We start from the raw sequence: 72089 nt of genomic DNA on the forward strand, positions 1-72089 counted from the left end.
CTGGAGAACTCAATAGACTGTTACAAAATGTTGATAACTATTAACATTTTCTCCAATTAAATGTAAGCACTAAAAGAACCAAGCATTTGGTGATGTGTTTAAAAAGCTTCACACTGAAATATTGATTATTGATTAACTCCCGGTATTTTTATCAATCCAATAAACTCAATGCATATAATGGTATCTTTGTTTAATACTTAACATTTAGCCATCTAATAGGTTGTATATTTAATGTTATAATATCGGCGCATAGGGGCCTAGTGTTTAGTGACCCGCGTGTGGGTTTGACATTCGTTTTTGTGCCTTTCTTTGTTGAATTGCAAATTGATGCTGCTTTAAAAAGAACTTGAATGGATTTAGACAAAGTTTAGCTGGCGGACTTTGGCTAAAATTATATTTTCATAAATTTTTCACACATACTTCGTCTCACAGTTGTTAGCTAACTAGCAAGGTACAAGCGAAGGAAGTTTAAACCGCATCTTGCAGATGTCCGACATTTCTCCGATTTTAATGCTCCTGTACCACAGGTGTAGTGCCCTGAGATTGGCAGTTTGTGAGTTCAAACCCTGGCCGAGTCATACCAAAGACTAAAAAAATGGGACCCATAGCTTGGAATTGGGGGTTAAATCACCAAATAATATTCCTGGGCGAGGCCACCGCTGCTGCTCACTGCTCCCCTCACCTCCCATGGGGTGATAAAAAGTGATGGGTCAAATGCAGGGAATAATTTCACCACACCTCGTGTGTGTGTGAGACAATCGTTGGTACTTTAACTGTTTTACTTTAATAAAAACGAGGTCTGCTTTGCAAAATGAGCGAAATAATCATATTTTTAACAAGAATAGGAGGAAATGTTCCCACTCTTGTCGAGTGCGGTGCTGACTTTTTGGAAAAACAGTGATGATGTCACGACTAGGCCGCCAAATGTATTTGATGGCGACAAATTTTATTGCCGACTTTTGTCGACAATGTGGACGACTCATTGCGCCCCCAAATCGTCCCGTTTCATGTGTCAGGTAAACTGCGAAGATTGGGGTCATGTGAGTCCACTTCCTATTGTATTGGATAAAACACTAACAACAATTTGCTTTTGTCATTCATATTTTTTCTGATAAATATCCTGACATTTCTCCCTCAAAGAAACATAAACGGGGAATCTCCACACCTGAAATGTTAATGTAGAAGCCTATTAGACGCAGTTCAGTGGCCTCGATTCAACCTTGGTGGGTTAAAGTAGCAGTAAGAAATAATCCTCTCATTAAAAGACAGCTTTAGAATTATTTGGACAGTGAACTGGATTGTAATACGAATATTATATGTCTCTGTGTGCAGTTTTTGGACTGACTCGAATATTTTTCATTTTGAAACAAAATTGTCCTTACTGTTGGTAAATTGAGACAGCTCATGCCTTCTCTGCTGGGCTGGAGTGCAAAGATAATGAGGACGCAATGCAATTATACTCGCAGGCGACGCGGTACATGTGGTTGCATGGCGACGGTAAACCGAACCACTCCCAAAATCTAATCATTTTGCATATTTCCTGAAAGTTCATCAAAATCTCTCCACGTCTTTTTGAGCTATGTTTCTAACAAACATGCAAACACATTTTATGTTTTGAACACAAATGTCATTGTCCTATCATGACTGTGAAAACTAGGAGTGCTATGCTGAGGAATGAATCCATATCTGTTACATAACGTGCCTTTTTTAAAGTATTTTTTTAGAGGTCTGTGGATTATTGTATTTATTAAGTGAACTATAATTATGTGGCTTATCTATTTGACCACTTGCCTTGACACTTGTACTTTCTTGTAATTTTGTGCACATTTTCCCGCCGTGTTAGTTTGGAAAGTATGAGCAATACGAGGTGATATGATCACGTTGCACATGTACCCTCCTGAGAGCCAGCGTCCTCTACAGTGGACATTTGTCTTTTGCATAAGAGAACTACTGTATTTTTTGGACAATAACCCACTACTTTTTACCCAAGCTTTGAACCCTGCGGCTTATACAAAGATGTGGCTGATCTATGGATTTTTCTTCGCAAACGGCTAAATGATGGAATGGATTTTGCAAAGAAATCAAACAATATACTAATATGAGGCACTTTAAGAAACTGTTCGGACAAAGTGTTTACAAAGTATAAGGAATAAGAATCCTGATAACATCTTGAAAGGTATTAAAAAAGTAGAACATCAATTACTTTTTACTGCCGTGTTGCAGGCACAATTTGGAAACAATTAAGTAATTTACAAAATCTTTCTATGTAAATATTTCATTTCACAACGTACCAGTATATACACTATATTGACAAAAGTATTTGGCCACCTGCCTTCACTCACATATGAACTTGACGTGCCATCCCATGGAATTGTCCAAAATGTTTTGGTACCCTAAAGCATTCAAAGGTCCTTTCATTGGAACTAAGGGGCCAAGCCCAACTCCTGAGAAACCAACCCAAAACCATAATTCCTCCTCCACCAAATTTCACACTGGGCACAATGCAGTCTGAAATGTAGCATTCTGCTGGCAACCTCCAAACCCAGACTGGTCCTGCAGATTGCCAGATGGAAAAGCGTGATTCGTCAGTCCAGAGAAGGCGTCTCCACTGCTCTAGAGTCCAGTGGTGAGGTGCTTTTACACCACTGCATCCCACGCTTTGCATTGGACTTGGTGATGTATGGCTTAGATGCTGCTGCTGCTCGGCCATGGAAACCCATTCCATGAAGTACTTGGGCTAATTGGGAGGTCACATAATGTTTGGAGCTCTGTAGCAACTGACTGGGCAGAAAATCTTTGCACAATGCGCTTCAGCATCCCTTGACTCCTCTCTGTCAGTTTACGTGGCCTACCACTTGGTGGCTGAGTTGCTGTTGTTAACAAACTCTTCACTTTTCTTATAATAAAGTTGACTTTAAGAGCGAGGAAATTTCACGACTTGTTTTGTTGCGCAGGTGGCATGCAATGACAGTTCCACGCTGGAAATCATTGAGCGCGGCCCATTCTTTCACAAATGTTTGTAGAAACAGTCTCCATGCCTATGTGTTTGATTTTATACACCGGGCCAAGTAAATCTCATCATTTGGACGGGTGGCAAAATACTTTTGGCAATATAGTGTATCTGTGGCTTGTAGTGTGTGGCTAATATATGGGAAAAAAAGGTTTTCTTGTAAAATGTTGTAGGTGTGGCTTATAGTCCGGAAAATGCAGTGTTTATTTTTGGCATTGCGTAACTCTGACTAAAAAAATAGACCAAAAACAAATTTCCATTGTAGTAATGGGAGGAAATGTGTGTTTCATTGCACACAAAGACAATGAATTTATTGCACCGTTTTTTGACAAAAGAATAGCACAACTTCATTGTGTTGAACAAGATAGTTAAACAAGGAAATTATTTCCTTTGAAGCAAAAGTTATTGTGATAGCAGGGAACATTGCAAAGGGCATTTAAGACTGAACTTAATTATGCACTTAATAAGCAGAGCATGTGTGATTATGACACTTGATTCAGTGACAGGTTGAGTGTGGCTGAGAGAACGTGTCAAAACGATTACGTCATTACACCTATCACCTGACCTCACTATAAATGTGTTCTATCACACCATGTTGTTGTCGCTCTGATGACTAAGCTGCTGTTACGTAGTTCAACTGGTTGAAATAAAGCAGTGAAACAAAATAATCGAATAAAGTTGGACTTTACATCAACACACTTGCTTTGGTTTGATTGACGCGAGGTTAACGAGGCGTTGAAACAACGTGTGTTTCCTGTTTCTGAAGAATTTACACGTCCATTACTAGTGAATGTAGTTTAAGATGCCAATCAAAATGCCACCTATTCGCTCTCAATCACAAAAATTCATTCATAATTTACAGCAACGCCGTCTTAAAAAATGCCAACAAGACATTCCCTTATTTTTCTTTCAAAGCTAATTGATATACTGTACATTACATACAGTACATACAGTAGTGCCTTGGAATTAAAAACTTGCTTGCCCCTCCAAAACAGCAAAATGTTTACATCTAACATGCCTTTTAAACAAAAATGAATTATGCACATTGAATAAAACAATACAATAGAATATATAGTACAAACACCTTTTACGACCAATTGTAAAAAAAATATATGATTTACGTATAGGAGCAGACTATTATGGAATCTCGTTCCAGTTGCTTTGCCGTCAAACACTCCGTCAGCAGCTACTCCATATTCTCGTGGATAAATGTCCGCTGTTCAGATATTGTCCTAACATTATTGGCTGGCGTTACATTCATTCTTGCAAATATACACTTAAATTCACACATTTGTCTTGAATGTAATTTGACACACACACACACACACACACACACACACACACACACACACACACACACACACACACACGTTATCTTCTTGAGACCTCTGAAAAATGCCTACCTCTTTAGGACCACCCTTTCTAGATATATAAATATTTTTATTTACAACATTAGTAATATATAGATACTATGCAAATATAAAAAAGCTTGTTGTGAAAAATGAAGTGGAATTTCACAAGAAAAAGGTTGTCATTTTACCCAAGGCGAGTCCAAATTTTACAAGAAAAACTGAACATTTGTGCAATATTATGATAATAGTTGGAATTTTATTCAATAACAGTCGCAATTTTATAAGAAAACTTAAAATCTTTGGCAATAGTATAATAACAATAATCAGAATTTTACTTGGCAGAGTTATGACAAAAGTCATAATTTTACTCAACAAATGTCACTATTTTACAAGAACCGCAAAAAAAATTGTTAATATTGTGATAAAAGTCGCCCTGCGATGACATCGCGACTTGTCCAGGGTGTACTCCGCCTTCCGCCCGATTGTAGCTGAGATAGGCTCCAGCAACCTCCGCGACCCCGAAGGGCGTAAGCGGTAGAAAATGGATAGATGGATGGCGATAAAAGGCAGAATATTTATATGAAAAATGTCGCCATGTTGCATTCAAAAGTAATAATTTTGCATTAAAAAAAGTACTTTACAAGAAAATATTGTAATATTACAGAAACAGATAATGAGAAATTGTTCCCAATTTTATAGAAAGAGTCGACACATAGTGAGAAAAAGACTGATTTTAATTAATTTGTTTCTTTTTTGTAATTTTTTGTTTGTAATTGGTTTTTAATCTTCATTATTTACTTCAAGTTATTACAGTATGTCTCTATGTACATATTTATTTTTTGAATTAATTTAATTTTCTTACACACGTGTTATTAGTACATATGTTGGCCAGAGGGGTAGCTCTTTAAATTTTTACACACACTTGTTATTTCATATGTTGACCACAGGGGGAGCACTTTTAAAACCGACACACGGTCAATTTGAAAAATCCCTCCTTTTTGGGACCACCCTCATTTTGATAGATTTCTCTAATAGATGCAATGGTTTTATGTATTGGGACCATGATTTATGTCCTAACTTGTTCATCGGTTCTCATATGGAAGGTACTTTTCCTTGTTGTTGTCTCAAGAAGAGTATAATTACTAGAACAAACACACAACACACACACTGGTTCCAGCTTTTGTATTGGTACTTCCGATCACATGTACGAGGCTGAAAGAATAATGATTGTAAATGTAACCCCACATTTAAGCTGTCCTCCCATGGCCAAAGAAAGAATGATATGAAGGTTAAAATCTCAAATAGGAGGATCTAGCCTCAGCTTTATTATTTATAATGTATAATAATATTTATCATTAGCAACACATCCATTTGCCAAGATACTTTTTCCACATATGGACTCATTGGACTTGTCTTGATGAAAGCTTTTGCAACACCGAGACCAAAGCTGTGACATTTACCTGTTACCAGTTTTGAATAAATATTTGTAAAATCTTCCAGAAGACCCGGCCTTTGACTGTTCAACAAAAGAACGCGGGTAGGATTCGACAATTGGTGCCGTGACCCGGATCGGCTGTTCTGCGGTCGGGTCCGGAGGACCGAGGGCAAGTCCACACAGACAATATGAGTGCTGTGCATGAAAATAAGAGGTGAGCAAAAATCATTTTTTTTTTTGCGTTTTGGCTAAAATAAAATTAAATCAGTGTAGCATTGGTTCATTCAATTTTTTAATCGCACCGTTTTCGAACAAATGTGCCATTTTTTTTCTAGAGGATAGGTGTAGTTGAATTAAAAAAAGTGAGTGAAAGATTAGCACAACTTCATTGTGTTGGCCAAGTAAAGTGTTTCCTTTGAAACAAAACTTAATGAGATAGCAGGTAACATTGCAAAGGGCATTTAAGTGTGAATTTAATAATGCACTTAATAAGCAGAGCATGTGTGATTCAGTGACAGGTTGAGTGTGGCTGAGAGAAGGTGTCAAAACGATTACGTCATTACACCTAATACCTGACCTCACTATAAATGTATTCTATCACACCATGTTGTTGTCGCGCTGATGACTAAGCTGCCGTTACGTAGTTCAACTGGTTGAAATGAAGCGCTGGAACCAAATGTGGTTTTGAAACAAAAGAAATGATGGAATGAAGTTGGACTTTCCGTCAACACACTTGTTTTGCTTTCATTGACGCGAGGCGTTAAAACGAGGCGTTAAAACGAGGCGTTAAATGTGTAACGTGTGTTTCCTGTTTCTAAAGAACTTTGTATTAGCATACACTCCACGCCAACACCACACACAAATTACCAGGGAACATTGTTTAATTGTCACTGTTACTGTCCTACTGGGTCCCTTCTGAGGAAAATTGGAGTCTTTTGTCAAATTTTTTTTTATTTTGTCATGTAATACACATGTTACACTATTGCCTATTAAACATTGTCATGTAATACACATGTTACACCACTGCCTATTAAACAATGACATGTAATACACATGTTACACAACTGCCTATTAAACAATGTCATGTAATACACATGACATGCCAATTAAACAATGACATGGATGGATGGATGGATGTAATACACATGTTAGACTATTGCCTATAATCATTTGTACTTTAACATTAACTTTTAAACAATGTCATGTAATACACATTACACTACTGCCTATTACAAAATGTCATGTAATACACATGTTACACTACAACCTAATAAAAATTTCATGTAATACACATGTTACACTAATGCCTATTAAACAATGTCATGTAATACACATGTTACACTACTGTCTAATAAAAAATGTCATGTAATACACATGTTACACTACTGCCTATTAAACAATGTCATGTAGTACACATGTTACACAACTGCCTATTAAACAATGTCATGTAATACACATGTTACACTACTGCCTATTAAACAATGTCATGTAATACACATGTTACACTAATGCCTATTAAACAATGTCATGTAATACACATGTTACACTACTGCCTATTAAACAATGACATGTAGTACACATGTTACACTACTGCCTATTAAACAATGTCATGTAATACAAATATTACACTACTGCCTAATAAACAATGACATGGATGGATGGATGTAATACACATGTTACACTACTGCCTATAATCATTTGTACATTAACTTTAACTTTTAAACAATGTCATGTAATACACATGTTACACTACTGCCTATAATCGTTTGTACATTAACTTTAACTTTTAAACAATGTCATGTAATACACATGTTACACTACTACCTATTAAACAAGGTCATGTAATACACATGTTACACTACTGCCTATTAAACAATGACATGTAATACACATGTTAAACTACTGCCTATTAAACAATGACATGTAATACACATGTTACACTACTGCCTATTAAACATTGTCATGTAATACACATGTTACACTACTGCCTATTAAACAATGTCATGGATGGTTGGATGTAATACACATGTTGCACTACTGCCTATAATCATTTGTACTTTAACTTTTAAACAATGTCATGTAATACACATGTTACACAACTGCCTATTAAACAATGTCATGTAATACACATGTTTCACTACTGCCTATTAAACAATGTCATGTAATACACATGTTACACTACTACCTAATAAAAAGTGTCATGTAATACACATGTTACACTACTGCCTATTAAACAACGTCATGTAATACACATGTTACACAACTGCCTATTAAACAATGTCATGTAATACACATGTTACACTACTGCCTATTAAACAATGTCATGTAATACATATGTTACACTACTGCCTATTAAACAATGTCATGTAATACACGTTACACCACCGCCTATTTAACCATGTTATGTAATACACATGTTACACTACTGCCTATTAAACAATGTCATGTAATACACATGTTACACTACTGCCTATTAAACAATGTCATGTAATACACGTTACACCACCGCCTATTTAACCATGTTATGTAATACACATGTTACACTACTGCCTATTAAACAATGTCATGTAATACATATGTTACACTACTGCCTATTAAACAATGTCATGTAATACACGTTACACCACCGCCTATTTAACCATGTTATGTAATACACATGTTACACTACTGCCTATTAAACAATGTCATGTAATACACATGTTACACTACTACCTAATAAAAAATGTATTGTAATACACATGTTACACTACTGCCTATTAAACAATGACATGTAATACACATGTTACACTACCGCCTATTAAACAATGTCATGTAATACACATGTTACACTACTGTCTATTAAACAATGTCATGGATGAATGGATGTAATACACATGTTGCACTACTGCCTGTAATCATTTGTACTTTAACTTTTAAACAATGTCATGTAATACACATGTTACACCACCGCCTATTTAACCATGTCATGTAATACACATGTTACATTACTGCCTATTAAACAATGTCATGTAACACACTCGTTACATTGCTGCCTATTAAACAATGTCATGTAATACACGTTACACTACCGCCTATTAAAAAATGTCATGTAATACACATGTTACACTACTGCTTATTAAACAATGTCATGTAATACACATGTTATACTACTGCCTATTAAACCATGTCATGTAATACACATGTTACACTACTTCCTATTAAACAATGTCATGTAACACACATGTTACACTACTGCCTATTAAACAATGTCATGTAATACACGTTACACTACCGCCTATTAAACCATGTCATGTAATACACATGTTACACTACTGCCTATTAAACAATGTCATGTAACACACATGTTACATTGCTGCCTATTAAACAATGTCATGTAATACACGTTACACTACCGCCTATTAAAAAATGTCATGTAATACACATGTTACACTACTGCTTATTAAACAATGTCATGTAATACACATGTTATACTACTGCCTATTAAACCATGTCATGTTATACACATGTTACACTACTGCCTATTAAACAATGTCATGTAACACACATGTTACACTACTGCCTATTAAACAATGTCATGTAATACACGTTACACTACTGCCTATTAAACCATGTCATGTAATACACATGTTACAGTACTGCCTATTAAACAATGGCATGTAATACATGTTACACTACTGCCTATTAAACAATGGCATGTAATACACATGTTACACTACTGCCTATTAAACAATGGCATGTAATACAGATGTTACACTACTGCTTATAATCATTTGTACATTAAGTTTAACTTTTAAACAATGTCATGTAATACACATGTTACACTATGCCTATTAAACAATGTCATGTAATACACATGTTACACTACTGCCTATTAAACAATGGCATGTAATACAGATGTTACACTACTGCTTATAATCATTTGTACATTAAGTTGAACTTTTAAACAATGTCATGTAATACACATGTTACACTATGCCTATTAAACAATGTCATGTAATACACATGGTACATTACTACATATTAAACAATGTCATATAATAAACATGTTACACTATGCCTATTAAACAATGTCATGTAGTACACATGGTACATTACTACATATTAAACAATGTCATGTAATACACATGTTACACTACTGCCTATTAAACAATGTCATGTAATACACATGTTACACTACTGCCTATTAAGCAAAGTCATGTAATACAAATGTTACACTCCAGCCTGTTACACAATGACATGTAATACACATGTTACACTACTGCCTATTAAACAATGACCTGTAATACACATTACACTACTACCTATTAAACAATGTCATGTAATACAGATGTTACACTACTGCTTATAATCATTTGTACATTAAGTTTAACTTTTAAACAATGTCATGTAATACACATGTTACAGTACTGCCTATTAAACAATGTCATATAATACACATGTTACATTACTACAAATTAAACAATGTCATGTAATACACATGTTACACTAATGCCTATTAAACAATGTCATGTAATGCACATGTTACACTACTGCCTATTAAACAATGTCATGTAATACAAATGTTACACTACTGCCTATTAAACAATGTCATGTAATACACATGTTACACTACTGCCTATTAAGAAATGTCATGTAATACATATGTTACACTACTGCCTGTTACACAATGACATGTAATACACATGTTACACCACTGCTTATTACACAATGTCATTACCTAAACATCACTAAACATGTCAACAATCACAAGCATTGACTTTCAACTACTTGATGTCCTCAAAGCACTAGTTGTGTTCTCAGTTTTTGAACATAAACAGTGTGTCCAGCTGTATGAATGAAAGTGACACTGCACTTTATGATAGTGACACTACGCTTTATGATAGTGACACTACGCTTTATGATAATGACACTACACTTTATGATAGTGACAATACATTTTATGATAGTGACACTACACTTTTTCATAATAACACTACACTTTATGATAATGATATTACCCTTTATGATAGGGACTGTACATTTTCCTGATATTGACATTGCACTTAATGATAGGGACATTATACTTTTTGATACTGACACTACACTTTATGATAGGAACATTACACGTTATGATAGTGACAAAACACTTTGTGGTAGGGACACTACACTTTATGAAATTAACTATGCACGTTATGATCATGACATTACACTTTATGATAAGAACACTTTATGATAGTGACACTACACTTTATGATATTGATATTACATTTTATGAGAATGACACGACACTTTATGGTAGGGATACTACACTTTCTGATCGGGACATTATACATTAGGATAGTGACGCTACACTTTATGATAGGGAAAACAATGTTATTATAGGAACACTACATTTTATGACGGAACAATAAAGTTTATGATAGTGACACAACACTTTTTGATATTCAAACCACACTTCATGACAGGGAGACAACACATTATGATAGGGATACTACACTTTATGCTAGTGACACTACACTTTATGATAGTGACACTACACTTTATGATAGGGATACTACACTTTCTGATAGGGACATTACACTTTAGGATAGTGACACTACACTTTATGATAGGGAAAATAATATGTTATTATAGGAACACTACCTTTTATGACAGAACAATAAAGATTATGATAGTGACACTACACTTTATGATAGGGAAAATAATATGTTATTATAGGAACACTACCTTTTATGACAGAACAATAAAGATTATGATAGTGACACTACATTTTATGATATTCAAACAACACTTCAGGACAGGGAGACGACACTTTATGATAGGGAAAATACACTTTACTATATTGACACTGCACTTTATGATAGAGACACTACACTATGATAGTGACACTACGCTTAATGATATTGACTCTATGTACGTTCTTTCTATGTGAGCCAAGTATCACTAAGGACGCACGTCAAAAAAAAAATATTGCCGTTAAATTAAAAATGTTTTTATCGTGTTCATTTAGGCAGCCCTAATTTATTAATGCAATGTTCACATTTTCTAAAAATGAACTTTGGGCTTTCGTTGATCAGTCAGCCATAATCCATGTGATACGGGTAAGGACTCTTCATGACACACATCATGTGTAACATGTTTATGATGTGTCTTTATGGGGTGGTGCTCACTATTTGCTTCACACATTCAGTGTTATGATGACCTGGACACGATGCATGGTTAACAGTAAGATGGAGCCGACAAAAGGTCAACTCAGTTCCGCGCTGCAACTGAACTTCAATGAACACGATGACACCCGTGAACTTCCCCGCGGGGGCTCGGGTTCTGCCGCTGGTTCTGTGGCGTAAAACACACAACGAGGAAGAATGAAGAAGTTCGTCGGAGCGATGGAGGCCACCGGGGAGTAAAAAAAGAGGGACTGTCATCACTCCCATGCTGCGCTCGATCATTCGCTGCTTTGTGAGGAGGACAATGCCGGTGGACGTTTGGGGGGCTTTAAAAGCATCACGGGCTGGCTGTTTCCTGCCGGCCATCCTGCACACATCAAGCCAGCGAGAGTTGGATTTACAGTTTTCACCACCTTTTCAGCAGGGAACTCCACTCATCTCTTTTGAAGTCGTGAAGAGCCTCAAGTCTGAAGGTAAAACAATACACTTCTTTTTTAAAGTTAGTGTCAGGTTCAAACACTGATGACATCTATTAAACAAGACAAGAAGCAAGGAATTAAACAGAGACAGAATTAAATTTGTCTCAATTTGAGGAGAGACGCCTAGACACAGGTTGTACGCCACCTCTTTTTATGTGGACTTTCCATGATTACATGGCAACAGCTGTTTCTAAGGGGCGTAGGTCGTAAACAGCGTTGCCTTTGGTTACAGAACAGTTCAAAAGAAAAGTTCGTAAACAGTTGACAGAAAAAGTCGTAAAACAGTTCAAAGAAGCAGTGCCTGGAGGGGAGTCTGGTCCTGCTTCCTCCTCGCGTTTGTAGTTCTTGAGTCAAAACAATATCTTTATGTTGATTACAATACATAAAAGAAACAGAACATATTCATGTTGCTTCCCCCCCCTACACGGTGGAGTTTTACAAGCCTTCTTCTTTTTTGGTTCAAAGACATGTTTTGGCTTTTCGCAGGGAACTCATTGGAACACCAATTTTTTGTGATAACTTAGATAACAATTATTCTAACATAAAGTCTGAACCTAACATATCTACACTTTTAATTTGATGAGTTTGGTGTCGCTTGTTTGTGTAACGGATGCTAGCTAGCTTAGCAGTACGTTAAAAGGTAAAGTAAACATCACACACCGAATGCCTTAAGAGTTGCGCTGGTCAGTAGGTTAAGAGGCTTCTAGCTTAGTGTACTATTGTTAGCTTTGCTAACTCACTTTTATAAAGATAAAATACAGCAACTCTCTCTTGTTGTTATAATAATGAAAACACTCGTATATGTAAGTTGTTAGACTTAAACTTTATGATAGTGACACTAAACTTTATGATATTGACACTACACTTTATGATAGTGACTTTACACACCTTGTGATATTGACACCACTCTTTATAATAGGGACATTACATTGCATGATCGTGACACTGCACTTTATGATATTGACACTACGCAGGTTGTTATATTGACACTACACTTTATGTGAAGGACTTTACACACTTTGTGATATTGACACTACTCTTTATCATAGTGACACTACATTTTATGATATTGACACTACTCATGATAGGGGCATTGCACTTTATTTCACTTTACTATATTGACACTACATGGGTTGTGATATTGGCACTCCATTTTATGATAGGGACACTACACTTTATGATATTGACTTTTTATGATATTGACTATGCACGTTATGATCATGACACTACATTTCATGATATTGACTTTTTATGATATTGACTATGTTTGTTATGATCATGACACTGCACTTTATGAAAAGAACACTACACTTTATAATACTGACAGAACACTTTATGACACTTTATCATATTGACACAACAATGTATGATTATGGACACTACACTTCATGATATTGACTTTTTATGATATGGACTATGCACGTTATGATACTGGCACTACACTTTATGAAAGAACATTACACTTTACAATAGTGACACTACACTTTATGATAGGGACATTACACCTTATGAAAGTGATACTAAACTTTATGATATTGACACAGCAATTTATGACGTGTACACTACACTTGATGATATTGACTTTTTAATGATATTGATACTACACTTTATGATAGGGACACTACACTTTATAACAGTGACACTACACTAATTGACTTTTTATATTACGGATTATGCACATTATGATCATGACACTACACTTTAATAAGAAGACTACACTTTATGATAGCGACACTACACTTTATGATATTGACACTACACTTTATGATAGGGACATTACATTTTATGAGATTGACACTACATTTTATGATCGGGACACTACACTTTATGATATTGACAATACACTTAATAATAGTGACACTACCCTTCATAAAAACACTACACTTTATGGCATAGACACTACACTCCACACACAAATAGTCAATAAATATTTGCTTCAACACTGAGTATTTATAACTGTTATATTCTGACATTGTGCTTTAATTTAATGACAAATTATCATCTCAAAAATTTAAGCCGTTCCCTCTCATGCTATCGAAAATTGGAAACTCCTGTATCATAAAGCTGCTTACTGAATTTATATCGTCAGACAATCCACAGGGCAAATGTGTTTATTTTCATCCGATTGGGTTAAGCAAAAAATATTATTATTTAAGAAAAGTATGTTCATTTTATTCTGTTACCACTTTATTTTTGCACAAAAACACTAATTATTCTAGAATTTTTCCCATTTATTCACATTACTACAAATCATGCCTATTTGATTACGTTATGTTTGCCGTCAAAATACTTTGAAAATCGGTCAGCAATTTAGAGTGCGTAAATGTTAACGCATACTGGCTCGTGTGTCCGCGGGTTCGAACCCGAACAACCTCTGGAGCACTCGTTCAGGACTGCAAAATACATGTCGGGACACCCGTGTGCGTGTTTGGCTGGACGGCTACAGTGCTGACACTTCACTTGTTTACTATCGGCAGCGTGTCACACAGAGGAGCGGATTAGTGGCAAACAAAGGGCGCACAGAACAGCATATCATGCACTATCATTGTCCCACAGCTCAAGACATTTTGCTGAAAACACTTTGTATTGTTTATTCAGTAGAATTTGTTTCTTTGTTTTCCATGTGCTCAAAACACAGAAAAAACTACTTTTAAAAATATAGAGTACTTAATTTTGTGATAGAAAACATAAATAAGATAAATAATTAATATCAACGAAAAAAAAGTAATCTTCATATGAATATGTCCTTCTTCTACTGTCAGGAGGATACTTCTCCATCATGCTGTACACTCTGGCAGGAGGAGGCACGCTGTGCGGCGTGGCGGCCCTCGTGCTCCTCATCGTCTCCACGGCGACCGACTTCTGGATGCAGTATCGCTACTCGGGCAGCTCGGCCAATCAAGGGCTTTGGAGGTTCTGCATCAGCCACAAATGTCACGCTCACACTATAACCGTAGGTAGGTGATGGGAAGCCCAGTGTCCATTTAGAGAAACATTTATATTATGTGTGTATATATATATATATATATATATATATATATATATATATATAAAGTACTGTATTTACCGATATTGGCATGTTTTTGTTTAGACCTTTCAGACTCACATACTTATTTTCCAAAATAATAGTAATATTTGTATTAATTACTGTAAATAACCGCAGTATTTCTGCGATGAGGTTGCGACTTGTCCAGGTGTACGCCGCCTTCCGCCCGATTGTAGCTGAGATAGGCACCAGCGCCCCTCGCAACCTCAAAGGGAATAAGCGGTGGGAAAAATGGATGGATGGATGAACCGCATTATTTATAGCTCGGTTGCTAGAGTGGCTGTGCCAGCAACTTGAGGGTTCCAGGTTCGATCCCCGCCCCCGCCATCCTAGTCACTGCTATTGTGTCCTTGGGCAAGACACTTTACCCACCTGCTACCAGTGCCACCCACACTGGTTTAAATGTGACTTTGATGTTGGGTTTCACTATGTAAAAGTGCTTTGAGTCACAAAAAAAAAAATCGCTATATAAATAGAATTCACTTCACTTTTCCCCCCAAATTGCCAAAATATTATATATATATTTTCATATACTGTCTCAGTTATCGTAGCGTGACAAGCTAGTATGTTTGTCTGTGGAATCGAGCAGACAAAGTAGTGACTTTTTTCATCGAGCAAAATAAGCCACCGTGGGGCCGAAAAAAGTTGTGAGTGCCAGCACTTTGATAAAGAAGGTGAGAAACGCCATTGAATTAAAAAATAATTCCTATCCATTTCATTACTCATTTATATGTATTTCACTTTTTTTTTTCTTAATGTAAAATTAAAATAATTTTCCCATCAAATATGTTTGATGTTAATATTTTTAGGTGTCTGGAACGGATTTCTTATGTAACCTGAGGTACAACTGTATTTATATTATGTATAAAATTCAGATGTTTACTTTCAGGGGTGTCCTGATCCGATATTGATATCTGTGAGATATCGGCAAAAAAACAAGTATCGGATGATATCAGCTTGCATGTAAAATCTCAGATACAGGCAGTCCTGCAGCGCGTTTACTTGTGCACAGCTGGACAGCCAGTTAACATCTAAATGTCCTTCAAATGCAAAAAAAGTGTCAATGTCTGGGCTGTGATTGTTATTTTCTTGGAAGGCAAAGGAAAGTTGGAGCGGGCAAGGCGTAAAGGTAAGACATCTTTATTTTAACACTAATAAAAGGAATAAACAAAAGGCGCGCACAAGGGCGGAAGTACAAAACTTCACTAATGAAAACAAAAACTCGCACAAAGGCAGAACTATGGACAAAAAGCAAAACTCGATAACTGACATAAAAATCAAAAACTAACGTGGCATGGGCAGGAGGGAAACTATGGACAGTATGGGTAACAGGCATGGCATGGCATGAAGTGAGTAGAGGTAAAGTCGCTAGACTGAATCCCTGGCAACTTTCGGTTTAAATAATAGGCATAATTAGTGAAAACAGTGTGCGAGTGCAAAACATGAGACAGGTGCGTGACATGAGGGCAGGTGAAAACTAATGGGTAGTCATGGAAACAAAACAAACAAGGAAGTGCAAAAACAGGGACGGAGTGTCCAAAAAACAAACAGCACATGGCCAAACAAAAACATGAACAACAGACATGACAAAAAGGTTGGACTTTTCTTGTATTTTAGTCAGGTCATTAACAAAAGGTAAACATGGTAGGCTACTAGGAGCTAGCAGCTACACAACAGCTCAGCACCCATTAGCAAGCAAACTAAACATTCGCAACAAGTGTCCTTAATTGAAGAATATTGCAGTTTAAAACAGCAAATGTGTCAATATAAACAAGTATCAAATAATTATTGTTGCATAAAAGTCTCCAAGGCATCCAGTAACAAACGTGTCCGCATCATTCAACTTACCTGAGCTTAGCTTCATGAATTATAGTGGCCAAAAACAAATGGACGCTTTTATTTTTCATACGCTCTAAGTAATTTCAATTGATCTAACATTCCACACTACAAAATAACTAAAGAATGTATGATACTTGTTAATATCGGCTCCAATATTGGTATCGTATCAGAAGTGAAAATGTTGTATTCGGACACAAGTGATTATTTCTTCAGTATTTCAGAGTGGATGTCTTCTACATGATCATGTGACCCCGCAGCATTCTGGGACGCGACCCGGGCCTTCATGTTGTTGGCCGTGCTCAGCTGTTTTGCTGGCGTGGTGCTCGGCCTGAGCGCTTTCACCAACGGGACCAAGAACAAGAGGGTCCGCATGGGGGGCATCGCCCTGGTTCTCTCAGGTACCTCCACCCCACCGCCGACAAAAACACAAGACTGCTTCGGTCCAGCTCGTATGGGTTAGTGATGTAGGCTCACACCATGGGTGATGTGAAAAACAATAATAAGGTGAAAAAAGAGAGCAAAGGGCCCAAAGAAGAGAATAAGTTAATATTTTTTTTAACGTATTTATCTCATTAATCATGTATATATCATACAATTTATTTTGACCACACATGCAAAAATATTTAAAGGCCTACTGAAATGAGATTTTCTTATTTAAACGGGGCTAACAGGTCCATTCTATGTGTCATCCTTGATCATTTCGCGATATTGCCATATTTTTGCTGAAAGGATTTAGTAGAGAACATCCACGATGAAGTTCGCAACTTTTGGTTGCTAATAAAGAAGCCTTGCCTTTACCGGAAGTATGTGCGCGTGACGTCACCGGTGTGAGGGCTCTTCTCATCCTCACAGTTTATAATGTGAGCCACCAGCAGTAAGAGCAATTCGGACCGAGAAAGCGACAATTTCCCCATTAATTTGAGCGAGGATGAAAGATTTGTGGATGAGGATATTGATAGTGAAGGACTAGAAAAATATAAAAGTAGAAAAAAAAAGCGGCGGCAGTGTGAGCGTTTCAGATGTAATTAGACACATTTACTAGGATAATTCTGGAAGATCCCTTATCTGCTTATTGTTTTAATAGTGTTTTAGTGAGATTGTAAAGACATACCTCAAAGTCGGATGGCTGCGGTGAACACGCCAGTGTCTCAGAGAGAAGCCGAGGAGCCAAGCTCACAGCTGCCTTTTCTGACAGCTACTGCAGGAGGACGCATAATCCACCGATGTCTCCGGTAAGAGCCGACTTAATATCACAATTTTCCCATCCAAAAACATGCTGGTTGACGTAGAGAAACATGTTCGCTTGACCGCTCTGTGTTAAAGCTTCACAACAAACAAAGAAACACAGGGTGTGTCTCGGTGCTAAAGGCAGCTGCAATCCACCGCTTTCCACCAACAGCATTCTTCTTTATAGTCTCCATTATTAATTGAACCAATTGCAAAAGATTCAGCAACACAGATGTCCAAATTACTGTGTTAGTATGTGATGAAAAGAGACGACTTTTACCCGTTATTGGTCCTGAGCTAATATGTCCCCTCCAACCAATAAAGTCACAAACACACGTCATCATTCCGTGACGTTTTCAACTAGAAACTCCGCGGGAAATTTAAAATTATAATTTAGTAAACTAAAAAGGCAGTATTGGCACGCGTTGCAATGTTAAAGGCCTACTGAAACCCACTACTACCGACCACGCAGTCTGATAGTTTATATATCAATGATGAAATATTAACATTGCAACACATGCCAATACAGCATTTTTAGTTTACTAAATTACCATTTAAAATTTCCTGGGAGTTTCGTCTCGAAAACGTCGTGTAATGATGACGTGTACGCAAGACGTCACGCGTTTTTAGGAAGTATGAGCGCTACACACACACACAGCTAAATGTCGTCTGCTTTAACGGCATAATTACACAGTATTTTGGAGATATGTGTTGCTGAATCTTTTGCAATTTGTTCAATTAATACTGGAGAAGTCAAAGTAGAAAGATGGAGTTGGGAAGCTTTAGCCTTTAGCCACACAAACACACGGTGATTCCTTGTTTAAAATTCCTTGAGGTGAAAATTTACTATGGATCAGAGCGATCAAGCAAACATGGATCCTGACCAAATGTCAACCAGCAGGTTTCAGTGAGAAAATTGTGGTTAAAAATTCAGTTCTTACCGGAGAAAAGCTGAGTTTGTGCCATCCATGAAGCTGCCGTTGACTTCCCTGAGACACTGGCGTCAAGACACCCGTGGACACACACCTCTGACTATCAGGTACTGTTAAACTCACTAAAACACTAGCAACTCAATAGAAAGATAAGGGATTTCCCAGAATTATCCTAGTAAATGTGTCTAAAAACATCGGAATCCGTCCCAATGCAATCGCGTTTTTTTTTTTTTTAACTCGTTTTTTTTTTTTTTTCTAGTCCGTCGCTATCAATATCCTCAAACACGAATCTTTCATCCTTGCTCAAATTAATGGGGAAGTTGTCGTTTTCTCGGTCCGAATAGCACTTTTTGTTGGAGGGTCCCATTAAAAACAATGTGAGGATGTGAGGAGCCATCAACATGTGATGTCATCGTCTGCGACTTCCGGTAGAGGCAGGGCTTTTCTGTTAGCACCGAAAGTTGCGAACTTTATCGTGGATGTTCTCTACTAAATCCTTTCAGCAAAAATATGGCAATATCGCAAAATTATCAAGTATGACACATAGAATGGACCTGCTATCCCCGTTTAAATAAGAAAATCTCATTTCAGTAGGCCTTTAATATTTCATCATTGATATATAAACTATCAGACTGCGTGGTCGGTAGTAGAGGGTTTTAGTAGGCCTTTAATGTCAAAATAAACCCTGACTTTACCATGAATTGATTAACGTGGATCCCGACTTAAACAAGTTGAAAAACTTATTGGGGTGTTACCATTTAGTGGTCAATTGTACGGAATATGTACTGTACTGTGCAATTTACTAATAAAAGTTTCAGTCAATCAGCAAGTTTAGCGTAAATAACTGTAGTTAGTTCAAGTAACACATTCTCACAAAAACATTGTGTCTTTTTTAAAGTACCAGTAGGGCAGAACATTTTGACTTTATATGTTTATTTGTGTGTCATTGTTTCCGTTAAACATATCCAATTGTTTTTACAATCCGCAAGGTATGTGAAAATACTGTTTGAACATCACAAAATGCCACAAATTCTGCCAGCCATTTCGAATATTGCGCTCTGAATACTTTGGGCTATTTTTGGAAATTTAACGTCACAGGATTAACATTTCTCCATGCTGACCGTATTATTAGATCAGTCATACTGGAAATACCGGATCTAGAGATAGATTTGCTGTTTATCATTCACAGTCCTTCTGGAAGACAAGAACAAATATATTAAAATTTTTATGCATTCAAAGTTGTAAATAAATTGCCTCTATTGCGCTCATTATACACTTTTTAAAAACATCCGGAAAGTGCCAACAAAACTCAGTTTACATGTTGTCACCTGAAAATTAACCAAATATGAGTGCTATTGTTACTAAAAGTGCCTTTTTATCCTATTTTAGCAGCGCATTGATAGTTTTTGCTTTGTCTCAAAGTTGCTAAACGTCAATTCTAGATTATAATTCATGCATCTCTCACCTGGTAGTAGACAAACGTGGCCATGGACAGAAACGCTGGTCAACTTTTAAGTCCCTGAGGTAGTAAAAAATACACAAAAAGACACTTCCGGTAGGAAGTTTTTTTGAGGATTATGATTGAATATTCATCGGAATTATGTGAGTGTGGAAATATTATAGTAAGTGTTTGTATTAATGTGTTTTTTTTTATAGTTAGTTTGTATGTTTAGCACCTAGCAATGCTGCGGATATAGTTTTTCAATAAAACTTAATCTGGGTAGTAGTCAGCTTTTAAAAGTGATTTTTCATTGATAGATTGATTGAATTTTTTTTTTGTAAATTGCACAGTACAGTACATATTCCGTACAATTGACCACTAAATGGTAACACCCGAATAAGTTTTTCAACTCGTTTAAGTCAGGGTCCATGTTAATCAATTCATGGTACAAATATATACTATCAGCATAATACAGTCCTCACAAAAGTTAATCATCAGAGTATATACAGTGGGGCAAAAAAGTATTTAGTCAGCCACCGATTGTGCAAGTTCTCCCACTTAAAATGATGACAGAGGTCTGTAATTTTCATCATAGGTACACTTCAACTGTGAGAGACAGAATGTGCAAAGAAAAATCCGGGAATTCACATTTTAGGAATTTTAAAGAATTTATTTGTAAATTATGGTGGAAAATAAGTATTTTGTCAACCATTCAAAGCTCTCACTGATGGAAGGAGGTTTTGGCTCAAAATCTCACGATACATGAGCTCCATTCATTCTTTCCTTAACACGGATCAATCGTCCTGTCCCCTTAGCAGAAAAACAGCCCCAAAGCATGATGTTTCCACCCCCATGCTTCACAGTAGATGTGGTGTTCTTGGGATGCAACTCAGTATTCTTCTTCCTCCAAACACGACGAGTTTATACCAAAAAGTTCTATTTTGGTTTCATCTGACCACATGACATTCTCCCAATTCTCTGCTGTATGATCCATGTATCCATTTTGGTATAAACTCAACTTGTCGTGTTTGGAGGAAGAAGAATACTGAGTTGCATCCCAAGAACACCATTGTACATTGGTGTTCATTGAATTATTTACATTATTTACAATCTGGGGGGTGAGATGTGGAGGGGTTAGGTTTGGTTGATATCAGCACTTCAGTCATCAACAATTATATTAGTCATCCTCTTTGTGTTCGGGCTCAAAAATATAAGATCCTGGAATATAATTTTTCCAAAGTAATCGTTTTTGGCTCTCACAAAGTCTGCTGGATTAGCATTGTTGTTGATGGGGAAGGGATCTGTTTTTCCTTGACGTCACACGATCACGTCGCTGGTTTTAGATTGATTGAAACTTTTATTATTAGATTGCACAGTACAGTACATATTCTGTACAATTGACCACTAAATGGTAACACCCGAATAAGTTTTTGAACTTGTTTAGGTCGGGGTCCACGTTAATCAATTCATGGCTTCCTCATTATCTCTCAAAATGTCTCAGGAATCTGCGAGATCAATACTATTTTGATCATATAAATTTATTCGCAAACATTGGAAGTCTTTTGCTGTCATAAATCAGACATATTTAGTTGTAGCTTCAATGAAGAGGCGACTTGTTTTTCCACTCTACTACTACTTTAAAGATTGTAATTTACTGGGATTATTTGTGATTAATCAAAATTTCAAAGAGTGATTAATCGGTTTTTGTTTTTTTTAATGGTTTGACAGAAAATATGGATATTCAACTGTCTATTGTCAGGTTTCCTTGCTCTGCTGGCTCTCTCTATCTACACCGGCGTGACCGTCACTTTCTTCGGCAAACGCTTCCTGGACTGGCGGTTCTCCTGGTCCTACATTATCGGCTGGGTGGCTATCATCCTGGTTTTTGCTGCAGGTATTTTCCAATATTCATCAAAGTTTGTGACGTTTATTGTGGAAGAATACAACATTTACATTGATGCATTGTTTGTGTTTATAGTGTTAGTACAACCTCACAGGAGTGGGCCATGATGTGCGTCTTGTGGCCACTTGGCGGCACTGTTTTGCTTTCCAAACTATAGTGTGGCCAAATGGGACAGAATTAAATAAATACATATTTTTTAAAACAATTGATTTAATGTCTGATTATAAATTAATAAATACATTAATGTGTTATGAAATATGTTGTTCATTTATTTAGTGTAAAATCACAATAACTAACTTTATAATTTAATTATTTATTTTCTTTTTTTTAAACTAATTAATATACATTTTATTAATTTAATTAAGTAATGATCATTTCAATCTTTTTAATTTTATTTTATGGTGCTGTTTATTTCCCTCTTTACCATTTTTACAGTACTATGGGCTAGGTTTGTGTGCGAAATAAAGTTTGTTGATGATGATGATGATTTTTATTTTTATTATTTATTTCCTTATTTCATGATTTGATTAATCATTTCATAATTTAAAGATTGATTTCAATATTTTCATGAACCTGTTTGTCAGCCCTACATGGATGTATAATGTTTAATATTACATTATTTATTTATTTGTTGAAAAATGTATTTATTTAATTTCAATCATAGTAAGTTCACTACAAATTTAGTTAATTATTTTAAAATTTATTTATTAACTGTTGTCCCATTTGACCCTCCATACTAAAAGGGCATACAAATAAGACATTATTAGGACGTTTTTCTTAATAAAGAATTCCAGCAAATATTTGGTAAATAAGTGTGTATTTATACAATTAATTCACATATTATTTCAATCATATATATGTATATATATATATATATATATATATATATATATATATATATATATATATATATATATATATATATATATATACATATATATAGTTATATATATATATAGTTATATATATAGTTATACATGCATATATATGTATATATATATGTATATATATATAGTTATACATGCATATATATCTATGTATATATGAATATATGTATATATAGATATATATGTATGTATATATACATATATGTGTATATTTATATATGTATATATATATATATATATATATGTATATATATATATGTACAGTATATATACACGTGTGTGTGTATATGTGTATATATGGGTATATATCAGAAGCAGAAGTATTTTACACGTATATATGTATATGTATATGTATATATATATATATACATTTATATATGTCAATATATATATATATTGACATATATATGTACATTTATATGTGTGAATATATGTATGTATATCTATATGTAGATATATATATGTATGTAAATATACATGTATATGTGTGTCTCTATATGTATGTATATATGTGTATATGTCACAATCAGAAGTATTTTGCACGTATATAGTATATATTTATGTATTATATATGTGAATATATATATGTATATATGTATATATATACACACACACATACATATGTATGTAAATATACATGTATATATGTGTATATATGTATATATATATGTATATACATATACATACATATGTATGGAAATATACATGTATATATGTATATATGTGTATATATGTATATATATATATATACACATACATACATATGTACGTAAATATACATGTATGTGTGTGTGTGTATATATATATATATATATATATATATATATATATATATATATATATATATATATATATATATATATATATATATATATATATATATATATATATATATATATGTGTGTATGTATATATATATATATACATACACTTCAATTTACATGTAAAGAAAATGACTGATCATTAATCAATGCAGGCTGCATTTACAGTATATTCTGTACACTGTCATGAATTAATTATGCCTAATATGGACTTCCTGTGTGTCTCAGGCGTGTTTCAGTTGTGCGCTTACCAGAGAACAACTGCAGAACCTTCTCCCTCCAACGTCCCTGACAGCTGAACATCAGCAGGCTGCTGCGATTCAAATGCCGCTCGTCTGTCTCCAGAATAAAGACAAATCATAAATCAGATTTTGTGTGACTTTCTTCTTATATAAAATGAATATTGTTTCAATTGTTTCTTAAATATTTCACATCCAGAAAATTGCCAAATGTTAGGAAAATATGAGAATTGTTTTAGTTGAATGACTGTTAGAATAAATATTAAATGGCATAGGCAACAGTGCAAGGAATAATGCCCTCCACTGCCTAGCTGAAGTATTACAGCTATGGCCACACCCTTGCAATATGTGGTGAAATATAATTACAAAAAAATCATAAAATTGTCTAAATGAATGTGTAGTTATAAACAAATCATAAAACTGTCATAATTAATGTGTAATTATTCATCTTGCTTTCTGCTCACAAACAACTTCTTTATTCATCTCGTTCACCTTTCCTGTGATGCCTTCATTGCAGTGCGTAAATTCGTCCGCTAGATGGAAATGTAGTGCTTTTAAACGTCAGCCTCACTAGAGGGCAGCATAGGGCGTACAGTTAGGCGAGTTTAGAGCAAGGATAACCACGCCCCCCGCTCCCCGGATCTCATTTGTTGGTCGCTGCAAAGTCTCTTCTTCTTCTTCTTCTGGCTGCTTTCGCTGATTTCTCTCGCAGTGCGCCACTTTTGCCCCCATCGGTCGCTGAGGGAAAATGAACCGCTGTCTTGCAAAGATGTGGTGAAGAGTTGACAACATTGCAGTCGCCATCACACCAAATACAAATTGTAGTGATGATGAACATCCACGTTCAGGGCTAGGTTAGACTTGTTTTCCATGATATTAATACTATTGAATACCATTTAATTGCCAACTGCACGCTTTAGTACAGGGCTGTCAAAGTCAAGGCCCGCGGGCCACGTCCGACCCGCCAATTAATGATATTTTATTAGTATTAGAACCGGCCCGCAGGCCACAGCCGCCTGCTGCTGTTTTGCACGCTGGCGGAGTGTTGGTGCTCGGAATTTTCAAAATGGGGTCCCATCGAGTCATAAAAATGGGGTCCCAGAGACCCCATCAAGCCATAAAAATGGGGTCCCCAGTAAAATGTTGGGGTGCCACGTTTCTTGTAAGTGTTTTGAAAACAAAATATAAACGTATGCATTATCCTGTTATATCTCACATTCTATACTGAGTTTTGGAAAAAGGTTGTCATAAATGTTACTTAATTCATTAAAAACAATAATACAATAGAAAACTAATTTTTATGCATATGTTTGGGAGCGGGCTTCACGGTGGCAGAGGGGTTAGTGCGTCTGCCTCACAATACGAAGTTCCTGCAGTCCTGGGTTCAAATCCAGGCTCGGGATCTTTCTGTGTGGAGTTTGCATGTTCTCCCCGTGAATGCGTGGGTTCCCTCCGGGTACTCCGGCTTCCTCCCACCTCCAAAGACATGCACCTGGGGATAGGTTGATTGGCAACACTAAAATTGGCCCTAGTGTGTGAATGTGAGTGTGAATGTTGTCTGTCTATCTGTGTTGGCCCTGCGATGAGGTGGCGACTTGTCCAGGGTGTACCCCGCCTTCCGCCCGATTGTAGCTGAGATAGGCGCCAGCGCCCCCCGCGACCCCGAAAGGGAATAAGCGGTAGAAGATGGATGGATGGATGGATGTTTGGGAGCTCCACAAACCACGTTAAACCCAGATTCCGATCTAACAAAGATCTTAACTCATTCTCTTTCTATGCCACATCGATATGGAATGCACTCCCAACAGGTGTAAAAGTAAGTGCATCCCTATGAGGGGCCCTCAGGGACATTATTCAGAATTATCTCTTACATACACTACTGAAATGCTCTCACATAAACAACTGAAATGCTCTTACATACACTACTGAAATGCTCTTACATAATTCTGAATAATGTCCCTAACGGCCCCTCATACATCTCTATCCTCCTTCAAAACCGCTCTAAAACAACACCACCAGGAAACTTCAACCCTTTACTTATACCATCCCCATTCACATCCCATCTCCCCAGATTGTAAACAACCTAATGTAAATAATAAAATGTAATTCTATTGTATACGCTTGTTCTTATGCTATCTGAACTCACTATGTTCGCTGTACATATCCTACCAAGTAAGACCTACACTGTTTCAATGTCCATTTCTCTGTTGATGCAATTGTTGATGACTGAAGTACTGATATCAACCAAAGCTCCTCATCCCATCCCCAGATTGTAAATAATGTAAATAATTAAATGTAAATACTATAATGATTAACCTGTGTGATGACTGATAGTATATATTTGTACCATGAATTAATTAACGTGGACCCCGACTTGAACAAGTTGGAAAACTTATTTGGGTGTTACCATTTAGTGGTCAACTGTACGGAATATGTACTGAACTGTGCAATCTACTAATAAAAGTATCAATCATTCAATCAAAATGTAAATGTATTCAGTTATAATCATTCATTCACTTTCTTCTTTCCTCCGCTGCCGGTGTTTTTTTTTCTTCCATATTTTTATTGTATTATTTTCAGAATGTGTTTGTTTTATTTTTGGCCAAAGTAAGACAAAGAAAACATTCTGAAGTTGTCTTCGTTTTTTTGTTTTAATGCCATGAATATAATAGTCCGTCTGCACAGATTTTCCTCTATGTGGCCCCTGAGCTAAAATGAGTTCACTATATATATATATATATATATATAGTGAAACGGAGTCAAACGTCACCAGTGACTGCATTTGATTGGTGAAATAGAGTCAAACCTTACCAGTGACTGCATTTGATTGGTGAAACAGTGGCATGCGATAGATCCTACTTTGAAGGTCTGTCTGACAAAACAAAACAAAGCATGCATTGACAGATCGATAAAAATCAGTAGCGAGTAGCGAGCTGAATGTAGATAAATGGAACGGAGTAAAAGTAGCGTTTCTTCTCCATAAATATACTCAAGTAAAAGTAAAAGTATGTTGCATAAAAACTACTCTTAGAAGTACAATTTATCCCAAAAGTTAGTCAAGTAGATGTAACGGAGTAAATGTAGCGCGTTACTACCCACCTCTGCCCCTACGTGGCCCTTTGTTGTGAAAACGCGGGTTCTTCTTCAGAAGCTGTAATGCTGTTTTAACACTATTTGCCCACTGAACCTGTTGCCAAATAAACACTTTATATTGTGAAAACGTCATTCTGGTGTGTGTGTTCTTGATGAGACATCAACAAGGAAAGGTACCTTCCATATGAGGACCGGTGAACAAGTTAGGACATAAATCATGGTCCTAATACGGAAAAACTATTGCATGTATCATTTGTGAATGTCTCATTTGCACCCCTGGTGGTGAAATCTATCAAAATGAGGGTGGTCCCAAAAAGGAAGGATTTTTCAAATCTGGCCAACATATGTAATAACAAGTGTGTGTAAGAAATTGAAATGCGGCCCCTTTAGCCAAAATGTATTTTTTTTTAAAATGTATATGTAATAACTTGAAGTAAATAATGAATATTAAACATCAATTACAAACAAAAAATTCCCCAATTTTTTTTTTTTTACTAAAAGCAGTCTTTTTCTCACAATATGTCGACTTTTTTCTTATACAATTTGGAACAATTTCTCATATTCTTTCTGTTTCTGTAATATTGCAATATTTTTTCGTAGAATTTTCAAATTTTTATGTAAAATTGTTACTTTTTAATGCAGGATGGTGACACTTGTCATATAATTATGACTTTTATCACAATATTGGGCGTTGTTGGGGGCGTGGTTAAGAGGGGAGGAGTACAGTTACAGTTATCCATCCATCCATTTTCCCACTGCTCAGTCCCTTTGGGGGCACTGTTGCCTATTTCGGGCGGAAGGCAGTGTACACCCCGGACAAGTGGCTACCTCATCGCAGTATTTGTAGAAATCTTTATTTATAATTGAATCACATTTATTTTCAAATAAGTTTTTAGTTATTTTTATATCTTTTTTTCCAAATAGTTCAAGAAAGACAAATGACAAATGAGAAATATTTTGCACTGTTATACAATTTAATAAATTTGAAACTGATGACATAGTGCTGTATTTTACTTCTTTATCTTTTTTTTTTCCAACCAAAAATGCATTGCTCTGATTAGGGGGTACTTGAATTACAAAAATGTTCACAGGGGGTATAACTGAAAAAAGGTTGAGAACCACTGCTCTAAAAGCCGTAGATGTTATTGTCACATATGCATGGCAGTAATGTCCTGTTTAAGAGTGTCACAACATTGCTGTTTACGGCAGACAAACTGCTTTACGGTAGACGAAAACGTGACTGCTGCTGTTGTGTGTTGTTACTGCACTGGGAGGATATTCATAAGACTGCCTGACAATAAACCCACATAAGAAACCAAGAACTCAGCCTCGATCATTCTACAGTTATAACGTCATTGGGCAGGCTGGCTGTTTATATTGTGGGAAAGCGGATGTGAAAACAGGCTGTCAACACGTCAATCATGTCCGCATAGAGCTGGAGTGGGTGTGGCCCCCAGCTCCGCCTGAATTTTGGGAGATTTTGGGGAGAAAATTTGTCCCTGGAGGTTTTCGGGAGAGGCGCTGAATTTCGGGAGTCTCCCGGAAAATCCGGGAGGGTTGGCAAGTGTGTGTGTGTGTGTGTGTGTGTGTGTGGTTTATAACATAATGACTGCATAGAATTATAATGTATAGATTGGAGGCATAGCTACGTTTGGCTGCCATTCTGTAGTTGTGATAGAGCTCATCATAGAGATCTCTGGTAGAAAAATTACAGATTTAGGTCATTTTGAAAGTTATGCACGTAATCTATTAAAAGTATAGTTGTGACTTTGCAGCGACCAATCAAATGAAGTCTGGGGAGCAGGGGGCGTGGTCTGGGCTAGAGTTTCTATACAGGCGTACAGTAACTGCTTAATAGACAAAGATAAACAAATATTATCTTATCTTTGCACTGCCTTTCAGTGAAGTGAACAGAGCTTAAAGTCTTCATGATGTTCTTGTTCTGTGCTTGGATACGGAATGTTTTGGTTTTGACCGCATGTCTAAATGCATGAAGTTTATTAATCTAGTTGGTTCACAAAGATGGTGGATACGCCTACAAAGGGAACACAAACCCTGTGAAAACTACTTATTTGAAATTGATACTTAATATTTCATATGTATTGTGTATTTTTTTATTTGGTTTTATTTGTAGTTAAAAAAAATAATAATTCAATAACCTTATAGCTAAGAGTAAACTGCTTTTTAATTAAGGAAACATTTTGAAAAGCTGGATAGCCCTTTATATATATATATATATATATATATATACATATACACACAAACACACATCACTCTTTGGAAAACGCAATTATGGACCCTGTATGGAAGCAAAAAAATTAAAATTTTCAAAACCCTATTTCGTGGATTTTAATCTTTGTGAAAATAGTGGTCAGTGTGTTGTCAAGCTTATGAGATGCGATGCAAGTGTAAGCCACTGTGACACTATTAATTTTTTTCAAATAAATGTCTAATGGTAATGTCAATCACTGCTTTGTTGAAAGTGTTACTAATATTGATACTGTTTATAATATTCTATTTTGTTTCAATACTTTTGGAATGTTGTGTGTCCTCTCAATTGCTCTGTTTATTGCTGTTCTGAGTGTTGCTGGGTCGGGTTTGGTTTTGGAATTGGATTGCATTGTTATGGTGTTGCTGTGTATTTTGTTGGATTAAATAAAAAATATATATAATAAAAAAATATATACATATTGTTGAGTCTTCTGCATTAAATGCATGATTATTTCCCATCTGAATGCGTAGATAATGGCCCATATATTTTTAAAGTCAAGTTCAAATATTTTTTTTGCCATCGGAAAAGTATTGGGGAAATTTTACTTAATTAAAAAACATTACTATTTCAACAATATGCATTAAAAAAAAAATAAAGATGCCGCTGCCCCGCAGTATTGACCACTCGTCTATTTGACGAAAAAGTGAACGAAATGCACACAAACTGTTCTTGCAACATTTTTTATTTTGAATAGCAAAGTCATCTCACAGAGACTACTTTGAATTACACAGAAGGCAAATAAATATACAGAATATTTGTAGGGTCATAATAGAATCAAAGACATTAACAATTGTTACAAAATGTACACTTTGAATAGTGCAAAACCACAAAACCCTGCCCTCAATTCGATTTTTGCATTGAGCCCCCTTGAGGACAGTGGAAGGTACTGCACGTGTCTATGCTGGAAACAGGCGGAACCCTGCTACGTGTAGTGAAAGAACATTGTCACGCCATGGGAGTGACAGTCGTGGCGTGGATATGCATCATCAGGCAGATGAAAAGGACGAGTAAATCAGGTCCAATTATTAAATGATGAGGCGATCTCTCTCCAGAGGGACAGTTTAGAAGCACCCGTGGCAAGATTTGAAATGTCAGAGGAAATCCACCAGGCGGGCCGTGCCCACCAGCCCTGAGTGAAAACACGTCGAAACAAACAAAACAATAAAAAAAAGGTCTTAGCACCGTCAAACGCCCCAACGACAACGCTTCGCCATTTTCTCTTCAATCCAACAAACGGATTGTGACAGGCACGACACATTTGGTAAAGTGCACTCGCTCCTTTCATTCTTTTCTCTTTTTTCCAACCTTCTTAAACACGCTTTCCCTCCCACAAACGCTCTTTTTTTTTTTAAAAAACAGCACACAGATAAAAAATAAATTTTTTCATGCACAACACAAACTTGTTGCATACTGAAATTTGGCGGGACTATTTGTTGAAACTTGGACCTTTTCAGCCAGTCGAGTGTCAGAAATGATCAGCAATAAGTCATCGGTGCTTCTTAAAGAAGCTGAAACTTCTACAAAGTGAAGACATCTTTTCGTCCTGTGCGACTACGCACTGACGGTGCAGGACCACCTCAGTGCGTTGATCATGATCAGGGTTTCGGCACCACAGGACAGAGGAGACATTCAAAGAAGGTTCTATGCGGAGAGAGGCGTGCACGTGAGGCGTCAGTCAGGCTCGCACTAGCCCTCATCAGACGGCGTGCTGGAGGTCTAAGCTGGAGCCGCTTGGCTTTGGTTCACACACACTGCAACCAGGCAGGGTGGGGGTGCGATTTGGCTGGGCTCCGTGGGACGGCGTGGGAGGGGTTTGGTTAGCCCTTCAAGTTGAAGAAGTTGTCTCTGGAAATTGCACAGGTCGGCCGGATTTCTCTCGCTCTAGGCGAGCGCAAAAATGTCTTCTCAAATCAGCAGTTATCCCCGAGGGTTAGGTGTCCTGGCTGTACCTGAGGAGGAGGAAACACGGAATGTCAGCAGGTGAGAATGTTCCACACCCTCAACAAGAACTGTAGGTGGAAAGGTCTGGAACGCACGCGCAGGTGTACGGATGCAATGATCCTAGTTTGGTGCCCGGGTGATTCATCATCACATGAGTGAACTGCTCCAATATGTGAGAGCAATGGAAGTCACACGGTGGAAAGAGAGCAAAGGGCCCAAAGAAGATGAGGGAAACATTGCGATCATTTAAAAGTGAAAAAGACGGATATAGTGTTGAAATGTTTCTATGACTACATCAATCAGAAATCTTCCTGAGAGCAGCAAAGGAGCAAAATCAAGGTAAAAGTCTTTTATGCCAGCGAAGGCCATCATATAGTTGCGAAATCAAAGTCTTTCCAAACATGTAGCGACACGCTAGCACGTTCATGCTGACAAGTTGTTTGTCCAAAAGTCAAAACATCACTCCTTCAGTGGTTCTCAAATGGGGGTACGCGTACCCCTAGGGCTACTTGAAGGTATGCCAAGGGGTACGTGAGATTTTTTTTTAAATATTCTAAAAATAGCAACAATTCAAAAATCCTTTATAAATATATTTATTGGATAATACTTCAACAAAATATGAATGTAAGTTCATAAACTGTAAAAAAAAAAACCAATAAAACAATGCAATATTCAGTGTTGACAGCTAGATTTTTTGAGGACATGTTCCATAAATATTGATGTTAAAGATTTCGTTTTTTGTTAAGAAAATGTTTAGAACGAAGTTGATGAATCCATATGGATCTCTAGTACAATCCCCAAAGAGGGCACTTTAAGTTGATGATTACTTCTATGTGTAGAAATTTGTATTTATGATTGAATCACTTGTTTATTTTTCAACAAGTTTTTTGTTATTTTTAAATCTTTTTTTCCAAATAGTTCAAGAAACACCACTACCAATGAGCAATATTTTGCACTGTTATACAATTTAATAAATCAGAAACTGATGACATAGTGCTGTATTTTACTTCTTTATCTCTTTTTTTCCAACCAAAAATGCATTGCTCTTATTAGGGGGTACTTGAATTAAAAAAAATGTTCACAGGGGGTACATCACTGAAAAAAGGTTGAGAACCACTGCTCCAATGAATACCTTTTGAAATGTGTTAAATACACTCTCACCCAACTTGTCATAGTTTCAGTCTTTTTGGTTAGTTTGGTATTTATTTTCTGGATTTAGGAGAGAGTTTTTGTTGTTGACGTTTTACTTAGTTAAAAAAAGGAAGAATTAATCATCAGAAAAATCCTTGTTTGTTTCGACTTTTAGCCTTAAAAATGCATTGAGGCTAGAAAGTGTTTTATTTGATTAATAGAACAAATTAAATCAGTAGACTACTCAAATAATTGATAGGTGCACTGGACTGTATATTGTGCATTCATCATATTGACCAATATCATTATGGACTGGAGGGTTATCCACAGGCCAGAAAGTGAGACATTACAGTAATGACATCAATGGAGGTCATCTCCTACACTCTAAGAGGGTCTTTTTACATTCCATCATATTTCATATCTGGGGTCTCTTGAACACATTTACTACAATAGAATAGAATAGACTTTATTGTCATTATATTTGCATTAAAGGCTCCAACTTAAGGTGCGGTTGTGGGAACAAATATGGGGTAAAATAAGTAACACAAGAGGTAATAAAAGGAAAAACTAACAATTGAAATACATAGACTACTATCCAATAACAACAACAAGCAATCCTGTACAATATACAAAACACTGTAGAAATACAATTCTTAAATTGTATGAATTAGCATTCTAATCAAGCCCCCAGACTTTTCCAGTTCGGAACAATAACAATATCGATCTGATACAATATCAGCACGAATCATAGTATATACAGTACTTATTTTTTCGTAGTGTGGAATGTTGGAAAAGGTTTGAATTAGTGACACATATTAGACAGATCAACATATCAACTCGGGACACCCATAGTATTGGGTATTGTATCGAACCAAAAAAAGTCTAGTCCCGCCTATCATTCATTACTCTGAAGCTACACAAATCCAGAGACCAAAGACCACATCTTGTGAGACTCAAGCTCAATGCACAACAAAAGGCAAACAAAGTTGATGCCTTTAAGAGTTACTATAAGACCACAGAAGGTGGTCAAAAAAATCAAATGTGTAGATGGGCATAAAACATACAGGAACAAACATCCACAGTCAGTCCTGGCAGCTCAGTACAATATGGCTAAGTCGAACACCTTTCAGTTGGAGTTGGGGTGGCTTTGAACAGTACCCCTTAAAATATGCATGACTTACCCTCTCTGCAGGGCAAACTCCGGCAGTGCACCGAGTGACGTCAGCTGTTCCTCCAGGGCCACGATACGGAGCCCGATGTAGCCCGAGGACAGCAGCAGCAAGAAAACCCTGAGGAGCAGAAAAAAACAGCGTTGTGTGTTTTGTGGAACGACTTGACAAAACTATGAATATTAGTATGAGCTATGATATCACAAGACCAAGCTACTTACAGTATCAAGTAGATGACGAGCAGGATGTTGAGGGTGCTGACCTCGCTCTGAACCAGCAGGGACTTGGCCTTGTCCGTCACATTCCAGACCCACGAGTTACTTGAAACTGGGGAGGGGACAGCAAGCATGCGAGGACGACATTAATATCAAAGTCATGATGCATCTAAATGTGTTATGTGGGCATCATTTGTTATTAATGAAGCAGTGAGCAGATAAGTCAAAAGGTTTTAATCTGCACGCATTAAAAAAAGCTTTCGCTTCATTTTGCAAATAGTTTGTTTTTAATAATAATACATTTTATTTATAAAAGGCGCCTTTCTGGGCACTCAAGGACACCGTACAAATTCAAAACAATAAAATCAAATTGGATAAAAACAACAACAAAGATAAAGAAAGAAAAGATGATTACAATGAATAAGCAGTTTTATACCTGATACGGACCCCTCCTCCTCTGAAGACAAGCTCTCACTCTGCTGGTTACCGAAAGTGGACCCTTTTTCGTTAGGCACTGTCTCTGTGGAAGAGCGAGAGAGAAACATTAACGTCACACTTATTTTAGACCTTGGAATATTGCAAATAATGCAGAAATGAGCAAAAACATCTTAAAAAACATGGCAAGTCCTTCACCTCCGTGTGTGCTGCCGTCCACGAGTTTGTCCTGTAAGGATGGCAAGTCTGAGCCGTCACACTGGTCTGAATGGCCTTCCAGGCTGGACTGGCTAGAGCTCTGTCATGAGAGGACACAGACAGATCATCATAAATATATGGAAGACAACATTACCGTATTGTCCCAACTATAAGCCGCTACTTTTTCCCCCCACGCTTCGAACCCTGTGGCTTTTAAAATGGTGGGGCTAGTTTATGGATTTTCCTAATGTTTTGTATTCAACTAATCGTTTTCAAATTACATTGACACAGGCAGTGAAAAGGTGTTTGTTTGTGCCTTGGCGCCATCTGTCGGATGAGTTCACTCACTGTAGGGTTGAAAATGTACTCGTTTGTGCCTTAAACCGGAAGTATAACCGCCCATAGCATTTTTGCTCAAAAAGATTCTTCATTCATCACTCCAAGCAATGTTTGTAAGTTTTACAATACAACTAAAACAATCCATACTTACTAAACCAATCAATGTTTGATGTCTGTAGGAGTATTTTAATATATGTATATGGATTCTCCAATTTGTTAGGTGCGGTAGGCCGGGAAACATGATATATACAGTTGCTGTAAATATTCTCATTCTTCCAGCACATTTCTCAGGCAAGTAAAATGATCCGAACTGGAATGTTCAGATTGTATTCCAAGACAAGAAAGACAAGAACCGTTTGGAAGTTAATTCCTGTCTGGGCATGTACACCCCCTTGTAGGAAGTAAACACTTTGGATCCGCCAGACTACTTGTTCTATCCAAGTCTGTGAGCATGAAGACTTGCTCGAATGTCTAAATCAATCTGAACAGTGAACTGCCAACAATTCAATGCTCTTAATATTATCCACTCAACAGCCAAGTAGGAGAAAAACAAACAAAACAAAACAAAAAAATCACAATATAATCTCACATACCACAAGTTTGCACTTGTCGAAGCTGTGCTCAGCAGAGGAGATGACTGGGCTGTTGTTAGCGCTGCGATCCTGTGAATGAAATTTACCATTTCAGTGCTGAACATACCTTGTAGTCTGGCCACCTCATGACAAAACATACAATCTTGGAATGTCCCGAGCAACATTTTTGGCCTCTGATCCAATTCCAATAATTCGACAATGAATTATAGAACTGAACATGTTTTATGCAAGTTAACCAAAATATCTAGCTAATCACTTTATTATCGTTTATATACTGATGCTAAACTAGTATCAATCGATCACCCCTACTTTACATTTAAGCTTTAGCAATTAGTTTCTTGTATCTTCCTCCTTGGTGACTGTAGCATGCTTAGCCAGTCATTTTCCTCTTGTCCCCCCGAGCTAATGCTCCTTAGAATAATTTTAGTTTATTTTCAACCCAGGTATGTGAGGATTAGTATCTTAGAAGTTGCTTTGAACTGTAGATAGACGACGTGTTCGTTGCAGCTTGCGCTCTAAATCGAGCCAGTATTCTGGCAAAACACACACTTTCCTTGAATTCATGCATGAGTGCAACAAACAATATGGAAATGTAATCATGTCTGCTAGTAAGTGTGCATCTCATTTGAAGGGGTCTTTCACGCACGTATAATCTTTAGCCATGATAACACTGGGTCACAGTCAGGCGATGGTTGATCAGTTAAAAAAGGCGAATGTCGGCCATTGATTCAACCCCATGGATCGGGGTCGGGACATTAGTAATATGGTCATGTATAGTGTAAGTATGCTGTGCATGTGCGAGTTTTGGGCCACTCACCTCCAGCTGAGGGGACACAGACCGCAGAAGCTGATAACAAGCTTCTCGGTTCCGCAACGAGACGAAAAGAAACTGCACAGAATAAATATACAGGAGAGAACATCAGCTATTGGATATTAGGTCGGTAAATGTGTTGTTTAAGGAGAAAAGCTAACCTTTTCTCCCTCTGTGGTTCGGATTGACAAGGCATTTGGTACCAGCAAAGCAGTGTTCTGCTTCTTGACAATGTGAATGGAGGAAACAGGGATAACGACCTGCAACAGAATAGAAACATTAGGATTAGTTTTATTATCTTAGTTTTTTTCAGTTTGGGCAATATGTAATCTTTACTCCAATAATGAGGTCAGAGTTTTGTTAAAATAGTCCCTGACTACCTTAGTGTCCTTGAGCAGAACAGAGGAGTGAAAACAGGCACTGCTGCCAGTTATGTACAGTCGACCATGGTAGGGCACTTCTTTTTGCAGGGCACAGATGTATGCTGGGAGATGAAGAGCCGTCCATGAACATTTCATCCACTTGGATCATTATCATTTCATAATCTAATATTTGTGTTCACTCACCGTGTATCAAGTCTTCACTTTCTGGAATGGCTGGAAACAACTTGTGGAATGTTGCATTGTGCTTTGTGAAACTCTGCAAGAGAGATAAACAAGAAGAACAAAATAAGACTTGGATAAAAAAACAAAAAAGCATTTAAACGAAATGTATTAAAGGGCAACATTATCACCAGACCTACGTAAGCGTCAATATATACCTTGATGCAGAAAAAAAGACCATATATTTTTTAAACCTATTTCCGAATTCTAAAAGAGTGAATTTTGGCGAATTAAACGCCTTTCTATTTATCGCTCTCGGAGCGATGACGTCAGAACGTTACGTCACCTAGGTAATAAAGCCGCCATTTTCTCAAACACATTACAAACACAGGCTCTCAGCTCCGTTAATTTCCGTTTTTTCGACTATTTTCTGGAACCTTAGAGACATCATGCCTCGTCGGTGTGTTGTCGGAGGGTGTAACGACACTAACAGGGAGGGATTCAAGTTGCACCACTGGCCCAAAGATGCGAAAGAGGCAAGAAATTGGACGAAATTTGTTCAAAATACGAGGGTGTGGGGAAAGTCGACGAAATGGTCAGTAGTTTGTTCCGCACACTTTACCGACGAAAGCTATGCTACTACAGAGATGGCAAGTTTGTGTGGATATCCTGAGACACTCAAAGCAGATGCATTTTCAACGATAAAGTCAAAGAAATCTGCCGCCAGACCCCCACTGAATAAGCCGGAGTGTCTGTGCTGAGGCAGACATGGCACAGAGATGTATGGATAACCTGCAGATGCATTTCCAACGATAAAGTCAACGAAATCACAAAAGGTGAGTTTTGTTGATGTTATCGACTTATGTGCTAATCAGACATATTTGGTCGCGGCATGACTGCCAGCTAATCGATGCTAACATGCTATTTAGGCTAGCTGTATGTACATTTGAAACTATATTTTCCCTCCACCCACATTTAATGCCAAACAAACACTTACCAATCGACGGATTTAAGTTGATTCAGTGTCACAAGATGCGAAACTTTCGATCGTTGGTCTGCAAATTTTACCGGCGATACTAAGGCAGACATGGCCGAATAGTGTCAATAGCTATTCGCTCAATAGCTTCAGTTTCTTCTTCAATTTCGTTTTCGCTATCTGCCTCCATACTCCAACCATCCGTTTCAATACATGTGTAATGTGTTGAATCGCTTAAGCAGCTGAAATCAGAGTCTGAATCCGAGCTAATGTCGCTATATCTTGCTGTGCTATCCGAATTGGCATCACTGGATGACGTCCGGAAAACGGACGGTGGCTTCACAGATAGCGAAAATCAGGCACTTTAAAGCTTTTTTTTTTAGGGATATTCCGGGATTGGTAAAATTTTGAAAAAAACTTCGAAAAATAAAATAAGCCACTGGGAACTGATTTTTATTGGTTTATAACCCCTCTGAAATTGTGATAATGTTCCCCTTTAATATGGTAAAAATGTGATATTTTTCAACCCAACTGGATTTTAACTAGCAATACTTTAGTTATCCTGCTATGGGCCCAGCAGGCAAGTTTTGTGCTGCATTCCGAGTGTGACGGCTGTGTTTGCACATGCCTCACAACAAATACATGTCTGCCCCTAATAGTATTAGCACACCCTTCACTTACACTTTGGGTGCCGCTGCCTTCGGTCCTTTCAAAGTCTTTGCAGTCACTTTCAAACGGCTGCGACCTGCACACATAACACACAGCAAATGTGAGAAGAATTTATCAAATGTTTTACAAGATTATAGAAACACACAGCCACGTCTCAGACACTACAATTCAAACATGTCAATCATCATCTTTCTCAGACAAACACAGCTAAAACAAGTTGCAGTATGCCAACAGTGTTGCCACCCTAACATTACATAACCCAGACCCTCTCGTGGGGGCGGACATTTACACTGAAGTTCATGTGTCTCGATTTACACTCCGACTGGTGTTGACGTGCCAGGCTGATCACGGTGTTGGCGGAAGTAGTCGCGCACACATTAAAATCATGTGAGAGCACAGTCGCAGAGAGAGAGAGAGTCATGTGTGTGTCACGACCTGGCTCAGCTTCTCAAAGTCTTGTGATGCAAGTTTAACGTGACTGCAAACTTGAAACAAAGCCTAGTACGTCATTGTGCATATTTAACCATATAATTATTACGAGGAACGTTTCCACAGTGTTTGTATTATCAACTTACATTGGCATGGTTTTTAGTATTGTTTTAGTTACATGATTTCACCAGAAACGGCACTGGACATATTGAGTCTGTTAAGCTAACTAGAGAGCTAGTGGATCTGTGACAATGACTTCTGTTTTGTTTGATCAGCCGTTTTACTGCTAAATATTTTTTGCCCTTTATAAATTTTTGTGGGTGTGGCTTGTATAGCGGTTCGCTAAATAGTCTGGAAAATACAGTACTACTATATATAAAAACAAATTAACCTTGTTGACCGCTAAATTGGCAACGCTGATTCTTTCGATCCATCTTTTTTTTCCCCTCGCGCTGACCAGGTGCGTTATGTGTTTACAATAGAGTAGTTCCTAACCTGGTAGATGACTGTTTGGTGAGGGTCTTGTGAGGTTTCTCGATTTCCATCTGAGCAACATCAAAGGACATTTTCTGGGGCTCCACCTTTTTGACGCCATCCTTGCTTGAGGCGCTCCTGCTTTTCTTCAATTTGGCTGGCACTCCGCCACCACTGCCATCTACCGGATAGTTGCTGGAAATTGGGAAAAAAAAAATATTTTGGACCCAGAACATCTGTGATGTGCGTACTTCACATGGTTGGAGATAGTTTTGCAATCACACATCATAAATGTTTACATATGTGACCATTTATTAGACAAGTGTCACTTTGACCAAATGAGACATTCATCTGCAGGGATTATTACCACTTCTTGCATTCACCAGAGATTAAAATACTAAAAAGGCAGCCTAGAGCTGAAAACTGCAGCTCCTTAGAATACATTTCACAAAACATATGTTCTTTAATTGCAGATATGTATGTGGCAGACTAACATGCAAAGTTTTATAGATTGCTAGGCAAGACTACTCTTTCCCACTTCACAATGTTTTATAGAGATACGGTAGATTGCGTCAGCGCTCTGGCTTTACACAGCAGATGCTGCTTGAAATAAATGTTGAACCTTTCCTTTTGGATACATTAGCCACAGCTGAAAATGAACAATGGATAATTCTGTATAGCCTTGAAAAGCAAATATGACAACTGACTGACACGTAGCAGCAACCTTAACAGCACGGAGGACGTGCCAACAATACCCATAAGAGGATACAATAATACAAAACAGACAATAAAAATAACCAAAATAATCTTACCTGCTAAATTTTAATCTTTTTGATGTACGGAAACTCATATACCCGCTGACAGTTGGCATTTCCTTTACTGAAAAACAACTACTAAATAATGGAAAGAAAAATCAGTCTTCATGTCTAACTATGACGAGAAAAAGCCTCAGCAAGCTGTAGAGTCCACCTGAATTTTTATGATGTGAGCTTAAACCAGAGACGTCTTGCTGTTATGTCTTTGTATGAATGTGTTGAAAGCGGAAGCCACTTTGTGCTTGTGGTGGTGTGACACTCCGTAAGAGGGTGACGTCAAACCAAGCCACTCCCCCAAAGCCAAACAGGCATGAAAGTAAGCAGCGAGGCGCACACACACACTGAGGCATTGCGGTGTTCAGGAAACACACTTCACAGTAAGGCGTGTGCTGCTCAAACCGGCCCTTCAGAACTAAAATTCAAGGAGTGGTATTGGCAACATCTGCCTAACAGCGACAACACAACATTACCCTGATGTAAATGCTTGTCAGAAATCTGCATAAAACTAAGCTGCGTGCGAGTGAATGAAAAACAATTACATGACCCACAGGACTACGTACTTGATGTCTCTTGTGTGAACAAACCATGGCGAATGTTGAATGTGCATCACTTTAAATAACTGGAGCAAAGATCACACTGTAAAGAAAATATATTGCGATGCAGCCTCGCTCGAGGTCTAGCATGTCATTATATCTGACTGCATTAACCATGTTAGTAAAAGCTGGAAGTTGTGGGATAATTGTAGTTCTAGCTTGCAGATGTTCCAGCAGCTAACAAACCTTCCAATGGAGACATCCACATACTTGAATAAAATTCCACTTGGAATACAGTCTGCAGACCATAATTATCCATCAGCTCATTGGATACATTTCACCTCGAGGTTAAACAAACACGGCAGTAGAGATAGTATTCAAAGGCTATCGTTTGTTTGTATAGATTGCAGCCTGTTCATCGACCAGACCAATGAGAGTGTTTTGGTACGTTAACTGTCTTTTCTCTTACTTCATTACCATTCCATTCAAGCACTTTTACTTGATCCAATTACCGAGGGTGTCTGGCACCATGCTTCTAATGCAACGCTGGTTGGGTAAAACAGGCATTACTGACTTAAGTAAACATCTGTTTAAAAAAAAAAGAAAAAAGTTTTCCGTTTAAACAAATCTGTGCAAGGTTGGAATTGGGCACGGTAATGCTACGGTTTCCATAGAGTCATATTTGAATATTTGCATTTTTTGTCTAAAAAAAACCCTTTTCATTAAGTAATCAGCCCAAATGGAAGCTAAAAATTCAAGATCTGACATCTGAAACCTTGTTTAAAAAATGCGTTTTAATCAAATGTGCCTCGATGAAAAGTATTTCCTGCCAGGAATATACTGCAAAATTAAACTCATGTTTTTACCGAACAACTTTTACAACAGAAGTCAGAAGCCTTGACCTTTGGCCAGCTTCCCGGATTGAGCGCAGCCACAAACCACAACAGCAGATTAAGCTTCAGTCCCATTGTGTAATAACAAAATTGCCCTGACTAATTGTGATACAGCATATGGCTTACTGTGGCATCTAAACTATTGGTTGAGTTTAATTTTGTCTCTGAGCTTGAGGATGGGGGTAACATCACATGGAGGATAACAGTAGGTTTGTCAAATTGAAAATAATTGACAAACTTTGAATTGTTCTTGCATTTTTGTATGTATTTGTTCACGTGTTATTTGTGGACAACCACATTATTCACTTCAAAATTGATCCGTTAAGCAGTCAGGCAGACTTTTGATCACTTAAGGGGAATCAGTCTGCAGCTCTGAATGAATAAACCACAGCTTTAGTTGGGCTTAAACAAACTAAACACAAGCAGTCAGCGGTAGATTAAAAAATAAAAAAAATCCTTGTCAACATTTACACAAATATAAATCATGCCTGCTTGACAATCACTGAGACTTAGATGTTTGATAAGTCTTACCTTCCCATAAGTTGAGCACAATGGTTTGGGGCCAGAGTTCTCTGTTGGTTTAGCAAGCCTTCCCTTCTATCCATTCCAAAACAAAATCCTTCCCGAACTGCACTTTTGCACTTAGAGCCACACCATCTACTGACCATACAATAGGTGTAAAGGTCTTTTTTGAAGCAACGCCCAAAGGACTTAACGTGTGCAGTAAGACTGATATGTAAAAGAGTGAAAATGTCAGACTGGGACAACAATTAACACAAAAAAAAGAATAGTTGAGGTCCGAGCACAATCTCCTCTAGAAGCTTTGTCTTCTCCTGGTAGTCTGAGCCTGTGTTGTGGAAATTGTTGTAGCAGTAGGAGGTAGATGGTTGTGGGGGGTCAGGGGTAAGAGACCCATTGGTGGGTCATTCACCTTTTAAAATTGCTTAGAAAATGCCCTCTAACAATTGGTTGGTTTCAAAAGCAGTCTTTGCACAGGACACACAGTTCATTTGTGTACCAGTGCTTAAGACAAGCATAAAACTATAGTAGCTAAATTATTATAATAGTCAGCAAAAAACTGTGGACTTTCATTTGCTGATGTGTCCTACTGCATGTCAGCCATGATGTGGCAACTCCACACACCCCAAAGACAAAACGAGCAATCCGGTTCTCATGTCAGCTTCAGAAAATAACATCCTATTGTGTAAGAGTGCCACCTTCTGGAGAGCAATGGATTGCTGGCCTATTTAAAATATCCAGCAGTTTATCCAGCCAAAACTTTGGAATCAGCAGCGGCTTTGAGACAGACATATTCAATCCATGCCCGCTATCAAATCTAGGTTAAATGCTAATCCTTTGATCCAAAACATTCAAACACGGAAACTTATTTCAGTATTATTAAACTATTCTAGATTTTTGTTCTATCATTAGGAATAATTTGATGTATTGTTTACATCCGCTTCTGAACATACATACTGTATATAATACATGGAAAAAAAGTCCTCATCCCTCAAAGACAAGTCAGCAAGACAGAGCAGCTACGTTTGGATTCAACAGTGATCATTTAGCTTCCATTTATAAGAAGCCAACTGAGAAAATTAAAGACGACTAAGCTATGATTCTGGGTTACAGTCAGAGGGATTAAGCGTGTTTGAGCTTCTACGGAGCAGACTGCAGGGGCAAAGAAAGTGAGCCTGACTCGTGGTCGGGGCAAAATAAAATGCATTTAGTGGCTCCCTGCCAGGCCTCAGTCTGCAGAAAAAAAAAACTGTGCACACACGCACGTGTGTATGTCTTTTGGAAAATAACACGTCTGTGTGCATGCGATACTGAATGTGTGTGTTTTTAAAGAAGTCATGTGGCCCAGTGCACACAGCGTCTCCCATCGTTGCGTCCATGCAGACTGGCAATGGAGACAGAGCTGGCCTTTCTTATTTCATTGCTTCTCTGCAAGCACACGTGAGAGAAGGGAAGGTGGGGGCAATGAAAACGCCCCACATGACTTTAATGATTAAGCTAGGGCTGGTCTGAATTTAATTTTATTTTAAATGGTTTTGGTCTTTGCTTATGCTGCTGTTGACACAAGACAACGGTGACCAGTTGTCTGCGAAAAGGCGACAAGTGAACAGAATATTTTTATAGCAAAATTTACCATAATGGTGGCCAGAGGACATTTATTATTTATCAATTTTAACCCACACATTACATGTACTGCATGTTGTATTAAAAGACAGTCGACACGCATTAAGATCCTAAAAGTGCAATCTATTGGCCTGACATGCATATTACACAATCCTGTATTTTTTTTACAGGTCTGTGTGAACAGCGATTGTGTCGGCAACTATGCAGATGGTATGTCAAACCTTTGAAAAATGTAAGTTTATGTTGTGTAAATGTCCCTAATAATGTAGTACATTTTAAAGTTACAGGAAAAGATGGGACAGACTTTTATTTGTCCCACAATGGGGAAATTATGTGGTTGCAGTGCAGATTTTACATATTGCAACAGTCTCCGGTACCCAGAGGTGGTGATTTGAGTGAATTCCTAAGAAATTCAATGTGTCCCAAATATTTTATTTATCATCATCATCAGCATCTGTGTTTTCTGATATTGTAGCATTAAACTCCTTTGATAATTGTATGGTAAGGTATTGGTTATGATTAAGATATATATATATATATATATATATATATATATTCTTTTATTTAAAAAATGTATCTGAAATCAAACAAATAGAACTAAAAGTGACCCCCCGCAACCCTAAAAGGGACAAGGGGTAGAAAATGGATGGATGGATGTTCACAGTTGCCGTCTGAGCATAATAAAATGGCAACCGCTAAAGTGTTTTTCATCTTCACCACTGCAGTATGTATGTTTTTATGTAAATACTATTCATATTTTTTGTAGATGAACAAAGTAGTCAAAATACAAGCAATAATAATAACAATAATAATAATAATAATAATAATAAAACCAAATATATCTAGCTTCTTCAAAAAGAAAAAATCATTTTGTGTTGAATACCTGGTGTTTAAAAAGTTGAGTTATTGATCCAATAGCTTTAAGTGTGCCAGTCTCAAACTTTAAATGGCAGACTTTAGCAAAAATGATAGTTGAATGTATCATTCAAACAACTTTGGTGTTTGTTATCAAGCTAAAAAACTCCTAACTACGGAGGAGTCGGAGATCGCATCCTATAGATGACAGACATGCCTCTGGATACAGATGTACTGCAATGAAAAGCAAGGTCTACTTTGCAAATTAAGGAAGTTATTTGTGTCTTTGAAATGTTACTCAGTAGTCCCTGGTCGCAGAGACACGTGTCCATTTATGTCCGGAAAAAACGTCAACAAATTGGTGCATTCCCACCAGTTACAGTGATTTTAAACAATGCACAATTTTTCGTGTGGAAAAATGAGTCGTGACCCTTAGAAGCAAGAAAACGGAGTTGACAGTGTCCTTTCAGATAATTATTCAGCAGGGCCGGAGAACGCGTAAGTAGTTAGATCAAGTTTATTTTCGACTGTGTCCGACTTCAAGGAACATGCTTAAACAGTGTACATTTTCAAAAGATATATTCTGATACTTTTGTAGAAGTTGAGACACGGTTTCATTTGCAAAAAGGGAACGCCTCCAGAACCACACATCTTGTTTGAAAGACTCAAAAAACAGGCTATGAAAGTAACCCATGAGCAAAATGTACACCAAAGCACATCCGATACATATACTCTAGACCACAAGGAATTGTTTGAAAATGTAGATTAAAATCTTTATAGGTCTCCTGTAAGAATGATAGAATCCAACTAAATTTTAAGGAATTCAGCATGCTATTGGGAATACAGAAAGGCCTTCTGTCTAAACTTAGTAACAAGGGCGAACAAGTGGTCATTAGCACTACCTTGACGCCGGCAACACATGACTTCAACTATCTCTGACCAACTGATTTGTGTGTAACTGGCCTTCAACATTCCTTCAACCTTCTAGAGCTAGCAGCACATTCCATAATTAAGACACTGAACTTTAACACTGTCCGTAGAAAGTGAGCAAGAGTTTTTTTTTTCACTCTTGCTGGCAGAATCTTCAGGTAGGCAACATGGCAGTTGTATGGTCGCCCCACCCAATTTCCAAACGCAACGTTACTTTGAAGTCAAACCTGATGGATCCTATTATAACCTGGTCTTTCAGATGGAGTGCATGGAGGTTGTAAGTATTAGTGCCTTAAATTCATTTAACTATGTATATATGGATGACAGCCTTATTAGTGAGATGTGCGTAAATAGGAAGTGGATCTGACTAAGAGGAGATTCAAATGTCATTGCTGGTCAGAACCTTAACTTTATGAAACCAGCCATCTAATATTGCTTGTAAACCACTACACTAAAGTGTGATCTGAAGAAATTAAAACATGCAACTCGATACGGTGAGTGTGTAATCCTGAGGTCACAAAGTCGGGGCATCCACTTGAACACCACAGGACGAATCTGATTGGGTGAGCTCGAACACGCCAACAAATTGCCATCAGTGGCAAGGAAAGCGAAAGGCTCAAGAGGACAAGAAGCACAGACCGAGAGATACATTTATATAACATCACGTACCACCTGTGACTGACTCATGGGAGCTAAATATAAGCCTCTCTCACAAAACAGACAAGAGGGTCAGTTCCCCCCAGGAATCCAAATAATAGAAAACCCTCCAGAGTCAACAGCCTTAAGGATATTCCTTATAGTCTGCATTGAGTGTGGGGGACAACTAGTGATGAGACTGACCCACATACTGTAGTGAAATGGATTAATTGATTGCTCAGCATGAGGTGATGTCAAGATTAAGAATGGAACAGATCTACTGGTCAGTGTGATATAGTCTGTAGGGATGTAAAAGATAAACCCGGTAAAACATCTTACGGTTTGAACCACCATTTCAAATTAAAATGATCATAACACTGTGATTGAAAAACACACTTTGATGTCACGGACTGGGGATGCTGCTAATTTCCGGGACAAGCAAGCTAATGCGACGATTCCTAGGCAAGCGATTAGCGATGATAGATCTAGCTGCTAGCATCTGATTGATTGAAACTTCTATTATTAGATTGCACAGTACATATTCCGTACAATTGACCACCAAATGGTAACACCCGAATAAGTTTTCAACTTTTTTAAGTCAGGGTCCACGTTAATCAATTCATGATTATTAGCAATCATGCTCCCATTGAACAAGGCAAACTTGTACAAACACCTTGCTGCCTGAGAAACTAAACCAACTCACATGTTTTGGGGACACATTTTTAGAACGCTAAGGACTTTGCTCTTCACTAGAATTATTTCTTTGAATTTTCCTGAAAATCTGCTCTTTCTATAGTATAGCTCAGTTGGGAGAGTGGCCGTGCCAGCAACTTGAGGGTTGCAGGTTCGATTCCCGCTTCCGCCATCCTAGTCACTGCTGTTGTGTCCTTGGGCAAGACACTTTACCCACCTGCTCCCAGTGCCACCCACACTGGTTTAAATGTAACTTAGATATTGGGTTTCACTATGTAAAGCGCTTTGAGTCACTAGAAAAAAGCGCTATATAAATATAATTCACTTCACTTCACTAAAAGGACTTAAACCATGGATTGATTAACGTGGACCCCAACTTAAACAAATGGAAAAACTTATTCGGGTGTTATTATTTAATGGTCAATTGTACGGAATATGTACTGTACTGTACAATCTACTAATAAAGGTTTCAATCAATAAATCAATCAAAAGACTTAATGCAAAAAACTAGTCATATTGATATGACACCGCTCTGTTGTTTTTAAGAATTTGCTGCAAAAATGGCAGTCTTTTCCCCCCCAAAAAATTCCCACGGTATTCGTTGAATAGCCCCGAACTAAGTTGTTCAATTGTGCTCATTGAAACCTATAGGCTGTCCTTTTAGGTTTGAACTTGAAAGAAAAAATATTAGTTAACCTTTTTGTGTGTATACAAGTACTTTCGAGCACACTCAACAAAAACCGTGATAATTACGATAACCGTGATGATTCCGGTTACAATAATCGCGATATTAACCGTTAGTACAGTTACATTCCAAAAAGCAATTCATTGACCATATGTATTTGAAGTCTCACATATTCTCACTATACATCCATAAGCCATCACTGTAGGGAGCAGACATTGTGGAAGTAAACCATTTTTACAATTATTTTGAGACAAACCCACCTCTAAACTGCCTACATTTAAAGGCCTACTAAAACCCACTATAACCAACCATGCAGTGTGATAGTTTATATATCAATGATGAAATCTTAACATTGCAACACATACCAATACGGCCGGTTTAGTTTACTAAATTGCAATTTTAAATTTCCCGCGAAGTGTCCTGTGACGTTATTGGTTGGAGAGGACATTTTATCCCAGCACCACTCACGGCTAAAAGTTGTCCGATTTAAGCGCATAATTACACAGGATTCTGGACATCTGTGTTGCTGAATCTTTTGCAATTTGTTAAATTAATAATGGAGACGTGAAATAAGAATGCTGTTGGTGGAAAGCGGTGAATTGCAGCTCCCGTTAGCAACCGAGACACAGCCGGTGTTTCTTTGTTTGTTGTGAAGCTTTAACACAGAGCGGACAAGCAAACATGTTTCTCTACGTCAACCGGCAAGTTTTTGGATGGGATAATTGTGATATTAAGTCGGCTCTTACCGGACACATCAGTGGATTATGCGTCCTCCTGCAGCAGCTGTTAAAAAGGCAGCTGTGATCTTGGCTCCTCGGCTTCTCTCAGAGACACTGGCGTTCACCGCAGCCATCCGACTTTCAAGTATGACTTTACAATCTCACTAAAACACTATTAAAACAATAAGCAGATAAGGGATTTTCCAGAATTATCCTTGCAAATGTGTCTAATTACATCTGAAACGCTCCCACTGGAACCGTCACCTTTTCTTTTTTTTTCTAATCCTTCACTTTAAATTTCCTCATCCACAAATCTTTCATCCTCGCTCAAATTAATGGGGAAATTGTCGCTTTCTCGGTCCGAATATCTGTTGCTGCTGGAGGCTATGATTAAAAACAATGTGAGGAGCCCTACAACCCGTGACGTCACGGGCACATCGTCTGCTACTTCCGGTACAGGCAAGGCTTTTTTATTAGCGACCAAAAGTTGCGAACGTTATCGTCGATGTTCTCTACTGAATCCTTTCAGGAAAAATATGGCAATTTCGCAAAATTATCAAGTATGACACATAGAATGGACCTGATATCCCCGTTTACAGAAGAAAATCACATTTCAGTAGGCCTTAAATGCCCAAAACAGCATCTTCGCCCATAGCATGGCTATAACTGGTTAGCATTAGCAACCGAACCCGTCTCTACAATTACCCACATGTCAAAGTGTTGACATTTCAAATGACGAATTATCATTTTGTCCTGCGTTAGAGACTCGTAAAATGACACTTAGTGTAAGAATATATCTTGCTGACATCAATAGAATGCTAACGGTTAGCATCCAAGCTGCGGGTGCCGCGCGTAATTCATTCCGCTTACCTCTCCTGCATGAAGTGCTTGATTCTGACCATGGCCTTCTCGTCGATCTTCCTTAGAAAGGTTTTGAACCTTTCTGTCTTGTTTTCGAGCATTCTACCCTTGGGCCGGCGGTGGTGGGTTGATGTGAAGGCCAAGTGCCGAGCAGCACAGCTCTTGTTTGGATTCTGCCGGTGTCACCCACGGCTGCTTAAGATAATGAGCCTGAATCGGACCAAGCCTGCCGACCAATCAGCGTCGAGGACAACGGTCATGTCAGGCGGAACAGCCAATCAGAAAGAGGTAGTTGGCTCGGTCGGGACCGCCCATTACCTTATATGACAAAAAGGGGTTGTCCTTAGTTATAGCAATGTGGAAGGTCCTGTGTTATCATTGGAAACAATGTCATCAATAATTGACTTTAGGCCAGTGGTTCTTAACCTTGTTGGAGGAACCGAACCCCAACAATTTCATAAACGCATTTACCGAACCCTTCTTTAGTGAAAAATAAATGGTAAATGGGTTTTATTTATATAGCACTTTCCTGCCTTCAGGGTACTCAAAGCGCTTTGACACTATTTCCACATTCACCCATTTACACACTAGTGTTGTGTCGTTCGCGAACGATTCGTTCGAAAGAACGAATCTTTTGAGTGAACGTACTGAACCGAATCATTTCTTGAACTGATTTGTTCCTTTCTCAGTTTAGTTGAGCTCCACCGCGACCATGCCGGTATGAGTGGAACTGGCGCATTCTGTGACTCACTGAACCCCTCGACGCAGCCAGCTACTCATCATGGGGGCGAGGGGAGGGACTGAGCGAACGATTGACCGCGGATTAACGACATGAATCACTCAGTGAACGACAAAGCTCTCGTGATATTTTGATATTTTCTTTGTTATATTTTTAAGGGTTTCTTAATCTAATATTTGTTTTTGCAGAGAGCGATTCACGTCTCTCGCCCTCTGGCCCACAGAAATTTAGCTGAGTGATTCAGGCTCGCTTCACGAACCTACAAGAATTGAGTGGTTGTCGCTGAGTGAATTACGTGAATCACGTGAATCACGTTCGGGCTGCACTCACTCACTCAATCAGAATCAGGACTCGCGATTCGCGAACCTACAGACACAGAGAACTGACTGTATCGCGGAGGACGTCACATTGAGGATCTCGTTCAGTCACTGTGCGCGTCGTTCATTGGGTGCTGAAGGCTTTTGTCGTTCGCGAACAGACACACACCGAGATTTGTCGCTGGGGAAGTTTTTACTGACTGACTCATGTTTCGCCGACCTGCCCACAGAACTGCTGCTGCAGAAGTGATTCGGTGAACAAATGTTTTGAACGAATCAATTTAAGGAACTGATTCTAGTGATTCAGTACAGTCAAAAGAACTGCTGATCCCATCACTATTACACATTGATGGCGGTAGCTGCCATGCAAGGCCCAAACCAGGACCCATCAGGAGCAAGGGTGAAGTGTCTTGCTCAAGGACACAACGGACGTGACGAGGTTGGTAGAAGGTGGGGATCGAACCAGGAACCCTCCGGTCGCTGGCACGGCCGCTCTCCTAACCGCACCGCCACAAGATTTTGTTGTTTTTTCAAATTCAAGAAAGAGTTATGTTTTTTTTTACTGGTGCACAAAATGAACCGTGAATGAACATCACCTTGTTCAAAGAACAAAACCAACACAGTGCATGAACTCACAACAAATTATACACCTGCAAATCAGATGGAAAACTAGAGGGAACATTGATTGGGGGGTATCCATGATACGCCGATAGGGAGAAGGTTATTTTTACACGATGAGTCGGGTGTGTCTTGAGCTCCGTGGCGGAGGCTCTGCCGAACCCCTGAGGCAGACTCACTGAACCCCTAGGGCTCGATCGAACCCAGGTTAAGAACCACTGCTTTAGGCGTTTACATTTCACGTGTGTGCAGCATATTGAACTCTAAATGTGACTTCTCATAAAATAAACACTTGATCAACCCCCAAAAAATGTGGTCTTATTGTTGAGTTTCATATAATAATAATAATACAAATAATGATGACAATGATAATGATAATAATAATGTGCGGAGTCTTCAGTAATGCGAACGTTGTGGTGAAGAAGGAGCTGAGCCGGAAGGCGAAGCTCTCGATTTACCAGTCGATCTACGTTCCCATCCTCACCTATGGTCATGAGCTTTGGGTCCTGACCGAAAGGATAAGATTTCGGGTACAAGCGGCCGAAATGGGTTTTCTCCGCCGGGTGGCGGGGATCTTCCTTAGACATAGGGTGAGAAGCTCTGTCATCCGGGAGGAACTCAAAGTAAAACCGCTGCTCTCCACATCGAGAGGAGCCAGATGAGGTGGTTCGGGCATCTGGTCAGGATGCCACCCGAACGCCATGGATGGATGGAAGGATGATAATAATAATAATAGACTTAGACTTAGACAAACTTTAATGATCCATAAGGGAAATTGTTCTACACAGTACTCCCGTCCAAAGGCAAAACCCAGTAACTCAATTTTGGTCAAAACTGAGCTGATAATAATTTTGGAGTTACATGGTGATATGCTTTACATTAGTGTATGCGATATTGTAATTTGTTCCGTAAGTAAGCAGCTTACTTACGGAACAAATTACTTACGGAACAAATTACAATATCGCATACACTAATGTAAAGCATATCACCGACTAACTCCAAAATTATTATCAGCTCAGTTTTGACCAAAATTGAGTTACTGGGTTTTGCCTTTGGACGGGAGAGTAGCTCAGTTACAAAGGATCGAACATGTAAGGATGGAAAGGACAACGCAGGTATAAAATTGACTAAAAATGTACTGTAGTATCCATCCATCCATCCGTCCATTCAACCATCCATCCATCTTCTTCCGCTTATCTGAGGTCGGGTCGCGGGGGCAGCAGCCTAAGCAGGGAAGCCCAGACTTTCTTCTCCCCAGCCACTTCGTCCAGCTCTTCCTGGGGGATCCCGAGGCGTTCCCAGACCAGCCGGGAGACATAGTCTTCCCAACGTGTCCTGGGTCCTCCCCGTGGCCTCCTAACGGTTGGAGATGCCCTAAACACCTCCCTATGGAGGCGTTCGGGTGGCATCCGTACCAGATGCACGAACCACCTCATCTGGTATAACATATATATAATATTTACATAATATATGTACAGTATATGATATATACTGATACATTATATTATATTATATGTTTATATCATCCATCCATCCATCCATCCATTTTCTACCGCTTATCCCCTTCGGGGTACAATATATAACAATTACCATGTACAATTTTACAGTATATGTAACAGCTTAAATAGAAAGTAAATCCAGCATAAAACAGACATTATCAACAAAGAGAAGTAGCTAAAATAGAAGGTGACAGGTAATAGACAGATATCATCTATTGCTGTATGGCGAGTGATTATACAGCTAAGAAGTAATAATAATATATTTTTACAGAACGCTTTTCAAAAACCTCAAAGGCGCTTTACAGGGTCGAAAACCCCAAAGATGAGTGTATTAAAAATGGCGAATATAAGAAATTAAAAGAAAAAAAGTTAAAGTTAAAGTATCACTGATAGTCACACACACACTAAGTGTGGTGAAGTTACCCTCTGCAATTGACCCATCCCCATGTTCCACCCCCTGGGAGGGGAGGGGAGCAGTGAGCAGCAGCGGTGGCCACGCTCGGGAATGATTTTGGTGATTTTTAACCCATAATTCCTTCCCTTGATGCTGAGTGACAACCACTCAGTCTTTGGTATGACTCGGCCGGGGTTTGAACTCACAACCTACTGATCTCAGGGCGAACAAAAAGCAAAGGAAAAAAACAGTTTTAAAAGCATACAATAAGCGGGATTAGGTTATTATGACGTGATGTATTATTTGTCTTATATGACAATAATAATAACGGAACAAATGGTAGAAAATGGAAGGTTGAATGGAATATAGTAATATAATTATTTTTTATAATATTTTTATAGCATATTATACAATCTTTTTGGTCCTGAATTAAGTGTAATCAAGAATAAAAATGGCTAAATAAACAGTAGTGTTGGTCACGAGAGGAGACCAAACCAATCAGAGCATGCTGATTCATATCGTGGTCACTGATTGGTTCAGCCCCAGATAGCATTACTAAATTTAAATGAAAGTGTTTAAAGTAGACTAAAGGGTTATTTTATGTCTTAAGGGCTCAAAAAAGACACTGTATTTTATGCCCTTGCTATGAAAATATTTAATTTACAATTAATGAATCTACTTTGCAGAAATTAATTCATTGCTGTCATGTTTGGAACTAATTAATAGTGATAAATGAGGGACGACTGTACATCCAAAGCTGCCCCTGACCAATTTGGGGACCAAATTGGTATTTAGTTGTTTTTTTTTAATGTAAAATATTTGTAAAGTTTTTGAATGAATTGAGTTGAATCTTTTACATGTTTTGAACTAAAACAAATTCATTGGAAATAAATTGTTCAATAATTTATGTTTTTAGTGCAAAATAACAACATTTAACATTATTTTTACAAACTTTCCTGAGACAGCTGTGCAGCGTATGTGCCAGTATGACTCTCTTACAAGACCAGCAATAACACTGCGCGCCCCAGGGAACAGTAAAAGTTTATAAGAACATTTGCCATTATATTCTTATCAGTGAAAGAGCAGGAAGGGGGCAGGAATACGGTTGCAGTAAAATTTCATATGAATCAAACTTTACTTAGATAACGCTCTTCATGCAACAAAAAATGCTTTATGCGAAAAAAAAAACAATCATTAAAAAAAAAAAAACCACAAGCACGCAAACAGCACTATTGACAATATCAAGACATGATGACATGGAACTGAGAATTGAGGAAAAAACTTGCATTTGAAGCGTTGGCAATGGAGAAAAACAAATAATCAACATAATCTAAAAAAAAATATTTTTAAAAATATTTTAAAATATATGTGAAAATAGAGTATAAATAACTAAAATAATAATATTATAATAATAATGGCAATAAACAAAGTAGACACAAATTATTAACCAAAGAAGAGTTTAAAACGGAAAAACAAAAATATCAACATAATCTAAAAAAATACTATTAAATACATTTTTTAAATATATGTAAAAATAAAATATAAATACCAAAAACAATATAGTGAGTATAATAGCACAATAATAATAGCAATGAATGAAATACAAAATAACAGAATACAAATGAAGAACCAAAAAAGATTTTGTAATGATCAGTAAAAAAACCTGATTTAAAAAAATAAATAAAAATAATAATATATATATATACATATATATATATATATATATATATATATATATATATATATATATATATATATATATATATATATATATATATATATATGTATGTATGTATATATCCATCTTCTTCCGCTTATCCGAGGTCGGGTCGCGGGGGCAACAGCCTAAGCAGGGAAACCCAGACTTCCCTCTCCCAAGCCACTTCGTCCAGCTCTTCCCAGGGGATCCCGAGGCGTTCCCAGGCCAACCGGGAGACATAGTCTTCCCAATGTGTCCTGGGTCTATATATATATATAAAATTAAAACTTTCACACCGTTGATAAAAAAACAACATTTAGGCTCTTGTTTGACACTGTGAATAAATAAATTCATTTATTTTTGGATTATCACTGTGGTCATAGTTTGCAGTGTTGTACAGCTGCACTTCTTCTAATGAAAGGTATGCTTGTTTATCTTTCACTTTGACCGTCACCTTATTAGAAATATTAGGAACGCCAACAAAACTAACAACATTTAAGGATAACACCACACAACAAAGTTCCAATAAAGCTTCGAACACTCATTGGGCTAATTGGGGACGGTAAATTGTCCATAGTGAATGCTGGGATAGTCTCCAGCTCACTCAGGGCCACTTAGAAGATCACAGAACCACCAGACCAGATAAAAGTCGCATTATAGTCACAATACAAGCATTGTGTCGGGGAAATGATCATAAAAATGAATATACTGCAAAAGCTACAGTGTTTTTATGTGTGTATTATATGACCTGATGGGGTTTGAACTTTAGCAAACATTTGCCTGAGTTCGCTGATAGAGCAAGTCCTTGAGCAAAATTTTATTATATTTGCAAATGACCTTAACACTTGAGCGCTGGAAGGTTCTAATTTTTGCAGAGCTTTGAGGGAGCTCTCATTTTTTAAAGTGAATGAAATGCATGATGCAATCATGTGTTTCTGCATGCATGTTTTGAACGACAACACCGCTTTGGTAAGCATATTTCACATCATTGACGTCTATCAGTTGGACTGGAGAAAATCAGAGCAGCTCAGTTGCTCGGCAACAGACGAGGCAGTGTGGTGGCGCATGAGACACGACATAGCAAACGGCCTCCGCACAATCTGCCCAAGGCTACCCAGTCTTTCCCCCTGAGTCAGGAAACACAGCAGATAGTGAGGAGGAAATCACACTTCCGAGGGAAGTATACGAATGATGCAATGAGGGGGTGTCCTAAAGAGTGGGAAGGACAGAATGTCTTAATGAAGCATGAATCATTACCTGAGATAGAACATCTCCTAAAAATTAACAGGGGCAACCAATTGAATGTGGTTGACTTGTGCTACTGTATGTACAGTTAATAGGTAGTGATTCAATTACAGTGCAAATAGCAAATATCCAGCTTTTTCAGGATGTGCTGCAACTCAGACAGCACAATTTAAGGATGCGGGAGCCATTTTGATCAATAAACTGTAGGACAATATATGCTAAAGCAGGGGTTCTTAAAGGCCTACTGAAATGAGATTTTCTTATTTAAACGGGGATAGCAGGTCCATTCTATGTGTCATACTTGATCATTTCGCAATATTGCCACATTTTGGCTGAAAGGATTTAGTAGAGAACATCGACGATAAAGTTCGCAACTTTTGGTCGCTAATAAAAAAGCTTTGCCTTTACCGGAAGTAGCAGACGATGTGCACGTGACGTCACCGATGTGAGGGCACCTCACATTGTTCATAATGTGAGCCACCAGCAGTAAGAGCTATTTGGACCGAGAAAGCGACAATTTCACCATTAATTTGAGCGAGGATGATAGATTCGCGGATGAGGAAAGTTAGAGTGAGGCACTAGAAAGAAAAAAAAAGCAACGGCTCCGGGCGGTGGTAGTGGTAGCGTTTCAGATGTAATTAGACACATTACAAGGATAATTCTGGAAACTCCCTTTTCTGCTTATTGTGTTAATAGTATTTTAGTGAGATTCTAAAAGTCATATCTGAAAGTCGGATGGCTGCGGTGAACGCCAGAGTCTCTGAGAGAAGCCATGGAGGAGCTAAGATTACAGCTGCTTTTTTGACAGCTGCTGCAGGAGGTCCCATAGTACAATGAAGTCTCCGGTAAGAGCTGACTTAATATCACAATTTTCCCATCCAAAAACTTGCTGGTTGACGTAGAGAAACATGATCGCTTGACCGTTCTGTGTTAAAGCTTCACAACAAACAAACACCGGCTGTGTTTCAGTGCTAAAGGCAGCTGCAATCTACCACTTTCCACCAACAGCATTCTTATTTATAGTCTCCATTATTAATTGAACAAATTGCAAACGATTCAGCAACACAGATGTCCAAAATACTGTGTAATTATGCGATGGAAAGAGACAACTTTTAGCCGTAAGTGGTGCTGGACTAAAATGTCTCCTCCAACCACAAACAAACGTCACAAACACGCATCATCATACTCGTCATCATTCCGCTATGTTTTCAACAAGAAACTCTGCGGTAAATTTAAAATTGTAATTTAGTAAACTAAAAAGGCCGTATTGGCATGTGTTGCAATGTTAATATTTTATCATTGATATATAATATATTGGGGACGGCGTGGCGCAGTGGGAGAGTGGCCGTGCGCAACCCGAGGGTCCCTGGTTTAAATCCCACCTAGTACCAACCTCGTTTCGTCCGTTGTGTCCTGAGCAAGACACTTCACCCTTGCTCCTGATGAGTGCTGGTTGGCGCCTTGCATGGCAGCTCCCTCCATCAGTGTGTGAATGTGTGTGTGAATGGGTAAATGTGGAAGTAGTGTCAAAGCGCTTTGAGTACCTTGAAGGTAGAAAAGCGCTATACAAGTACAACCCATTTATCATTTATTTATTTATAAACTATCAGACTGCGTGGTCGGTAGTAGTGGGTTTCAGTAGGCCTTTAATCTTTTTGACCTCAGAGCCCAACTTTTCCTTTACTCAAATAATACCACTGAATTAGTAATCTTACTCTTGATTTTAATCCATCCATCCCTTTTCTACCACCTGTACCTTTTCGGGGCATGTTTAATAATTGTATTCAACTTACTTACTGTTTAAAAAACTGTCAAACAATATGAAAGCATGTGTTAATCACAAAGAGTGGTATTTATTTAACACATAAACCGCAGGCTTAGGTCAGGCTGATCAGGATAAAAAAGGGACTCATAGTTAACTGACCTAAAATAAATTGACATACAATTATGTTGTGCTAAAATAAAAAAAATCAAATTAATGAGGAATGTGTTTCTTAACTAAACTGTCGCTAACATTATCGTTCAAATGATGATACAGCTTTAACACATTGGTCATATTTTTTGCGCTTAAGAACTTTCTCTCTGACTTTAGGTCCAGACTTTTTGTGTTTGATTGTGATTCTTATTACTGCCACATGTGGTGGAAAAGTGTATTGCATTTGAGTACATCTGCACCCCACACAGACCAGAACATATATTTTTGTTGGCCCTATAGGGGGCGCTGGCAGCCCCCAAAAAGCTGAGCCTTGTATATTAAGAGTATGGCCAACACAAGGAGCTTTTGACCAATCATTTAGGAGATCCTCCAGCCACACTCTGATTGGTCAAAAGTCGCTCATCTGATTGGTTACAGGGCGCCATGTTTGCTCCCAACTTTGAAACAGAGTTGGCCATACATACGGCTCTAAAAAAAAGGCCCTATGGTTAAAAAACACTGTGCCAAACTATTTGAACAAAAAATCAACTTCTTGGCTAATAGTTAATGATGAAAGCAAATCAATTATTTTCTAATTATTTTAAGGATGATTTTATTTTTATTCATGATTTTGTTTGCCTTCTCTGTAAGGCACTTTGAATTGCCTTGTGACGAATTGTGCTCCAAAATAAAACTTGCCTTGCCTAATCTAAACCATTTTGTTATTATTAATGTATTATTATACAGCCAACACATTTTTTTAGGATTTTAACACACCAAAAAACCCCCAAAACTACTGTAGTTTGCAATGAATAGCCATGTTCATTATAACAGGACACACAGGTGGACGGTAATTTAGGTTTTCATGCAGGGCCACACCAGTCTAAATTATGGCTTTATTTAGAGTCCCTCATTATAATTGTTTATTTTTGTGAACAAAAATTGTATACTTTTTTTTTTTAAACAATCTTGAATTTAATACGATACATGTTTTGTACTAAAAGAAAATCATGGAAAATAAATTGTTCAACATATTATTTTTTGTGCACTATAAGACAATTTTAACGTCTTCAAAACATAAATCTATGAACCTTCCAAAATCAACTTTGACCAAGGTTCAAACCCTGTACCTCTGCTTTAAAGGCCTGCTGAAATGAGATTTTCTTATTTAAACGGGGGTAGCAGGTCCATTCTATGTGTCATACTTGATCATATTTTTACTGAAAGGATTTAGTAGAGAACATCCACGATAAGGTTCGCAACTTTTGGTTGCTAATAAAAAAGTCTTGCCTTTACCGGAAGTAGCAGACGATGTGCGCCTGACGTCACCGGTGTGAGGGCTCCTCACATCCTCACATTGTTCAAAATGTGAGCCACCAGCAGTAAGAGCTATTCGGACCGAGAAAGCAATGATTTCCCCATTAATTTGAGCGAGGATGAAATATTTGCGGATGAGGAAAGTTAGAGTGAGGCACTAGAAAAAAAAATAAGAAAAAAAAGCGACGGCTCCGGGCGGCGGCAGTGGTAGCGTTTCAGATGTAATTAGACACATTTACAAGGATAATTCTGGAAAATCCCTTTTCTGCTTATTGTGTTAATAGTATTTTAGTGAGATTCTAAAAGTCATACCTGAAAGTCGGATGGCTGCGGTGAACGCCAGAGTCTCTGAGAGAAGCCATGGAGGAGCCAAGATCACAGCTGCTTTTTTGACAGCAGCTGCAGGAGGTCCCATAACCCACTAAAGTCTCCGGTAAGAGCTGACTTAATATCACAATTTTCCCATCCAAAAACTTGCTGGTTTACGTAGAGAAACATGTTCGCTTGAAATGAGATTTTCTTATTTAAACGGGGGTAGCAGGTCCATTCTATGTGTCATACTTGATCATATTTTTGCTGAAAGGATTTAGTAGAGAACATCCACGATAAAGTTCGCAACTTTTGGTCGCTAATAAAAAAGTCTTGCCTTTACCGGAAGTAGCAGACGATGTGCGCCTGACGTCACCGGTGTGAGGGCTCCTCACATCCTCACATTGTTCATAATAAGAGCCACCAGCAGTAAGAGCTATTCGGACCGAGAAAGCGACGATTTCCCCATTAATTTGAGCGAGGATGAAATATTCGCGGATGAGGAAAGTTAGAGTGAGGCACTAGAAAAAAAAAGAAGAAAAAAAAGCGACGGCTCCGGGCGGCGGCAGTGGTAGCGTTTCAGATGTAATTAGACACATTTACAAGGATAATTCTGGAAAATCCCTTTTCTGCTTATTGTGTTAATAGTATTTTAGTGAGATTCTAAAAGTCATACCTGAAAGTCGGATGGCTGCGGTGAACGCCAGAGTCTCTGAGAGAAGCCATGGAGGAGCCAAGATCACAGCTGCTTTTTTGACAGCAGCTGCAGGAGGTCCCATAATCCACTGAAGTCTCCGGTAAGAGCTGACTTAATATCACAATTTTCCCATCCAAAAACTTGCTGGTTGACGTAGAGAAACATGTTCGCTTGACCGCTCTGTGTTAAAGCTTCACAACAAACAAACACCGGCTGTATTTCAGTGCTAAAGGCAGCTGCAATCCACCACTTTCCACCAACAGCATTCTTATTTATAGTCTCCATTATTAATTGAACAAATTGCAAAAGATTCAGCAACACAGATGTCCAAATTACTGTGTAATTATGCGATGGAAAGAGACTGTCCTTGTTAAGAGAAAAGCCCTGCCTCTACCGGAAGTCGCTGACGATGACGTCGCAATTGTGATAGCTCCTCACATATTCACATTGATTTTAATGGGAGCCTCCAACAAAAAGTGCTATTCGGACCGAGAAAACGACAATTTCCCCAATATTTTGAGCGAGGATGAAAGATTTGTGTTTGAGGATATTGATAGCGACGGACTAGAAAAAAAAAAACGAGTTTAAAAAAAAACACGATTGCATTGGGACGGATTCCGATGTTTTTAAACACACTTACTAGGATAATTCTGGGAAATCCCTTATCTTTCTAATGTGTTGCTAGTGTTTTAGTGAGTTTAATATTACCTGATAGTCGGAGAAGTGTGTCCACGGGTGTGTTGACGCCCATGTCTCAGGGGAGTCGACGGCAGCTGTATGGACGGCACAAGCTCAGCTGATATCCGGTAAGTGGCGACTTTTTAACCACAATTTTCTCACCGAAACCTGCTGGTTGACATTCGCTTGGGATCCATGTCTGCTTGACCGCTCTAATCCATATTACAGTTTCAGCTCCGGGAATTTTAAACAAGGAATCACCGTGTGTTTGTGTGGCTAAAGGCTAAAGCTTCCCAACTCCATCTTTCTACTGTAACTTCTCCAATATTAATTGAACAAATTGCAAAAGATTCAGCAACACACATGTCCAAAATGCTGTGTAACTATGCCCTTAAAGCAGACGACTTTTAGCTGTGTGTGTGCGTAGCGCTCATACTTCCTAAAAACGCGTGACGTCTTGCGTACATGTCATCATTACGCAACGTTTTCAAAAAGAAACTCCCGGGAAATGTGTTGCAATGTTAATATTTCATCATTGATATATAAACTATCAGACTGCGTGGTGGGTAGTAGTGGGTTTCAGTAGGCCTTTAAAACGCAAGCACTAATGTATTATATTGAGTATTCTACTATTATATTCCTGTCAGTGACGGAGCAGGAAGCCGCTGGGAATACGTTTGCTGTAGAAATTCCTATGAAGCATCCTGTCATACATTATTTGACTTTTCAAATGCTCTTCTTCATGGATCACAGCTCGGGTTCTGCCTATAGGACTAGGCGGCCTTTTTCGGGGAGATTAGACCAGTTTATATTTTTCATAGTTTTTTGTGTCATGTTCTAATCCAGGATGTGTTTATTTTCTATTTAGATCGTGGTCCAAAAAACCCCCTCAAAACCCAAGCAGTGGGCTGCAATAACCACACTTTAGACACCCCTGCACTCAGCATAATACCAATGTTGACTCTTTCCCAAACTTTATAAAAGTTCATGAAAAATTGTACGGACTGTATATACAGGGAATAGGCCCATTGACCACTTGTTCTGCAAATATTGACATTGTGGCTCTTGAAACTTGAATTATCCACAGTGGTAAATTCAGTCAACATAAAACATCACTGGCTGAAAGGAGGAACATTTGTTGAAAAATATGCCAAAAACAATTAATACAATAAAAATATATTGAAATTATCTGTGCCAAATGTGTTATTTTTAAAAATGAGTTGTTATTAAACAACACAATCAGGGTATATTGGCTAAGTGAAAGAAAATAGCAATGATTACAGCATAAATAACAGCACCGTTGCAGACAACAACTATATTAAAACATAAGTGGAGGACCACAAAAGGGAAAGCGTACATTTCCCTCAGTCAGAGACAGGTAATGAAAAAGTCTTAATAAGCTATTAAGTCGTTCCACAGCACATCAAAGTTTGTGGCTTTACGCTATCACAGCTTATTTTATATATTTGTTGGCCTACATAAAGCATTTTCAAGCATAAAGAGGGCTAAATTAACTAAAAAGAACACCAACACTTCGGTAATATTAGTCACTAAATGAGACCAAACTAATTAGAGCGACCTGTTCAGTATTATGGCCACTGATTGGCTCAGCCTCAACAGCATTTACGATTGTAACATTGACTATGTGGGTGTTATTTAATATCTATAGGGCTCTAATAATGTTAAGACATATTTTATCAGGTTTTTTTATGCTCTACCTGTGACAATATTCAATGCCTAATTAGCAATTCCTACTGTAAATGTTTTCATACAAAATCTAAATGAATTGTATATATTTTATTCAAATAAAATAAACAACTGCAACAATTAGATAATTAAATTATTAGTCGCGAAATAGAGTTACGGTAGATTATTTAGTATTTTTTTATTTTTTTACCTCAACATGTTTAAAGTATCACTTCCGGTCATCTAATCACCTGGTGGTCGAAACCAGTTCAAGTAAAAAAAAACAACAACACATATTTTATACCTATACATTGTCTGAAAAAAATAAAAAAAACATAGTTTATACAATACAAATATAGTAGCCAAATATCTTAATTTGCAGCCATTTTGAGACATTATTAAAAGAGGAAAAAAATCCACATTTTCTGATTGAAGTGCTATCCTAAAAAACATGTAATTAGATTGTTTGCTAAAACGACAATATATATATATTTTTTTATAAATAGATGTATTTTTGTCACTATTACGGCTTAGCATTGTTGCGTGACCCCAAAATGCAGAGACGACAAGCGACGTGCAGACGATGGGTAACTACAAAAAAATTAGCACTTGGTAGAAAAAAATACTACACAAGGCATAAACACAAAAACAACACTAACAAACAATGCAAAACAACACAACAGCCGTAAAATACATTTAAAAAATACATTTTATTATTATTACAGAAAATGGACCACACAACTAATCAGCTACTTAAACAATAATAATAATAATTAAAAAAAAGTATAAATAATAATATTGAATTTTTTTTTTTTTTTAAGGCACTAATCAAATACCAAGTCAATGTTTACTTTTAGGTTTCTCCCTAATACCCGAGATGGGCAACAGAGCAGCAACTTGGACAGAAATGAATTATTTCACTTTGACCGTTTAATAACTTTTGATTTATAAAAGTCTAAAATGTGAACGTAGCACATTAACTAGTATCAAATGCACAGTGTACTTGCAGGGTTGATTTTACGCAGCCGTCCATGGGTGAAGCGTTACATAAGTCTCACATTAACATGACATTAACAGAAATAAAGGCACATCGTAGTGCCTACTGCTTGAACACCTGTAGTAACCTTACGCACTTCAACTAATTAACCCGAAGCAGTTATAATGACAAAAAGAACTTTGAACTCAAAATGCATTTATCACCATTGTTTCATTTTGAGTGTCTGCAACCTGGGTTACAGTTCTCCTGTCCAAAGGCAAAAGCTAGTAACTAACTTCTAGCTGATTTTGAGAAAACAAAGGAAAACCAATCTATCTTGATGCTGTCTTACAAAGATCTACAAAGTCATCAAACGTATAGATGTTTTCTTGAGCTTTCATTTTCTTGCCGATTGAGCCATGGATTGAATCTGCTCTCATGAACGTGTGCCCTTTCTCCAGATATTTTATCATAATCTCGGGTGGGCCCCATTCTGCGTTTGCACATTGGGCAAGAGGCGTGTACAGCGTCCAGTTTTTATTTTGACCTCCACAGTTATCTGCCCAAAAGAGTATGCAAGGGGGAAGAATCAAGAACAATACATTTGATGAAGGTGCTTGCAACGTCCTGGGCCAATCTTCCAAATATCCCCTCGTGCCATAATGTCACATAATCATAATTGACCGTCGGCCCCAATTCGTGCAAATGTCTCATTAAAGACAATAAGGCGACTGACAAAGAAGCTCCGATTGGTCCCTTGAGATACTAGGTTTTTCTGTTGTATCTACACGGTTATGTGGTAGTTGCTAGGTCCTGCCATGCGCGTAACAGCTTACTTACGGAACAAATTACAATATCGCATACACTAATGTAAAGCATATCACCTAGGAACTCCCAAATTATTATCAGCTCAGTTTTGACCAAAATTGAGTTACTGGGTTTTGCCTTTGGACGGGAGAGTTGACCATCTTCCAGAGCAAGTTCACATCTTCTGAGACAAATGTAAACATTGATTGAACGTCGTCAGAAATCGTGTTGTTTAAACGTTTTGTTTGAGTTGCTCAAGGTCAGGACCTACTTTTAACAAGTCCTCAACGTTGTTTTAATGTCTTGTGCCTGCTGGGAGTCCAAGCATTATCAGGGAGTCATTTACCAGTCATGGTGACTGATAAGAGTGAAAGGTGATTGGAACATCTCAGTCACTATGTTTCTATGCACTAAGTTAGTCTGATTTCTCTTTTTTTGTATTTCGGTCGACACTACCTGTGTGCCCTCGCTCACAAACACACCAAGACACATTTGGTATTCCAGAGAATAAAAAGAAGGAGCAGGAGTCATCATTGTTGCCAACATTTAGCAAGTAATCAGAGCCTATTGTTTGATTTTCATAGTCAAATCTGATTTGTGTAAAAATTTGACAGTTTTGCAAAAAACATCATTTGCATGCTAACATATACAGTATGCTAAATAATCTCAATCTCATGTGTGACTTTTTCCACCTAAAACACTCAAATTTTTAGAATGAATGACAACAATGGCACAGCTAGTCATTACTGAGTCCTTTGTTTACCTTCCTATTTAGGGGGTGTTATTTATTTTAGCTCTGGTCTTAAACTTTTGATCCTCTGATAACCACACTGCAAAAAGTCAGTGTTCAAAAACAAGAAAAAGAAATACAAAAATAAGGGGTATTTTATTTGAACCAAGCAAAATAATCTGCCAATAGAACAAGAACATTTGCAACAAGTAAAATTAGCTAACCTCAATGAACCCAAAAAAACCCCTTAAAAATAAGTCTATTCTCACTAATAACAAGTGCACTTTTCTTGGTAGAAAAAAAGAGACATTTTTTGTTTAATATGTTGAAAAATATTCTTAAATTAAGTCAATGCTAGTGCCATTATCTTGACATAAAGACATACACTCGGCATCACGATTGTTTTTTTCATGCTTGAAATAAGAAATTATTACTTTAAAAAATTAGTTTTATTCTTGTGAGTGTTGGTAACACAGCTTTGCAACAGTTGATATTCTAGTTTCAAGCATGTTTTACTCAATATAGGTCATAAAATCTCAGCAACAAGCTGTAATATCTTACTGAGATCATTTAGCACTAAAACCCTTAAAACAAGTAAAACACTCTATCATAAAATCTGCTTAGTGAGAAGAATTATCTTATCAGACAGAAAATAAGCAAATATCACCCTTATTTGAGATATTTAATCTTACGTAGATTTCAGTTTTTGCAGTGCAGCCTCTTTTATTTTGATATTTGTATGAATTCAATTGTTAAATTAAACGGCCATTTCTGAATTTTTTACATTTTAGAGCCAAACTTATTCACTTCTTAACAGTACAAAATATAAATTCTTGCAATTTTTTAAATATGTCTTAAAATTTTGATCAATGGTGTAATATATCTTATGTGAAAATAATTCATGCAACATGCATTTTCTTGTAACTGGATCATTTCAGCGCAGCACTGCAATTATTGTCGGTATTGGGCCAAAAACATCGTCCATCTTCCGGAGTGCACCTTCGACGTCTTAAAAATAGATTATGTTGTCGAGATTAGAGATTCTAAACCTTTTTGACCCCGGAGCCCAGTTTTCCAACTACAAAGGGACCTGGGACCCACTCAAATATTAACAATAAATTTGCAATCTTGCTCTTAAATTAATAATATCCAATAATCATAATGTATCTCTGACCTACTTGCAGTTTACAACCTTGTCAATAGTTCTCTCCACTGTTTTCAGAGGAATTGTTGTACATTCTTGGGTAGCAGGTTAAAACTATCTTTTTTTGTTACTTTAACTGTTTGCAAATGCACCAAATCATTGAATTTCAGTATTTTGGGTTTAACATAAATAGTTTGTTTGTTCTCAATAGCCAACATGATGTATTATTCTAACTCAGGGGTCTCAGACACTTGGTCCGCGGGCCAATTGCGCCCCGCGAGACGTTATTTTGCGGCCCCCACCTTAATATGAAAGTTTTATGTTAGTGCGGCCCGCAAGTTTTAATGTGAATGGTGCTTGACTGCGTTGTGTTATTTGGGTCCAAAATTGCTCTTTCAATGTTCTGGGTTGCCTACCCCTGCATTAGTGGAAAAGCGGCAAGTTAGTGAAAGAGACAGAGACGTTGCCATGGAGACGAGGGTTTTCTTCCGTGCCCGGCTGCAGGCACACTGCGACACCTGTCTGTCAGTAATAACAGTTCTTGATAACTTGGACCAATTCAAATATTTTTTTTGATTTTTTTTATTGTTTGATTTGCATTGCCTCACATGATGAACACTACATACATTTTTATATGACTTCGGATAATACTCCGGGAGCCGTCACTTTTTTTGCGCTCGCTATCCCGGTATTTCCCGGCTATTATCCGCCGACGACCGTGTTGCTGTAGAGCAGGGGTCGGTAACCCGCGGCTCTCAGAACCCTTTAATGTGGCTCAGCTGCATACTTGCCGACCGGGAAGTTTTCGGGATTTCAGTGCCTCTCCCAGAAATCTCCCCAGGATAACATTCTCAGATTTTCACCCGGACAACAACATTGAGGGCGTACCGTGATGGCAATGCCTTTAACGTCCTCTCGACCATGTCGTCGCGTCTGCTTTAACACTATGCTATCTGAGTGCCGGCCCGCCACATCTAATGTGCGGCTGCTGACTCAACGTGCAAGCGACTGCAAGGCATACTCGTTCAACAGCCATACAGGTTACACTGAGGGTTGTGATATAAACAACTTTAACACTCCTACTAATATGCGCCACACTGTGAACTCACACCAAACAAGAATGACAAACACGTTTCGGGAGAACATCCGCACTGTAACACAACATAAACACAACAGAACAAATACCCAGCATCCTATGAATCCCTAACTCTTCCGGGCTACATTATACATTACCCCCCCCCCCCCCCCACCAACCCAGTGCGTTGTTTGAAGTGGGCGGGGCTTGGTGGTAGCGGGGGTGTATAATGTAGCCTGGAATACTTCGAGATGCATGGGATTGTGGGTATTTGTTCTGTTGTGTTAATGTTGTGTTACAATGCAGATGTTCTCCCGAAATGTGTTTGTCATTCTTGTTTGGTGTGGTTTCACAGAGTGGCGCATATTAATAAGAGTGCTAAAGTTGTTTATATCACAACCCTCAGTGTAACCTGTATGGCCGTTGAACAAGTATGCCTTGCAGTCGCTTGTGTGTGTCTGCAGAAGCCTCATACAACATGTGAATGGGCTGGCAAGCTGTTTGTTACGGTTGTAGAGGGCGCTGAACGCATTGTCATCATAGCACGCCCTTATTATTGTTGTTTGGGTGAAAACCAGCAGGTGGTCGAGAGAACGGTTGCTCTGAAACCCCGTAGTCTCCCGGAAAAATTTAAATGTGTCAAGCGACATTCAAATAAAACTCGCGGGCTGCACTAATACTACATTTTCATATTAAGGTGCGGGCCGCGTGTCTGAGACCCCTGGTTAATACATAGCACAAAGCAAAAAAAAAACTTTGTACGCTGTGTTTTTTTATTTTAAATTTCAAAAAAGTCTTGTGGTTCTCATAGTTTTTTTTATTTTGTGAAAGGGGTCAAAATGGCTCTTTGAGTGGTAAAGGTTGCCGACCCCTTCTGTAGGGAGGGAAAGCGGAATGACACACATTGCGGAAATAACATTATTCTCCGTGCGTCGGCTAAATACAAATATATTCCATGCTGAGGAGTATGCAAACATTTTTTTAAGAAATCTTTTCTTGCGGCTCAGCCTCACCCAGACTCTGCATCCAGTGGCCCCCAAATAAAGTGAATTTGATACCCCTGTTCTAACTGATTTTTTTTTGTATCAAAATTAGTGAGTGACGTGTACTGTTGTAGTAATATCCCCATATTTCTACACATTAACTTAAATATGGTAACACTAGCGAGCAGTAAAACATGTGTAGGTGATTTTTGGACTAAAACATCCATCCATCGATTCATTTTCTACCGCTTGTCCCTTTTGGGGTCGCAGGGGGTGCTGGTGCCTATCTCAGCTACAATCGGGCGGAAGGCGGGGTACACCCTGGACAAGTCGCCATCTCATCACAGGGCAGACACAGATAGACGGACAACATTCACACTCACATTCACACACGAGGGCCAATTTAATGTTGCCAATCAACCTATCCCCAGCTGCATGTAGTTGGAGGTGGGAGGAAGACGGAATACCCCGAGGTTCACGCGGTCACGAGGAGAACATGCAAACTCCACACAGAAAGATCCCGAGCCCAGGATTGAACCCACGACCTTCGTATTGTGAGGCAAATGCACTAACCCCTGTTCCACCGTGCTGCCCATATTTAGTTTAATTAAAAATATAAATATTTCTTGCCACCTTTTGTTGCATAATAATTAACAATAGTAATAGTACAGCTTTAATTAAACACTAAGCCAATGTGTACTTTTGGCTTACTGGCTAATACCTGAGTATGAGGAGCAACTTGGATGAAATGTTTAACTTTGACCATTTAATAACAATTTTTTTCTTTTTTTAAAAGTCAAAAAAGGTCAATGTAGCACATTAACCAGCATCAAATGCAAAGTGTACTTGGGTTCATATCAGACAGTTGTCAATGGGTAAAGTGTTACATAATTGTCACATTAGCATGAAATTAACAAGAATAAAAGCACATCGCGGGCCTACTGGCTGAACCCTTTCAGAGTAGAGTAACCTTTATTTAAGCAATTAATTACTTTCTTTGAACTCACATCTTTGTCATCAGGTCATTCTTCAGCATTTGCAAAGACATTTTTTTTTCTATACAATAATTGTAAAGTATATATTTTATTATTTTTTTTAATTTTTAATTTTATTGCAATTTACACATTTTAGGGCCTATTGTAATCCGTTCATTCTTCAAAACATTTCAACAAATTTTTAGGTCCTTAACATGCACGAAAATTCTCCAAATTTTTCAAACACCTCAGGTCTGGCAAAATATATTTTATATTTTGGTGTTCGTGAACACCGAATTTCAAAATTTACTCTCTAGTGCCCCCCTTGAAAATTATTATTAAAAAAATAGGCCCATCCACCAGAGTCAAAAAAATCTCTTGAAACGTCCATCATGTAAAAGTGTCAAGAGGCCATATTTAAAAACAAACATGAATTCGGCCATTTTGGTTTCTGTTGGACATTTTCAGGCCAAAAAACGGAATCGTACTTCAGCAAACTCCTTCCAGGGACTTTGAACAAATGTGCCACGGTTAAAATAACATGCACTAGACCAGTGTTCGGCAACCGAAAACGTTGAAAGAGCCATATTGGACCAAAAATAGAAAAAAACTAATCTGTCTGGAGCCGCAAAAAATGACAAAGCTCACAGTATAAAACTCTTGGTGGACAAAATGAGAGAAAGAAGGAGTGGACGTTTTTACATGTAAACACAATGTTGCGTCACAGTGCACACTATGGTGAGTTCAAAAAACGCTGAAATGTTGCATTTGAACAACTGTATTGTTAAATATTGGGGTAAACTATTGGTTTTGTTCATGATCAATGGCGCTTTTTCTATTGTTATTTGTATTGCTCCAGTTTTAGTGTAAAAATGCTCATTGTCATTACTATATTATTATTTATTCCGCTAACTGCTTATTTGCTATCACTTTTACGATCATATTTGTACATATTGTATGTGCTGGTGTTGTTTTATTGTTGTTGTTGTTATTGTTGTATTTGCTGTTGTTGTTTTTGTCTCTCTGTATAATCCCCCTCTTATCCCCACAATTTCCCCCTCTGTCTTCCTTTTTTTCTCTTCCTATCCCCTCCTGCTCCGGCCCGGCTGCACCAAATGATAATATAAATACATTTAATAAAGTCAAATTCAAAGAAGGCAACAAGAGAAGTATCCTACACTTCTCTTTTGTAAAGTAAATCTGAACAGCCGATATGGGCATCTACATCAACTGTATGATTTGCCTGAGAAGCTGGACAGGACAACAACACCAAAAAAAAAAACGCCGAAATTAGTAGGACAAAACGATGTTCACCAAAAACTCTAATCAGTGAAGCATACACACAAACATATTAAACAGTGGGCTTTCTAACAATTGGGAAGGTTTGTGTCATGTTTGTCCTCAAACAAAAAACATACTAAAAGAAAAAAACAATTTCCCCACATCTTTTTTTATTCAAAAATGCTCCAGGGAGCCACTAGGGCGTCACTAAAGATCAAGAGCCACGGGCTGCTGACCCCCGCACTAGACAGATGGGCGATGCTAGATAGCGAAGGAATAATGCCTACACTATAGGATACGCGCGTGGCATGGCGCCAAACTTTGAACTAATGGTTCGCCACAAAACTTTCACATTTATAACTCGGCTCCACAAAGTCAGATTTTGATAATAATTGGTACAAATGATGATTATGACACCCTTAAGTGCCAGATGGGCCAGTACCTTGTGGTGGGCGGAGCCTTCTGGCAAAAGCTGCTCCTCGCCATCACCAATTTATTATTACCCCAAACTACCCAGCGTCCGAAATTGCGTTTTGCGAGAAGTTCCAAGTTCTAAACAAAATGATTATTTTTTTAAAACTGTCGTTTCTAATCCATTTTCTACTGCTTGTTACTCTCGGTGTTTCCTAACCGCTCAGGCAAATCCTATTGTCTAAAAATGCATTTTCCCATATATGACATGACATCATTGCTCTCGAAATATATATATAGAGCCGCTCGACATCCATTGCTTTCGGTCCCCTAGAGAGGGGGGGTTGCCCACATCTGAGGTCCTCTCCAAGGTTTCTCATAGTCAGCATTGTCACTGGCGTCCCACTGGATGTGAATTCTCTCTGCCCACTGGGTGTGAGTTTTCCTTGCCCTTTTGTGGGTTCTTCCGGGGATGTTGTAGTCGTAATGATTTGTGCAGTCCTTTGAGACATTTGTGATTTGGGGCTATATAAATAAACATTGATTGATTGATTGATTGATATATATACATATATATATATATATATATATATATATATATATATATATATATATATATATGTGTGTGTATATATATGTTTATATATATATATACATATATATGTGTATATATATATATATATATATATACACATATATATCAATCAATCAATCAATGTTTACTTATATAGCCCTAAATCACTAGTGTCTCAAAGGGCTGCACAAACCACCACGACATCCTCGGTAGGC

At 37.8% G+C, this 72089-nt stretch overlaps 3 protein-coding genes across 5 annotated transcripts in view; 2 read left to right on the forward strand and 1 right to left on the reverse strand.

The window, feature by feature from the left end:
* LOC133540595 (WD repeat-containing protein 47-like) overlaps positions 1-6790 on the forward strand; it is a 32574-nt gene extending 25784 nt beyond the window's left edge. Inside the window, exon 17 of one of the 2 annotated variants that reach the window (XM_061883325.1) lies at positions 5863-6790. In XM_061883325.1, the coding sequence (XP_061739309.1) occupies positions 5863-5878 (16 nt within the window). In that variant the 3' untranslated portion in view covers positions 5879-6790. Of the gene's footprint in view, positions 3707-5862 lie in introns of those variants that run through there. The other variant, XM_061883326.1, reaches the window with a different exon arrangement.
* Positions 6791-12089: 5299 nt separating this feature from the next.
* On the forward strand, positions 12090-24887 carry lim2.2 (lens intrinsic membrane protein 2.2). The gene is made up of 5 exons (XM_061884024.1): positions 12090-12416; positions 15185-15379; positions 17565-17705; positions 22667-22801; positions 24747-24887. The coding sequence occupies exons 1-5, from the start codon at positions 12209-12211 to the stop codon at positions 24815-24817; spliced, it is 750 nt and encodes a 249-aa protein (XP_061740008.1). The 5' UTR covers positions 12090-12208; the 3' UTR covers positions 24818-24887.
* A 5899-nt stretch (positions 24888-30786) lies between these two features.
* Positions 30787-50015, reverse strand: si:zfos-943e10.1 (GRAM domain-containing protein 2B). 2 transcript variants are annotated; one of them, XM_061883327.1, is made up of 13 exons: positions 49816-50015; positions 40066-40239; positions 39154-39217; positions 37521-37593; positions 37335-37438; positions 37116-37214; positions 36961-37032; positions 36144-36212; positions 35212-35311; positions 35015-35098; positions 34585-34690; positions 34376-34483; positions 30787-32071 (listed from the first exon to the last, which is right to left on the reverse strand). In XM_061883327.1, exons 1-13 carry the CDS (start codon positions 49905-49907, stop codon positions 32053-32055), a joined length of 1164 nt encoding a protein of 387 aa, XP_061739311.1. In that variant the 5' UTR covers positions 49908-50015; the 3' UTR covers positions 30787-32052. The 2 variants fall into 2 exon arrangements, with proteins under 2 accessions (XP_061739311.1, XP_061739313.1); XM_061883329.1 differs by lacking the exon at positions 49816-50015 and adding an exon at positions 40857-41097.
* Positions 50016-72089: the final 22074 nt, after the last annotated feature.

The sequence above is a fragment of the Nerophis ophidion genome, linkage group LG22, assembly GCF_033978795.1.
Source record: "Nerophis ophidion isolate RoL-2023_Sa linkage group LG22, RoL_Noph_v1.0, whole genome shotgun sequence".
Taxonomy (NCBI): domain Eukaryota; kingdom Metazoa; phylum Chordata; class Actinopteri; order Syngnathiformes; family Syngnathidae; genus Nerophis; species Nerophis ophidion.

Bases quoted from the DNA above. Each gene is read 5' to 3' on its own strand.
- lim2.2 (XM_061884024.1), top strand. From the start codon at position 12,209: ATGCTGCGCTCGATCATTCGCTGCTTTGTGAGGAGGACAATGCCGGTG. The intron at 15,380-17,564 runs GTAGGTGATGGG...GTGACCCCGCAG, and splicing joins CGCTCACACTATAACCGTAG to CATTCTGGGACGCGACCCGG. The intron at 22,802-24,746 runs GTATTTTCCAAT...TGTGTGTCTCAG, and splicing joins CATCCTGGTTTTTGCTGCAG to GCGTGTTTCAGTTGTGCGCT.
- si:zfos-943e10.1 (XM_061883327.1), bottom strand. From the start codon at position 49,907: ATGCTCGAAAACAAGACAGAAAGGTTCAAAACCTTTCTAAGGAAGATC. The intron at 39,218-40,065 runs GTTAGGAACTAC...TTATGTGTGCAG, and splicing joins ACCAAACAGTCATCTACCAG to GTCGCAGCCGTTTGAAAGTG. The intron at 37,033-37,115 runs GTTAGCTTTTCT...TATTCTGTGCAG, and splicing joins GAACCACAGAGGGAGAAAAG to TTTCTTTTCGTCTCGTTGCG.